At 33.7% G+C, this 72,089-nt stretch overlaps 5 protein-coding genes across 5 annotated transcripts in view; 3 read left to right on the top strand and 2 right to left on the bottom strand.

Moving 5' to 3' along the window:
* Nucleotides 1-23,316: 23,316 nt before the first annotated feature.
* On the top strand, nucleotides 23,317-25,945 carry LOC136068576 (uncharacterized). Its single transcript, XM_065775916.1, has 6 exons — nucleotides 23,317-23,451; nucleotides 23,893-24,201; nucleotides 24,243-24,488; nucleotides 24,669-24,891; nucleotides 25,198-25,451; nucleotides 25,559-25,945. The coding sequence occupies exons 1-6, from the start codon at nucleotides 23,317-23,319 to the stop codon at nucleotides 25,943-25,945; spliced, it is 1,554 nt and encodes a 517-aa protein (XP_065631988.1).
* Nucleotides 25,946-32,836: 6,891 nt separating this feature from the next.
* LOC112027310 (uncharacterized) lies at nucleotides 32,837-41,000 on the top strand. The gene is made up of 9 exons (XM_024059993.2): nucleotides 32,837-32,975; nucleotides 33,106-33,205; nucleotides 33,838-34,018; nucleotides 35,258-35,330; nucleotides 35,428-35,607; nucleotides 37,345-37,442; nucleotides 37,625-37,713; nucleotides 37,821-37,994; nucleotides 40,527-41,000. Exons 1-9 carry the CDS (start codon nucleotides 32,933-32,935, stop codon nucleotides 40,696-40,698), a joined length of 1,110 nt encoding a protein of 369 aa, XP_023915761.1. The 5' UTR covers nucleotides 32,837-32,932; the 3' UTR covers nucleotides 40,699-41,000.
* Nucleotides 41,001-43,985: 2,985 nt separating this feature from the next.
* On the top strand, nucleotides 43,986-46,770 carry LOC112027278 (photosystem II 10 kDa polypeptide, chloroplastic). The gene is made up of 5 exons (XM_024059955.2): nucleotides 43,986-44,182; nucleotides 44,454-44,512; nucleotides 45,173-45,228; nucleotides 46,298-46,350; nucleotides 46,513-46,770. Exons 1-5 carry the CDS (start codon nucleotides 44,029-44,031, stop codon nucleotides 46,605-46,607), a joined length of 417 nt encoding a protein of 138 aa, XP_023915723.2. The 5' UTR covers nucleotides 43,986-44,028; the 3' UTR covers nucleotides 46,608-46,770.
* A 1,734-nt stretch (nucleotides 46,771-48,504) lies between these two features.
* Nucleotides 48,505-60,611, bottom strand: LOC112027455 (DNA repair protein recA homolog 1, chloroplastic). The gene is made up of 13 exons (XM_024060125.2): nucleotides 60,290-60,611; nucleotides 56,544-56,635; nucleotides 56,315-56,390; nucleotides 55,378-55,440; nucleotides 55,131-55,260; nucleotides 54,904-54,989; nucleotides 54,651-54,776; nucleotides 53,022-53,126; nucleotides 52,855-52,911; nucleotides 52,202-52,264; nucleotides 52,039-52,115; nucleotides 50,025-50,097; nucleotides 48,505-49,121 (listed from the first exon to the last, which is right to left on the bottom strand). Exons 1-13 carry the CDS (start codon nucleotides 60,497-60,499, stop codon nucleotides 49,017-49,019), a joined length of 1,263 nt encoding a protein of 420 aa, XP_023915893.1. The 5' UTR covers nucleotides 60,500-60,611; the 3' UTR covers nucleotides 48,505-49,016.
* Nucleotides 60,612-69,597: 8,986 nt separating this feature from the next.
* Nucleotides 69,598-72,089, bottom strand: part of LOC112026855 (NAC domain-containing protein 21/22) — a 5,561-nt gene continuing 3,069 nt past the window's right edge. Inside the window, exons 2-3 of the mRNA XM_024059529.2 lie at nucleotides 71,541-71,815; nucleotides 69,598-70,325 (exon numbers count right to left, since the gene is read on the bottom strand). Of these exons, the coding sequence (XP_023915297.1) occupies nucleotides 69,855-70,325; nucleotides 71,541-71,815 (746 nt within the window). The 3' untranslated portion in view covers nucleotides 69,598-69,854. The remainder of the gene's footprint in view (nucleotides 70,326-71,540; nucleotides 71,816-72,089) is intronic.

The following is a 72,089-nucleotide window of genomic DNA, read 5'->3' as shown; positions in this document are numbered from 1 at the left end:
GGTCAATAGGCTAGTAGAACTCTTATATATTTTTTTCTATATTGAAAAATTGTCTATTTTTTTTTCTCTGAAAATATTATGATGGATTTGATTTGGCAATAATTGTCAAATTGGCTAATTGCATTAATGGTCATGGGAAACCAAAAAGTGCAAAAGATTGATCTAATTATGGGAAAGAGTGGCGGTCTAAAATATGATTTGAATTAAAACAGTGCTAATTTGACTAAGCCTTAGCTAGCTACTGCATTTCCTCGCAAGTGGTTTACCTTGAGTAAATAAATATTTTCACTTCTTGATAAGTTTCAAACCGTCACCTATTGGCTTTTACACCATATATTTACTTTTTTTTTTTTGTTGCCCAACCTTATAAAAAACGTTTCCACACAAAAACCAAAAAAACAGAAGAAGAGAAAATAGCCTCCTAAAAAAAAAAAAAAAAAAGTAAAACGTAAAAGATGGAGTGTGGCACATGTTAGGGGAGATAAACACTTTGGAGAGCTTAATTGAGTAATTAATATAACATATAGAAACACACTTTAACCCAAAATATCTAAACACAATGAGTATGTGCTCAGTTATGTTATATTAACTACTCATTCTTCTCATTATTATTCAATGTGAGACTTTACTCACACGTGTAATCTAACAATCTCCTCTTCGTGTGTGAGTCCTTGACTCCCTGTAGGCTTTAAGACCTTTTCGTGAGCCATGAACAAGTTCTAAATTTGATTTTTTTATTTAGGACTTGCTTAGAAAGGAAGAAAGTACATCTAAAAACAAATACTATCAAGTACCAACGCAGAAATTCATATATATATATATATATATATATATTTATTGGTCTCTCTCAGAAATTCTTGGTTCACATTGGGGTCGAATAAAGTCTGCCTTAAAATATGAAAGTGTATAATAAGGTACGCACGGATGGTTTAAACTTTAATTGATAAACACGTGCTTCAAAGAAATCAAAAACTTTTGTGGCTGCGGTCAATAGACTAGTAGAACTCTTATATATTTTTTTCTATATTGAAAAATTGTCTATTTTTTTTTTCTCTGAAAATATTATGATGGATTTGATTTTGCAATAATTGTCAAATTGGCTGATTGCATTAATGGTCATGGGAAACCAAAAAGTGCAAAAGATTGATCTAATTATGGGAAAGAGTGGCGGTCTAAAATATGATTTGAATTAAAACAGTGCTAATTTGACTAAGCCTTAGCTAGCTACTGCATTTCCTCGCAAGGGGTTACCTTGAGTAAATAAATATTTTCACTTCTTGATAAGTTTCAAACCGTCACCTATTGGCTATTACACCATATATTTACTGTTTTCTTTTGTTGCCCAACCTTATAAAAAACGTTTCCACACAAAAACCAAAAAAACAGAAGAAGAGAAAATAGCCTCCTAAAAAAAAAAAGAAGTAAAACGTAAAAGATGGAGTGTGGCACATGTTGGGGGAGATAAACACTTTGGAGAGTTTAATTGAGTAATTAATATAACGTATAGAAACACACGTTAACCCAAAATATCTAAACACAATGAGTATGTGTTCAGTTATGTTATATTAATTACTCATTCTTCTCATTATTATTCAATGTGAAACTTTACTCACACGTGTAATCTAATAATCTCCTCTTCGTATGTGAGTCCTTGACTCCCTGTAGGCTTTAAGACCTCTTCATGAGCCATGAACAAGTCCTATTCACTTCCCCTTGCCTCATGGGCCTTTCCCTTCGCTAATGCATCATCCATGGGCCTCCACAGGTCAGCCTCGCACATCTTTTATCCTCCATGAGAATCTCGCACCTCATCATTGTCTAGCATCATTGGCAATAATACTCTTTTGTTGGGCCTTTTCCAAGATCGTTTGTGTGAGCTTTATGGGCTTGCTTGGTGCAATATACTGTCCCCACTTCAATTGCGAAAGGGACCCGCCTCGCTTTATTTGCGAAAGGGCTTCAAGTACACACACTCCGTTTTTGCTCCAATTGCAAAAGGAACCTCAATAACTTTGCCACCTTTACCCCACCCCAATATGGACTCTGATACCACTTGTTGGACATATAAACACATTCGGGAACTTCATTAAGTAATTAATATAACATATTTTAACCCAAAAAACCGAAACCCAATTAACTTGTGCTCAATTATGTTATATTAGTTACTCATTCTTCTTGTCATTATTCAATGTAAGACTTCACTCATACGTGTAACCAACAACACACGATAGACCAAAAGTCAAAGGATAAATTAACATATTTATATTAATATTTATATATATGTACAAAATAAACATGTAAACCGTTAATTGGTTAATGCATAGAAGATAAAACAATGTCGTAGACGTGTTTTTATGTTTCATATAATATATATATATATATATATTAACGGTTTACCCAAAAATTATTTATACATTAAACATATGTAATTAATAGTATTAGTAAATAATATATCAAATTAGAGAATTTGTAAAAATAACTTATATAATCAATTAAAGTTTCTTTAGTGAAATAAACATGTAAACCGTTAATTGGTTAATGCATAGAAGATAAAACAATGTCGTAGATATGTTTTTATGTTTCATATAATATACATATATATATATATATATATTAACGGGTTACCCAAAAATTATTTATACATTAAACTTAAACATATGTAATTAATAGTATTAGTAAATAATATATCAAATTAGAGAATTTGTAAAAATAACTTATATAATCTGTAGAGACTATTTTTGCAGCTTGTGGGGGGGTTTCTAATCGATGTGGGACTCTAAGCCAAGATTACAAGCAAGCTATTGGTCCTCTCGNACTTCAGCTCATGCTTATAAGTGGGAAAGTGGGGGGTGTACCATTAGCTTGTTAACAAGCTAATGGTACACCCCCCACTTTCCCACTTATAAGCATGAGCTGAAGTGGGGAGTGTACCATTAGCTTGTTAAAGTGTGGCTGCAAATGTATCTTGTACCTGAGAAGCACCTGTAATCTGAACTTGTACTTTAAGAGCATCACAAAGAAATACTGAAAAATGATGCTCATAATGGTGAATGGACAATGTATCCAAATGGTGGTATTTTGATTGAAACCCCCCACTTTCCCACTTATAAGCATGAGCTGAAGTAGGGAGTGTACCATTAGCTTGTTTCCTTTGAACTGCTTTCTTTTGAGAAATTTCCATTTCTTCTTGCGAAGCTAATGGTACACCCCCCACTTTCCCACTTATAAGCATGAGCTGAAGTGGGGAGTGTACCATTAGCTTGTTTCCTTTGAACTGCTTTCTTTTGAGAAATTTCCATTTCTTCTTGTGAAAAGATTTCTTCTTCTTATAGGATTTGACCTCCTTCGTCAAATATCTAGCCATTTGGATACATTGTCCATTCACCATTATGAGCATCATTTTTCAGGATTTCTTTGTGATGCTCTTAAAGTACAAGTTCAGATTACAGGTGCTTCTCAGGTATAAGATACATTTGCAGCCACACTTTAACAAGCTAATGGTACAATCCCCACTTCAGCTCATGCTTATAAGTGGGAAAGTAGGGGGGTTTCTTAGCGATGTGGGACGAGTGGGGCTCTGAGCTAACACCGAGTACAAGTGCAACACTTGCTCGGACAGAGGCAAAAATGGTTCCCCGCCACAAAACAAAAGGGCCCTTTTATTGTAGAGACTATTTTTGCCGAGAGGACCAATAGCTTGCTTGTAATCCTTGGCTTAGAGTCCCACATCGATTAGAAACCCCCCCACTTTCCCACTTATAAGCATGAGCTGAAGTGGGGAGTGTACCATTAGCTTGTTAATGGTACACTGAGCCAAGGATTACAAGCAAGCTATTGGTCCTCTTGGCAAAAATAGTCTCTACAATAAAAGGGCCCTTTTGTTTTGTAGCGGGGAACCATTTTTGCCTCTGTCCGAGTAAGTGTTGCACTTGTACTCGGTGTTAGCTCAGAGCCCCACTCGTCCCACATCGCTAAGAAACCCCCCCACTTTCCCACTTATAAGTTAATGGTGCACTCCCCACTTCAGCTCATGCAACAAGCTAATGGTACACTCCCCACTTCAGCTCATGCTTATAAGTGGGAAAATGGGGGGGTTTCTAATCGATGTGGGACTCAGAGCCAAGGATTACAAGCAAGCTATTGGTCCTCTCGGCAAAAATAGTCTCTACATAATCAATTAAAGTTTCTTTAGTGTTGGATTTTTTTTTTTATCTAAAAAGATTGTAAATTCTAATTAGTTTAAACAAACAAAACTCAAAAAAAGAGTTAACTATATAAAACAATGATTGGTTTACACATAAATCATTTATTTTAGTCTATTTATAACATAATTTATAGAATTAACAGTTTACATGTAATAATACTACAAGGGGTTAAGTGTTACACTCAAAATTTCAAAGATTTCATGTTTATAAAATCAACCATATGCTTTCTCAAAAAAAAAAAAAATCAACCATATGGGGGTTTTGTGTACTTTTTCCTATTTTTAATTTGGTTTTTAGAGTTATAAATGGTGTTAAATTATGTTAGTTTAAACTAATTAGAATTTATAGTTTTTTTAGATAAAAACAACCCTACATTAAACAATTCTACTTAAATTAAGTAAATTACTTTTACAAATTCTCTAATTGGATATATTATTTATTAATACTTAGAGAAATGTTACGTTTTTACAACAAATTATAGGAGGTAAGTTGTTACTGGTTCTAATTTGAATTCACCAATGAAATTAATTTTTCGCCCACTAATAATATTCAATAATAACCTATTACTTTGAATTTGTTATGAAAGTGTTGTGAGGATAACATTTTTTTAATACTCATTAATTAAATATGTTTCATATAAAATATATCTTGTTGGACTTTGTCGTGCATGATAGTAATTAGTGACCTTTTTTTTTTTAATTTATTTAATTGGGTGATAGATACTTCTTAGCAAATCTATATATAAACTATATAGATAGATACTTCCAAATTTGTTTAAATTAGGGGCGTAAAATAATTTATATTAGAATGGTAATTAATAATCAAAATCTAATTCAGTTAGGCTTGATCTTTTTCTAAGAAATTTTTAATCAAAATAGATAAGTACTTTAAAAAAAATTATTTATTTTAAATTTTTTTCTTAATACTTATTATGTTAATATGCATCATATATAAATATTTTTACTGGACTTTTTTGTGCATCCCACTGATTAACGATTAGTATTTATTTTTTTATGATCATAATTTTACGGATATAAATCAATTCCAAATAATTTTATGAAACATGAAGATTTATACCTCTAAACTTTGTTTAGTGGAGTAAATAAATTATATTTGAATGGTGATTTTTTTTTGAGAAGGGATTTGAATGGTGATTAATATTCCATAAATAAGTGAAAAATTGGTGTTCATTTTTTTTTTTAGGCTGATGATTGGTATTCGTTTTTTTTAATGAAAAGAAACAATTAATTCATATAATTTTCTATATTTTTATATTCTCCATGACATCCTTGATCATTAAAAAATTGGATTTAGCTCTTTAATTATAAGAATTTATTACTTTTTCTTGTCGAGTTTAAATATTATACTTCACTATTTTTCTTTTAACAATTTGCATTTAATTTTTTAATTATAAAAAATTACTATTATTTATCATTTTTAATGATTAAATTTTTTCATTGTATTAGTTAAATATATTTCATTTAAGATTCAATAGATTTAAGTGTCTTATAGGTTTGAATGTTCTACCTCTAGTGGTAGAACTCATTATACAAAGAAAATTAGAATTAATACTATAACTTTATGTTTCAAATATTAAGTGAGGTTCTTTCTCCAAAAAAAAAAAAAAAATTAAGTGAGGGTAGTTATTCTAGTAAAAAAATAAGAATAAAGTTTGATTACAAAATTAATTGTAACCAATGACTACAACTCCAATTAAAATAATAATAATAATAATAAAGATTGCTACATATTTTAAAAATCTAACTATTGGATTTCATATTCTTAATCTTCTAACACATATGTCAAATTTTGTGCCAATCGGATGCTATTTACTATCCTATCCATAAACTTATTTTTTATGTATAATTTTATACTACAAAAACTTGAAATTTAAATATTTGATTGATGATATAGCTATTGATCTTTGATCTTCTGGAATCTTTAGAAGTATGGAGATATAAGAAGAAAATGTTATCCAATGATGGATTTATCCAAATTCACATCTAATAAAAAGATATTGGGTAAAGTTATAATCATTGGCTACAATCAAGTTTGTTGTCAAATTTTGTTAAAAAATAAAAGTGTGGGTAGTTATATGTATAATTATTAAGTTACTAGTGTGTAATTCTGTGCATATGCACAATATAATTAAAAACAATTACAATTATATGGTTTAAATTATACATTTTTTTTAGAAGATGTTCAAATTATACATGGTATTATCTTATACCTTTTTAAACCATACATTTCTAAAATATATAATAGTTTATCATTTTATATATATGATTTAGAATTTAATTGGTTTTAAAATCTTTGATTTTTGCACCCAATAATTCACTTATCACAAAAATTAAAATTTTGATGGACACATGGCAAAAAATTAGACTCAAATTAAAATCCAATTTAGAATCTAATTGGATTTGGATTATTTGATTTTTATACTTAATAATTCACTTGGCACAAAATTAAAAATTAAATGGGACACGTGATGAAATTGAAAATCCAATTAAAATCTAATTGGATTTTTTCTAAACTTTGCTTATATATATATATATATATTAATTAGATGATTTAGTTCGCTCTACCTTGTTTGAAGTTAAAAGGGGTTTTGATTAGAATTAAAAAGTGACCTTAGGGTTCTTGATTAGCAAAACCTAAAATATTGAATAAACATATAGTTGACCTTCATCCAATTAACATGGTGTTATTTAATCATTTTCTTAAATTTTTTTTTTTTTATAATTGTTAATAATTTATTGAGGTGCTAGCATCATTCCATATCATATGATCAATAATTCTAATACTTCATAATCAATGTTTTTAAAATTTTATTAAAACACATACGAAAATAATAATAGTGTTTTAAACCAGGTTTATAATATATTACATAACAAGAGTATAACTACAAAAAAGTCTAACCTTTGTAGTTGCAGACTGAGGTTATAAATAGCGGACACTAGACACACACAACCAATGTAGAATAAACATCCCTATTTACTCAAAAAAAAAAAAAACGTTTTAAATTTTTTTTAAAAGATAATTAATTATACTAACCTCCTGCATGTTTCTCAAAAAAAAAAAAAAAAACCCACCTGTAATAAACTCAAATGATACATCCTTAAAACTCATTTCTTTTGTGCAAGCATAATTAAAAAAGAAAAAAAGAAAAAAAAATTAAACATTTAGGGGTGGTTTTAAATTAAAACCTCACATTTTTAGATGTTTCAAATTAAACTCTACACTTTCAAAAATACTTAAAATCAAGTCATACACATATTTATGATTATGTTTTGAATGGAAAATTCTTAAAACAAAATGATGTTATTTGATTATTTTCAGCACATGATATGTCTATTATATGTGGAGATTATTTTACTCTAAATCATGTCACATCGTTTTGTTTAAAAATTTTTCATTAACGAAATTTCTTGTAATGGGGATGAATTGAAATGTTTTTTAAATGCATTTATAATTGGAAACTTTTGAAAATGTATGTTTAATTTGAAATAAACTCTCTAAACTATGAGATTCAGGGGGAAAAAAAAGTCGTAAACTATGAGATTTAAAATTTATTTTTTTTAAAATTTTATTTTAGTGTAAAAATGAAATCCTATTTAAAATCTACAAAAGTGTTTGCGTACGCATAAATATACATGTACTAAGTTTACACGCCAAATGAGCTTAGTCATTGTTCTAAGCTCCATTGTTACCGACATCATTGCAGACACAACTCCATTGTTAATTATAATACTATAGATCGAGGACTTATGTTGCATTGGACTTCCCAAGCCACCAACCCAAGTTTGACACACATACCTCAACTATGCAAAGATCTAATCATCTGTATATATCATTCAAGAAGAAAAGGATTATATTTTTCCACAATACTATATATATATAGTTTCAAATGTAGAATCACAGGTTGGAATTCTTTAGCTGACCCAAACGTAAAACAAACTAAATTTGGGTTGTCATAATGTTGACAGTGGCAATTTATTCAAGATCTATTAGTCCAAGTCAATTAGATAAGCTCGAAGTTTTTAGTAAACATGCAGGAAAGTTTTATGAAGCTGCTTTTGGCTTTTTTTTTCCAATGGTGCTTAAGAAAAGCAAGGCCTAGCATATATAAAAATTATAGTCTCTCAAGTCACAATTTGTCGATAACTAAAAGATGTTTTAATCTTTTGTCATTTTTGGCGAAGAGCCATAGACTATTTTGGTGAAGAGTCATAGACTATTTTGGTGGCTTTGAAAATGATATAAACTGCATGTGGTAGCTTTTTATTTGGCCAAAAGCAAAATACCTTTTACAGCCTCTTATAATTTAGGGTCACTATCAATTTGATGATTTGATCCCTCATTTATTAAGATTTACAATTTATGCTATTAAAGATGACAATAGTGTCAATATTTTCCTCTTGTTAAGCTTCGCCATATTTTCACCATTAATCCGCCCAAAAACAACATCATTATGAAAAAATAAAAATAAAAATAAAAGAAATTCAAAGAAGAATCCAAAAGTAACAATTTTTTTTAGCCTTTTTCCATCTCAACAAATTATGAATCCCAAAAGGCTCGATGACTGTTAGGTGGTAGCGATGAATAATAATTTTTCGTCATATGTCAACTTCACTTAATCGGTTTTTTTTTTTGGTGTAAATCTCATTATATTATCACAATCACAATGTATAGTAACTTTAAAAATAAAAATAAAAATCAACATTTCAGTATACCAATCAATGTCATACGTGACTATCAATCCTTAGAATCCAATAATACTTCTCTCTCTTAACAATATTGTGGTCTACAATTTAATATTTGCATTTGTGTGGATATGTCTTGATTTGGACTTTGGATTTTGAATTTTCTGGGCTTGTGATCTTGTGTTCTTTTGTTTGTATTTTGCGTTTGTGTTTAAAATTTTTTGAATTTGTGTTCTTGTAAGTTCAAATTTAAGATGAACTTGATTTGAATTCATGTGTTTTATTTTATTTTATTTTATTTTTTATAAATTTAGTTCTGTTTAATTTTTGGGTTAAAATTGATAAATTTTTTTATTAAAAAAATTAGATGTTGACCTAACATTTTTGTTGTTATTATAATGATCACAAAGGCACTTTGTGTGCTAGTTTTACACTCCATAGGTGCCTACCATGAGTGAAATGACTATAGGAACTAATTTAAAAAAAAAAAAAAATTGATATAAGAACCAAAATAGGAGCTTTAAAAAATATGGATCAAAATAAGAATTGATCCAAAATATAAGGATGAAAAATATATTTTTATCTTTAGTGTGTTTGACAAAAGTTAAAAAGCCAGCTTAGTGAGCGTTTAGATACAACGTCTGGCATTTAGAGTTTGCATCTAGCGTTTGCAATTTGGGACCCACGACTACAGTAGCATCCATTAAACGCCCAAGACTAAAGAATACGTCTGTCAGTGGGTCCCGTGCATTGTTTATGGGACCCACAAAACTCTTTGGTCAACAAAATTTTCGTTAGAATGCGTCTGTTAATGAGTTTTGTGTACTGTTCACGAAAGTCACAAACCTCTTTTTTAGTAAAATTTTTATTAAAAATGAGTCTCACGATACTATTCACAAATTTAAAAATTATTTTGTTACAGTATTTTCAGTTTTTAGCAATAAGTGGTATCCAAACAGACTCTTAGCTTACTATTTAGTTTATTTTTACTATTATTCATAAGCCTCATTGCACTTTTTAGTACTATTCATATGTCTTATTATACTATTTTACTAACTAATACATTTACTTATAATAATTTTAATAAAATAAGCGAATTCCAATTATATTCTTAATCGAATTCAAAGTTTGAACGTTAGATTTGTGAATTTGTTTTTTCCTTTCCAATGTCAAGGAATAAGCAATTACGTTAGCTTCCGTCAAAACAAAAAGTAAAAAAAGCGAATGAGGTGACCTTTCTACTTTTTTTAAACGGGAGAATTAAGCTATCAACGCAATAAATTATTACTATATATATATATATATATATAAAATAGTTGAGGTGTCAATTTTTCATAGATAAAAATAATAATAAAAAATTTAAATCATAACCCACCAAAATTAAAATATTAGTATCGTAATTATTACTATATATATATATATATATATAAAATAGTTGAGGTGTCAATTTTTCATAGATAAAAATAATAATAAAAAATTTAAATCATAACCCACCAAAATTAAAATATTAGTATCGTAAAAATGTAGTAATATTTAATTATATTCAATAGAATTTCTCAAATTTACAAGCAATAAAAAAAACACAGCCAAAATATTCTTATCTCATATTGTTTTTCTCTACCTTTGTGAAATTTGTACGGCTTTGTACTGCGGACCCACGCGGAAGAACGCAAATTAGACGTAGCGACGCATGTTCTTCTGCTGTAGCGTCTAGCACACGTCATGTGCGCGTAGGCATAGGACACTAGTCTGTACTATTAGAAGGTACCCCACAAAATTATATCATCTTGCCTTTTTTTTTTTTTTTTCCTTAGCATAAATTAAAGGTTGTTGGCGTCACTTTATAAATCTTGTAGGTTTCGATCCTAACTTGAAAGAAGGTTTATGAACACGTACTTGTACAAGGGAATTGGCTTTCGCTTGTGATAAGAAAGTAAATGCTAACCTCTCTCTTCACGTAAAGGCAGAAGTCATTAAGGGTTTATTTAGATTTGTTTATTTTATTAAAATTAAAAACTTTTTATAGAAAGTATCGTATATAAAAGTAAAAGTTAGCTGAAATAGTATTGTGAGATTCATGAATAATACTAAAAAGTGCAGTGAGACTTATGAATAGTAGTAAAAATAAGCTAAATAGGAAAATAAGTTGGCAAAAATAATTTTTACTAAACAAATACTAAGGGTCTGTTTGAATGCTACTTATTTTGCTGAAAACTGAAATTTTTTTGCTGAAAACATTGTAATAAAATAATTTTTTAAGTTAGTTGATAGGCAAAACGCAAAACGCACGTTAGGCAAACTTATTGCCATGGGACCTAGGATAGGCAAAACGCGCGTTTTTCAACTAGCTGAAAACTTATTGCCGTGGGACTCAGGATAGGCAAATGCACGCTAACTGGGCTTTATGCTTAAAGAAAAGTCTTGAAGCAGCTTTTATGATTGTGGAAAGTGACTCTAAAGACTGTGTTGACTCACTAGCATTTTTTTGCAAAAATGTTCCAGGAGAATTAGAGGTATTTGCAGTGAAATTTTCAATTTGATTTTGCTTACCTTTGGTTGTCGTGTTATCTGGATCTCCAGGGGGGCAAATAAAGTAGCCCACTCTTTAGCTAATTAGACTTTTTTGAACAATGTTTTTGGGTCTTTTGATGTAGGTTTCGGCCCTCCTTATTTTGAGCTTATCATTAAGGATGAGGCTTTTGAATCCTCTTTGTAATTTTGTTGTTGTTTGGTGAATAAAATTTCATGTTCATCAAAAAATGAACATGCACCTACAATCTTTTGAAATTACAATCAACTCCATTGGTCACGTAACATTCACCACTTCAAATTTATTCTTATCAAAATTTAATTATTTTTGTAAAGAAAAAGACTTTCCCTGACGTCAAATTCAATGTCATGTTAAACCAAAGACTTTATAAAGTATAGACTATGAAAATCTACACCCTTTGTTGATATTAGTTAAGAACCACTAATGAAACAACTTATTTTGTGGGTGGAATATTTTGAATGGCACCTTTTAAGTTAAATTAACATCATTTTGCTATAGCCCCATGAGTTGTCTTCTTCTCGGCATTAAAGAAAGATAATAGCAAAATAATATACAGGGAGGAGAGAACGCTGTAGAGAGGGAAATATTTGACAATTTCCAAATTGCCACATCGTACAACCAAGTTTGTGTAGTACTTTTGAAACAACCAATTACAAGGTGCCATGTGTTACTTAGCGGATGTGCTTTAATTCAAAGACTAAAAGAAATTTGCCAATCATCATTGAATATAAATTATAAATAACTAACTTATAACTCTATGTATACGCATAGATACATTTAAAGATATACAATAAAGTGCATAATATAATTTATATATATATAATTTAAATACTATTGATAGTTATTTTTATATTTCGTTATCTCTTTAAAAAAATTTGTAAGAATATTATTAGGTATAAAATGTAAATTGTCCATGTTTATTTATTTATTTATCATTGTGAATCACTTTTTTTTACTATTCATTTATTCTAGACTCTTTGGTTTTTGTACTTAATAACTCATTTGGATAAATATTTATGATGTGGTCACACATTTGATTCTAAAATTAAGAAATAAAACTCTTTAAGAATAAATAATTTAGGACACATGACGCAAAATTGGAACTCTAATATGGAATTCTAATTTGAGTTTCTCCCAGTTTTACCTATTATTATTATCATTATTATATAGATGTGTAAGAGCTAATAATGTGGTGACACATGTTGGTATTTTAATTTAAAGAAATATAAGCAATCCAATTAAATATTGCTATATGTTACTTAAAATTAAGACACTAGGAAAATTAAATGTGGTCATGTGTTTGTTGGAGAATAAGAATTAAAAGCATTCCATTTAAATTATGACATGTGTCGCCAATTAAATCAACCAAGTATCACTAATCCTCCTTAAGAGCATCTCCAATGGTATAGCTAAAGGCAAAATATTCTCTATAATAGAGAATGAGACTAAAAAAATTGGTCTCCAATAGATTCTTTAAACTCTAAATTTTTTTTGGCTCATGAACAGTAGCTCATCAAATCTAATGGGCTACTGTTCATTCTTCAAATGTTTTTTTCCTATTATAATAATCAGGTGTTGAATAAAAAAAATGTTAGAAGATGTGTAGTTGTTAAAAAAAGAATAAATAATTAATGAAGAAATAATATTTAAATGAGATAGAGAATCTGTTGGAAAGTATATTTGAAAAAGTGGGTAGAAAAAAGGTAAAAGTCACTGTTCATTCTCCAAACAGTACAAAAATTTGATGAATTTGCTGGAGATGCTCTAACAGTCCCATAAATAGAAGCACTTATTAGCAAAGTTTTGAATTCCGCGCTATTTTGGTTGGAATTTTTCATTCTGGTTAGTAGACTAGTGCAACTAACCCCCCCATTCCGCTTTGCTTCAAATTCTAGCTTGTGCCGACTGAAATTTTGCCATTCTGTGCTAAAATAAAAAGCTGGCCTTAGAGCATTAGCATTAGTATGTGTAAAATTTTTCTTCTATTTTAGCATAAAAACCTATTTTTTCTATTTTATACAACCAGGTTGCAAAAATACCCACATCAGATTATTTATAATACACCATCTTTTATTTAAATAATACATTCTCACCTTTTTCTTTTTTCTTTTTTTAATTATTTCACACCTATCCATCCACAGCCCCACCACCTTACCACACACTCCAATAAAATCTCTAAATACTCTCTATCTCTCTTTCTTTTTCTCCTTCTCCTTCTTCTTCTTTCTTCTTTTTTCTTTTCCTTCTCCTTCTTTCTTCTTCTGCATTTTTTCTTCTTCGGCATCTTCTTCTCCTTCTCATTCTCATTCTTCTTCTTCTTCTTCTTCTTCTTCTTCTTCTTCTATTTGAGTTTGATTTTGGGTAGTGATTTTGGGTTTGCAATTTGGGTGGTGATTTTGGGAAAATTTTTCTGCTGCAGTGGGCGGTGATTTTGGGGCTCTCCACTGGATTGCTGCTGCTTCTTCTTCTTTGGCACCTTCTTGTTCATCTACTATTTATGCATTTTCTTCTTCTTCTTTTGCAATTTGGGTTTGATTATTTATATGGGTTTGATGAATTTAAGATCTAGATTTAGATTAAGTTTGAAGAATTTGATGATTTGTTGTTGGATTTAAGAGAAGATAAGAGGAGAGAGAGAGTATAGAAGAGAGAGAGATCGGATGAGAAAGGAGAGATAATCAAATGAGAGATGAGAGAGAAAAAGTAATTAAAAAAAAAAACAGAAAGCTACAATAACTGTGTAAATATGCACAATTAATGTAGCAATTTTGGAAATGAACAGTGATATAGAAGGACTGATGTAGGTAGATTTTAAGCAAAAATTTGTAAAATGATGCACTTTTTCTATTATAGAGGGACTGATGCAATTGCTCTTATTTGCTAATTTGCTTGACTCCGTGTACTTGATCTCAATAGAGTAGGTTCGAATGTTATGAGTTGCTCAATACTTGACTTGTGATGTAGCGAGAAGGTTAGAGAGGCTAAAGTATAAACTAAAATAAGGTGAAAAAAGATGAGAAGAGAGAGTTTGAAAAGGTTATGTGATAATGAAAAAGTAAAAATAAGAGAAAGAAGAGTAGTGTCAGAGGGAAAGATGGGGCAGTGAGTCATGTGGCTTTACATTTGGGAATTACATTTGTTTTTTCTAATTTATTATTAAAAATGAATTTACATTTGGGATTTTATACTAAAAGAAATTGTAATGGTTGCTTTAGTTGATTGTCTTGTTTTATCATCTCATATTCTTGGTGATTTTGGTGTTTTGTAGGGTGTCTTTAATAATTAGGTTGTGTCATTATTTACATTATCTATTTATGGATTTATAAGGGGACTTGTTGTTTTACACTAGTATCATACAAGAGGACATAGATGTTGACTCACATTTTTTGGGTGTATCTCAAAATAATCCAATGTCTGTTTCTAAGTCTCCACCTGAAGTTAAGATCGTCAACATTAATAAAACGAAACGGGGTAGCAACTTTAGTGTAGACGAAGATAATCTCCTAGTATCGGCACGGCTCAATACTAGTGTTGACGCTGTGCATGATAATGAGCAAAAACAAGAGACATTTTGTGAAAATAATTTGGCAAAACTTTTGTATGCACAGTACCTCCAGCACCACACGTTTTTATATTTCCCTAACAAGTTAATGGGGAGTGATTAATAAAACAAATAGACTTTGTGGGTTCATGGCTAAACTTGAAGCAACGCCTTAAAGTGGTACAACCGAACAAACTAAAGTATGAATTATATTGCAATAGTGTCAAAATAGACATTCACCGATAGTTTAAAGATGCTAATTATGTTTTATTTATTTTAATTTTTTTAGATTGAAAATGCAAAGACTATATATAGAAACACATACAAAAAAGATTTTCAATTTAAATATTGTTGGCTCGTGTTGAAGAGCCAACCAAAGTGGAGTATGCCTAAAGAAAGATCGAGAATAGTGTTACCTCCAACTCTATATTCAATACATATTGCCGAGATGAATGATGTGCCCTTACTTGATGACACTACTGACTTTGAGAGACCAATAGGTAGGAAGATTGAAAAGGCCAATTGAAAGAAAAAAGTTAGTGAGAAAGATATTGGGGAATATTTGGTGAAGAGAATGAAATTTATTGAGGAATTATAAGAACAAGAAAAAGAGAGTATTCACATCAAAGCGGAAAGAGTTCACTTGGAAGAGTTGAGGTATAAGGAGAGAATTAGATTGAAGGAGAAAAGAATTTTAATGGACTATAAAAGAATTAGTATTGAAAAGGAAAATTTTCATATCCAAAATATGTTAGAGGATGAGAGAATTTTGAAGGTGGATACAAGTGGCTTGTCCAGAGTACAAAAACTTTTTTTTATGTACAACTCCAAGAGGGAATCCTTGCAAGACGAACTTCAAGTAAATAGTTTAGTTTGGCACATGTAAATAATTTCTTGGATAGACCTTGTTTGGCACATGTAAATAATGTGTATCAGTGTATGTATATATATGTTTATATATAAATATTTTATATTTATATATGTATTTTGTAATGTAAATATTCATGTGTTCTTATTTGTTTTTAGGTATATTAAAAAAAAAGTGATAAGAGGAAAGGAAATAAGGAAAAAGATCCCACTCGGGGTCATTGTGTAAGTATTGATGATCATAAGATAAGTAGGCTTAAGCTTAAATGTAATTATTGCTCAAATGAATATTGCAGTGGACTTATAAGAACGAAAAACCACTTAGCACATACTCATAAGGATGTTAAACCATGCTTGAAGGTGCTAGACGATGTTAAAAATTATTTTGACAAGTTTTTGGAAAACATTAAAAAAAGAAATGAGTAACTTAATGATGAGTTTGATATTGATTGTCTTCAAAAAGAAGAATTACAAAAGATTGGTGGTGATAGTACAAAAATGAGAACCATGGATGCGTATTAAAAAAAAATCAAATCCAAAACAAGTGACTTTACCTTGCTTGATGAAAGATCGTATTGCAACTTGTTTGGCTATTTGTAGATTTTATTTATTTATTCTCATGCTATACATTTTCATTTAGTTAAGAGCCTTTCATTTAAAAAAATAATAGACTAAGTTGCTAATTATGGCAAGGGATTGAAACTCCCTAATTATCATGAAATAAGGGTGACTTTCTTGAAAAAAGAGGTGGAAAATATGCATTTCACATTAAATAGGTATAAAAATGTATGGAAAAGAACAAGTTGTACCTTGATGTTAGATGGATGGATGGATGGATAATAGAGAATGGTTTATTACAAAATTTCTTATTAATAATTCAAAGGGAATAGTTTTTCTTAAATCTATTGACACCTCTAATATTTCCAAGAATGTTAAAAACTTATTTCAATTCTTGATTCTTTGGTGCAAGAAATTGGAGAGGAGAATGTGGTAAAAGTAGTGACAGATAGTGCTTCTACTTATGTTTTAGTTTGTGAAAAACTAATGCAAAAAATACGGGGAAATTATTTTGGAATCTTTGTGCTTCCTATTGTAGTGATTTGATGCTTCATGACATTGGTAATTTGCTTGTGCATGCAAATACAATAAAAAAAAATAAAGAAGATTATCGTTTTTATTTATCATCATATTTAGGTGCTTGATTTGATGAGAAAATATACAAAAGGGAAGGAATTGGCAAAAAAATGTGTCACAAGATTTGCCACGGTTTACTTAACTTTGAAGAGTACGTATGAACAAAAAATTGGATTAATGTCTATGTTTGCATCTGAGGAATGGGCTAAGAGTCCCTTACAAAGAAAAGTGATGGCATTAATGTCCAATTAAATATATTGACTGATCCAAAGTTTTGGCCTGCTATCAAATTTTGCTTGAAATATGCAATCCCTTTAGTAAAAGTTTTAATGCTTGTAGATGCCTAGATGGTGATGCAAAACCAGTAATGTGCTACATATATGAAGCCATGGATAGAGTAAAAGAGCAAATCTGAAATTTTTTTAATAATGTGCAAAGGAAATATGGACCTATATTGAGAATTATTGAAATTAGATGGGTGCTTCAACTTCATAGGCCTCTACAAGTAGTAGCATATTATCATAGTCCTAAGTAAATTTATTATTTGAATTGTTATTGCGGGATAAATGGCTCTGATAAGGGTATTGGGCCATGGGCCGCGCCCGAGGACATCGAAGAGCCCGAGGACAAGCCAGTGTTAGTAAAGACAAGTAGGTTATTGGGTCGAGGACGAGAGCTGATCACGACAAGCAAATGATATTGTCCGAGGAGACAAACCTCCTCGGGAAACATAGTGGAAACCTGAAGATCGACCACCTAACAAGTACTAGGAAGTGGACAACTATGCTTGGAAGGAGGATAAGCCTTGGAGAGAGGAGAGTCAACAGAGAATTGAGAACTATCTGGGAAGAAAGCTGCTACCACCGCATTAAATACTCTGCACCTAACCAACTGGTCGCATTAATGTGGAGGTGATACCTGAACAGTGACTTCTAGCCTTACAGCTACTCACAAAGATTTCAAGAAAGTGCTGATAGGACAAGTATCAAGAAGATTAACAATCTGATCTACACATGGAAGGCTAAGATGAAAGACGGAAATGGAGTATAAAAGGAGAAGGATTCCATTACAAAAGGGATCATCAGAGAAAAGGGAGAAAACCCACTTTGTAACCAAGAACTTGAATATTTGTATAAGTTTGAGAGTTATATATATAAGAACATACCATCCTCGAACTTGGCCAATGAATGTTTTTCTTTTCAACTTGTTCATCTTAATCATTCCAACATCAGCTAACCTATTGTGATTTACATTTAACTCATTGACCGTTCAGTAACAAACCCAATTTCTAACAAATCTATTGTTGTGAGCTTATTGGGCCATTGTCCAAATCTTTTGGACTGTGGGCTAAAATTGTGTCTTTACAGTTATATATTTTAATCTTAATATTTATTTTTTGTATGAAGTGATTGAAAGGATATGTCCTACAACTTTGGAGAAGTGTAGGATTGATCTACAATTGGAGAAATTTGATAAAACTAAGGGTTTATTTGGAAAAGAAATGGCTATTAGTACAAGAACTAAGAAGCAACCACGTATTGTTAATTTTATTATTATCATCATCATCTTAATGTAGTGTTTTATTTGTTATTATAGTAATTATATTTTAGCCCTCTACATTTTCTTTTGTTGGCAATAAAACATTGTGGTAGGAAAGTTACGAGATACATTGCAAAGAGCTTCAAAGCCTCGCTATACGTGTCCTTAGCCTAACTTATAGTGCAATGGGATGCGAAAGAAATTGGAGCAATTTTGACGATGTACACACCAAAAAAATAAATCGTCTTTAGGAACAATGAGTGAATGCTTTGGTGTTTGTAAACTATAATATTAATTTGGAGTTGAGACAAATAAAGAGAGAAGAGAATGGTGACTCGTGTGATCCAATTTTTCTATTGAATATGGAATTTAATGATGAGTGGATTACGAAAAAGGAAGAACCTTGCTTACTAGAAGACACTTTATGGTAAGACATTCATAAATGTTTGAAATTAATGAGAAAGGATATAGTAGAAAAAGAGAGGTATAGATTTATATTAAACTGAAATTTTCATTACTATATTGTGAATAAATGTTAATTTTGACAATTATTTTCTTTTTTTGTATTATTTTTATAAGTCCAAGAAATTTGAATGCCAAAAAGAAAAGTAAAGAAAAAGTTACTGAAGTTAAAGAACCAGAAGAAATAGTGAATGTTGGAGATGATGAAGAAGATGTACAAGATGTCAATGATGAAATAATTTTGCAAGATGATGAAGACGATAACTTCATTGACTTGGACTATGCAGAAGATTTTGATTAGGCAATGATAATATGATTAGGAAAAAAAATTATTTTGACTAATATAATATGTAATGACTTTGAGCTCTAATGAATTTGGATATGGATGTTACAAATATATTTCCATTTGGTTAGCTTGGTCAAATACTATTGTATAAGTGATAATTAAAGTAAACATTATTTGCTTATGTTTCAATTTTATAATAAATATACCATATATGTATGCGTGCATGTGTGTGTATATCTATAATTTTTTTTTAATAAATTTTATATACTATAGTGTTTGTGTATCTTACGATACACGATACGATACCATATACGGTACATAAAAATGAAAAAAAAAAAAAAAAACGATTCATGATATTCATGTATAACATGATTGTTGAAGATGAGAGAGATGAAATGAAGCGGTAGGCTTCAATTATGAACGAATTGATGAATTGGATAATCCTCTTATACAAGTGTCACACGAGCATGCAAATGGATTTATGGTGTTCATCCAAAGTCATGAACGCATTAGAGACCAAGAAATTCATTCTCGACTCCTATTAGACCTTGTCGATCATTTATGACAATTACAAGGTGAGTCGTAAGAACTTGAATGTGTGAGTTATGCACGTGAGTTTTTATTGTAATTTGATATGAGTTATTTATGTGATTTTTTTGTGGACTATATTTGTAGTTTTGTTCAACTTAAACTACTTCAAATTGACAAGGTGATTTTTATGTTGCATTTATAATATGTTTACATTTTGATGAATTTTTATTATGTTCATAGTTTAGTATATGCTTTATGTAAATAGTTTTTGAGAGGTTGAAAGTTTAGTTCAATTGGAGTAGATATGAGTTTCCATTGCATCTATCATACTATTAAAAGAACATATGTGATTGTTGAGAAATTTTCAAATGCTCCTAGCGTGAGGCCCATATGTCAGTGAGAGAAATGTTTCATATGCTGAGTGCACAAGATACATTCATAGTAGTTGAAGGGATTTTTTTTTTCCAAAAATATGATTGTCACAACAAACATGGATTTCCAAAAATATGATTGTTCAATTAAAAAAAATCCTTATTAAAAAAAGTTGGATTTCAAAAATTATGCTTGCTACATTTAGATGATCAATTGTAAATATTGTTGGAAAGAAAGAATAAAAAAAGGAATAAAGAAAGAATATATAAATGAAGTGGTAAAATAATAGAATATTTGATGTTTGGTGTATTGTAAAGTGAGGTGTTAAAATAGATAAAATAGTTTTTTGTGTTGCTAAAAGTTAGTTCTTTTAGCACCATTACTGTGAATGCTCTAAGCATTATAAATGCAACTTAATTGATTTGTGGCATATTTGGTAGACTGTAATAGCTGTAATGTAATAGTTATTCATATGACTTGGTTATTCTTTAGTTTAGTTATGTTTTTATTACAAGGAATAATCATTCCTTATGAATAGCTATTCTTCAAAATGAAGAATAACTATTCCTCTTTAAAAAGTTGTGTGGGGAGAAGGGGCCTAAAAGTATATATATATATATATATTGGGCCTTGGGCCTTGGCTGAGGACGTTGAGTGGTCTGAGGACATATAAACAGTATTGAAGATGTAAGACTCAGAGCTCCATGACTAAGCTACAAGTGAGAGGGTTGGGGAAGGTAGGCCGAAGAGGAATATCCCCTTGGCTAAACGAAACAAAGATCGAAATGTGTGTCCTATCATCCAGGATGACGTTTTAGGAAGTTTTATCGATAACGATATGTACTGTGAACGTACAGGACAAATGGGAGCTAAGAAATATTTAAGAGAAAGCTGCTACCACTGTATTGAATGTTTTGTAACTAACTCTCTAGCCGCATTAATGAGGAAGTGATATCTGAACAATGCTTTTCAATTTTACAGCTACCCCCAAAGACTTCAGAAGGGTGCTGATGAGATAAGACTTAACACAAACAACCTACTGTCCATGTGGAGGGCGGAGATGAGAAGGGAGAAATGGTATAAATTAGAGGGAAGTCCTTTAGAGAGAGGGGGCGAAAAATGAAGAAAGAAGTACTGTAGTGATTAAAACTGTATTTGTAACCAACTTTAAGTAATATATACAATAATTGATCTCCTTAGACTGTGCCGAGTATTATTTTCCTTAGATAAATCCAGTCCATTTTTGCTTTATTGTTTTTTGGATCCATTATAATTGTTACCCAACTCATTATAGCCTAGTTTTCCAACCCACTCTCTACAAATTCATTGTATTGAGCTTATTGTGCCTAGATCCACTTCCTATTTGGGCTTAGGACTCAATTTATGTCCTTACAATTGGTGCCGTCTGTGGGAAATTTTGGTGCTGTACTGATTTTTATGTCCAACCATGGTAGGTTCAGGTCTGAATCTGGAGGAATCTATGGGGTCCCAATATCAAGATCATTTTGTTAATCTTGAGCGCAGAAGGGATTGAGAGGTTAGTGTGTATACCACTCATACTAGCAGTAGCCAGTCTTGAAATGGGAGCCATCATTCTCATGAGAAAGATACTAGAGGCTTGTAGTTAGAGATTGATCATTTTAAAAGGAAGTTGCGCCATAAACGGCGAAGGAAAACTCCCTCCAATTTTGACTTTTCTTCTGACGATGAGGAAGATGGTAGTTATAGACCTAGATTAAGGACTCCTCCTAGTGAATCTTTCTCGTATGATAAGGATTACCACCATGAGTGCAGAAGTAGGAACTCGTTTTCCAAAAGCTTGGGAAATGATGCAATGAGCAGAACGCTTAACCAAATTTCCAGATCACATTTCACGTGCAGAATTGAGGAAGGGAGACTTCCTCGGCAGTTTACTCAGCCAACGTTCACCATGTATGATGGTCAAACAGACCCAGTGGAGCATGCGAGCCACTTCAACTAGAGGATGGCTGTGCACTCCAAGAATGAAGCCCTGATGTGCAAGGTCTTCCCCTCCAGTTTAGGGCCCGTGGCCATGAGGTGGTTTGATGGCTTGGGAGCAAGTTCCATTGATTCCTTTAAGAAACTCACTTAAGCATTTGGATCTCGCTTTATTACATGCAGCAGGGTTCCTTGGCCCTTAGATTCCCTACTATCTATGGCCATGGGAGAAGGGGAAACCCTAAAATGTACTCAGACAGATACTGAGAGATGTTCAACGAGATAGATAGTGACTTTGATGATGTGGCCATCAGGACTTTCAAGGTTGGCTTACCTGCCGAGCATGGCTTAAGGAAGTCTTTGACTTGAAAACCTACTACCAATGTATGCTAGCTTATGGATCGAATTGACAAGTACAAGAGGGTTGGGGAAGACCAACAATAAGGGAAGGGGAAGGGGAAGGCTAAGGCTATCCCTCAGGAGAGGAGGGATTTCAGGTCAAATCGATACAACAATAATAGACCCTAAAGGAATTTTGTTGGGCAATCTGGGCCCACGGATCTTTAGATGGTTAATACGGTGTTCCGAGAACTAGTACATTAAGTCTTAGAGAAGATCAAGAATGATCCATACTTCAAATGGCCAAACAAGATGGGAGGGGACCCCATGAGGCGTAAGCAAAGTCTTCATTGCCAGTACCACCAGGAACAAGGACATACCACCGAAGACTTTAGAACTTTATGGAATCATCTGGAGCAGCTGGTCAAAGATGGAAAGTTAAAACAGTTTTTATATCCCCCCAATGGGTAAAAAGTCCAAGTAGGGTTCGGGGCTCAGGAGAATGCTTCTTCAAGGCCCCCTTTGGGCATTATCAATGTCATCTTTGTAACCCCGGGGAAAGCTAGGGTGGAAAACCGGCCGATAATGAGTTTCTCTGAGGAGGACAAGGTGGGAACCATATAGCTGCATGATGATGCCCTAGTGGTCACTCTCATGATAGGGGGTATGATGTTAAGAGGATAATGGTGGATCAATGCAGTGGAGCAGAGATCATATACCCTGACTTATACAATGAGCTAGGCCTGAAACCTGAGGACTTGACAGCTTATGATTCGCCTCTGCTAAGCTTCAACGGGAAAGTTGTCATTCCTAAGAGCTAAATTCAAATGCCCGTACAAGCAGGGCCGGAGGTGGTGGAGGTGAATTTCATTGTAGTGGATGCCTATTCTCCTTACACGGCCATTGTGGTAAGATCTTGGCTTCATACCATGAGAGCCGTTTCCTCCACTCTGCATTTGAAGGTAAAATATGTCTAGGGACCGAATTGAGGAGCTGGTCGGGAGCTAGTCTGTAGCGAGGCAATGCTTGATCGCTGCAATAATGCATTAGCTAGGAGTGGGATCCTCAGCCTCTGCTGGGAAGAATTTATAGCAATCAAGGACTTTGATATTACCCGTGAAGGGGGTAGCTGAGGAGGCAAAATGTTAAGATTTAGAGAAAATTGTTGTAGGCGATGATTCGAAGAAGTTTTTTCAGGTCGGAACTCAGCTGCCTCCTCAAAAGAAGGAAAAGTTAGTAGAGTTCCTCAAGAGGAACATTGACGTGTTTGTGTGGAGTGCCTATGAAGCTCTTGGGGTGGATCCAGACCTCATTTGCCATCATCTAAATGTCAACCCATCTATCCTCCATAAGAAGCAGCCACCTTGGTGCTCATCTAAGAGCATTCTGATGTTGTCAAAGAGGAAGTGAACAAGTTTAAGCAGGCTGGGGCTATTAAGGAAGTATTCTACCTTGAATGGTTGGCCAATACGGTGGTAGTGAAGAAGAAGAATAGGAATGGGCGGGTGTGTGTAGACTTCATAGATCTGAACAAAACTTGCCCTAAGGATCCTTTTCCTATGCCTCAAATAGATCAGTTGGCGGATGCCACTGTGGGCCATCCTTGGATGAGCTTTTTGGACACCTTTCAAGGGTACCACCAAATACCATTGGCTTTGGATGATCAAGAAAAGACAGCTTTTGTCACTCTTACTGAAAATTACCTCTATAAGGTGATGCCTTTTGTTTGAAGAATGTAGGGTATATCTATCAGAGGATGATGACTAGGATGTTTGAATCACAATTGGGCAAGAATATTGAGGTTTATATAGAGGATATGGTGGTAAAGAGTAAGGTGGTGTTTGAGCATGTAGGAGACCTTGAGGATATTTTTGAAATATTGAGGAAACACAAGCTTCGCCTTAATGCTTCTAAGTGCTCATTTGGTGTGGGATCAGGCAAATTTATGGGCTATATGGTCACCCATCGTGGAATTGAGGTCAACCCTTATCAGTTTAAGGCAATTAATAGTCTACAATGACCTCAGAATCTCAAAAAGGTCTAGAAGCTAACAAGAATGATTGCTGCCTTGAACCGGTTTATCTCTCGGTCAGGGGATAGATGTAGACCTTTCTTCTAGCTGTTGAATAAGTGGAAGGGATTTGAGTTGACCGAGGAGTGTGCCTTGGCCTTCCAATAGCTTAAGGAGTACCTTTCTCGGCCACTTGTCATGTCTAGTTCCGAGGTGGACGAAGTCTTATTTGCCTACATTGTTGTGGCTTTTCATGCTGTAAGCTTAGTGTTGGTGCGAATTGACAATGGTGTACAGAAGCCAGTTTATTATGTAAGTAAGTCGTTGCATGAAGTAGAGGTTCGTTATCTACCATTAGAGAAAGTCATTTTGGCAATGGTATATGTTACATGTAAGCTCTCTCATTACTTCTAATCCCACATAGTTGTTGTTTTAACCTAACTTCCACTTCGATCACTACTTCGGAACGTTGATTTCACAGGGAGGGTTGCCAAATGGGGTACAATACTAAGGGCCTTGGACATCAAGTATGTGCCTCGTACCTCTATTAAGGGTTAGGTTCTCGCAAATTTAGTGGCCGAGTTTACTGAATCCCCATTGGAAGAAGAGATAAAGAGGCAGGGCACAGATGAAAAATCAGTTGACATGGTCTCACTGTAAGAGCCTTTATCTTGGAGGGTATATATTAATGGTACAGCAAATCAAAGGGGATTCAGAGTGGGGCTAGTTCTAGTATCTCCTGAGAAGATCACTATTGAGAAATCCTTAAGACTAGGCTTCTCGACCACAAACAATGAGGCTGAGTATAAGGCTCTATTGGTGGGGATAGCCATGGTTCAAAAAATGGGCGGAAAGGCAATGGAGATATTATCGGATTCAAGATTGGTTGTAGGCCAAGTGAAAGAGGAGTTAGAGGCTAGGGATATGAGAATGCAAGAATATTTGAATCAAGTTAGGAACTTGCAATTGGATTTTAGTCTTTCAGCTTGTTGCATATCCCTAGGAGCGGAAACAAACATGCTGACTCTTTGGCCACTCTTGCAACCTCCTTGGCACAGGGTTTACCTCGAGTTATCCTTGTTGAAGATTTGTGTAAGCCTACTGAGGTGAAGAGGGAAACGGTCTATATCCATCAAAGTAGGGTGGGGCCTAGTTGGATGGACCCTTTAGTGCTATTCCTTAAGGAAGATATCTTGCCCAAGGAGAAATTAGAAGTTGACAAGGTGCGGAAAAAGACTCCTTGGTTTTGGCTGTCCGAGGACCAAAAATTGTACAAACGCTTTTTTTTGGGGCCATACTTGCTATGTATACACCCTGAAGTATCAAAGCTACTTCTTGAGGAGTTACATGAAGGGAATTGTGAGAGTCATATAGGAGGCAAATATTTGTCTCACAAAGCTCTCACTCAGGGATACTGGTGGTCGAACATGCAGAAGGAAGCATAAGAGTATGTAAAGAAGTACGATCAATGCTAAAGATTTGCACCAAACATTCACCAACCAGGAGGAGTCCTTAATCCTCTGTTCAGCCCTTGGCCATTTGCTTAATAGGGTTTAGATATTGTAGGTTCTTTCCCTAAGGTAGTAGGGAATAAGAGATACCTGCTAATCGGCACGGATTGCTTTACCAAGTGGGTTAAAGCTGAACCATTAGCGAATATTAGAGATGTGGATGCCAAAAAGTTTGTTTGGAAAAATATTGTCACTCGGTTTAGGGTCCCCCATACCCTCATCTCAGATAACGGCCTTCAGTTTGATAGCAAGGCTTTCAAGAGATATTGTTGTGACTTGAGAATTAAAAATAGGTATTCCACCCTGAGGCTGTCAATAAAGTCATAGTAATCCGTGCTATGGTTCAATTGGCATATTATCAACATAAGCTCAAGAAAGGGTATTATGCCAACATAAAGTTTAGGCCATTAGCACCTGGAGATCTGGTATTGAGAAAGATTTTGGGTACTGCAAAGAACCTAGCATGGGGAAAGTTAGAGCCTAACTAGGAAGGGTCATATTGTATCACATTAGTGGCCAAAATAGGTGTATATTATCTTGAAAATTTAGATGAAAAGGTTGTACCACGCTGTTGGAATGTAAACAACTTGAGAATGTATTATTATTAATAAAAGTTTTCTTTACTATATCTGGGTTTATTATATTGTGCGTCATGGATCCTACTATTTGTTTGAATATAAATAGAATCTTGGTCATGCCAGTCTCCTCAGACCACATACCTTGGGTAAATTGATATTTTAAGTTATTTTCCTAAGTATTAAACAGAACCTTAGTCATGCCTGACTCCTCGAATCACATACCTTGGGTAAATTGATATTTTTGGGTTAACTATCTAAGTGTTAAATAGAACCTTAGCTATGCTTAGCTCCTCGGACCACATGCTTTGGGTAAATTAATGCTTAATGACATCTTTCTAAGTGTTAAACAGAACCTTAGTTATGTCTGGCTCCTCGAATAACATGTTTTGGGTAAATTAATGCTTAATGACATATTCTAAGTGTTAAACAGAACCTTAGCCATGCCTGGTCACTCAAACCACATGCTTTGGGCAAATTAATGTTTAATGACATCTTTCTAAGTGTGAAACAGAACTTTAGCCATACCTAGTCTCTCGGACCACATGCTTTGGGTAAATTAATGCTTAATGAGATCTTTATAAGTGTTAAATAGAACCTTAGCCATGCCTAGTCTTTTGGACCACATGTTTTGGGTAAATTAATACTTCAATTCATTTTACTAAGTGTTAAACAAAACCATGGTTATACTTGGCTCCTCAAACTATATACCTTAGGTAAATTAACACTCTCAATTTATTTTCACTAAGTGTTAAACAGAACTCTGGACGTGTTGGATCCTCGGTTCACAAGCCTGGGGGTAAACACTTGGAAAGCTCACCCTGGGCCTTGATTAAAGGATTCCAAGGGTAATGTAGTAAGATATTCTTAAAATGAGATACCTCGAGCACCCTTCTTTCCTACTAAGTATTTCATTTGCATCTAAGGACTTAACCACTTTTCTTACCATGCATATGGGTATAATTTGTTTCAGTTAATGGCAAATTATTACTACTAGCTTTTGTTATAGTGTGGGCATCTGCGCTTAAAAACATCACACCAACCATAGACAAGCATTGCAAGGAAGATAAAGATGTATGAAGCCAAAGTTGATATCTTTTCATTAAATAAGGAAAAGGAGGGTACATCATAAACAGTGGCAAACTGCCATAACAAAAGAAAAAAAAAGAAAAAATACAAAAAAGAAAGGAAAAATACTAAAACTATGCCTTGGCACGGGGAGGGGCGTCCTTGAGATTAGCATCCTTGGCTGTGGAGTCCGCATCTTTGGCCTTGGTGGTGGCATCCTTGGCCTTGGAGTCAACATCCTTGATCTTAGGGGAAACCTCTTTACCTTTGGCTTCTGGCAGGGCTTTAGCCTCCTTGCCCTTGCCCTTATCCTTGGGCTGAGGACCCCCCTTGCTAGCCTCCTTGCCCTCGGCCACGTTAGCCTCCTTACTGGACCTTTTAAAGACTTCGAAAAGAGGAATGGAAGCCTAAGTGGTGGAGGGCTGCTCCGAGGGGGGAAGAGTAAGAGCAGCAGGAGGAGGAGCGTCGTTGAAACCTCTCGGATGTCCTTTGGGAAGAAGGTGTTCTCAGTAAGCCTCCTCTCGAAAGTAGCAGGGACTCTTGCTCGATTGAGCACTTCTGCCCACACCTCCTTGCAGTAGTCTCTGCATACTTTCATTAGCTCATCTATCAACCTTATCTCTGTCTCTTGTACTCCACGCTCATAGGATGCTTGCTCTGAAGCCTCAGTAGCTTCCTTGGCTGTTTGAGCTACTTCCTTGACTTTTTGCAAGTTTGCCCTTAGCTTTGGGATCAGGTATTTCTGAGTGGCCAGCTTTATCTTAGTGTGATAGAGCTTTTTGCACTAGTTTTCAGCCTGGTCCTAGGCATTTTTCAGGCCAGCCTCAGCACTCCTATGTGCCCTTTCTTCGGCTGTCAGCTAGGTTGTAAGCTCTTGGTTTTTCTGTTTGGCAGCGCCTAGGGCCTTATCAGCCTCGGCGCGGAGATTGGCTTCAACCTTAACTTCGTTCCACATGTCCTTGACCCATTCCTCGTCCATGAAGACTTCCTGGATAACTTGCATATAGGCAACAAAAGAGTACGTTAAAAAAAAAAAAAAAAGGAGAAGAATTGCTCTCGGTAAGGTATGTCGTGGAGCTCACCATGGCCAGTTCCCTCTTCAGGGGCAAGAATAGATCTGGTTGTCTTATGCATTTTAAAGCATCCATGTCCTTAGGGAAGAGGAGAGGACGCTTCAGAGCTTTGGCCACGTGGTAGGCATGGCCTCTCTAGAACTCCCTGATGGAGGAGTTCCAGGGCAGCGCTATGCCATCCAACTTCAACCGAGGATTCCAAGTTGGATGACGCATGTCGACCATGTGCTCAGCCTCCTTACTATCCACCGAGGAGGCCGGCCCTTTGTTTCTGGCTATTTTTTGCTACTTGGGGTCCTTCAGTGGAACAATCTCTCCCTCTTTGGTCTCCTTCTCCTTTATTTTCTTCTTCAAGTTGGGGATAGGGAGCAGGCCAGTTGTGGGAGGAGGAGGGGGATGGGGGAGATCAGGGAGGGGTTAAGACCCTGGGACATCCTTCGATTCTGACCCTTTCTTCCTCCTCGTGAGGAGGTCCCTCAAGCCTTTCCTTTGGTTCAAGGCCATCTCTTCTTCCTTGTTCTCCGAGCTATTGTTTGGACACGCAATTACAAGGCCGGAGGAGCGTACACTAGAAACTTTGTCAAGCTCGTCTTTAGAGTCTAGGACTTCAACCACTTGTTCTCCCTGCTTTTCTTTCTCATCCTCGAGATAAAATTGATCTATCTTGGCCTCAAGTGACAAACGGGATGAGGTTATTTCTTTTCTTGGGAGAGCTACCTTTTGGGGAGAACGCTGGAGGGGTAGCTCAACTGGAGAAAGGTTTTCTCGGGTGAGAAAACCAGGCACGGAGATGTCTATCCAGCGGAGCCTAGGGTTGCCTGCCCTGATTGTGTGACCTACTTCTTGGAAGTTGTCTAATATTGGTTCGAAGTCCAGAATGAGGTGGACCGCTCTTAGCTATTTGTCCTCACTCACGAACACCTTGGACCTTAGGACTCTGTTGAGGTCCGCAACGTTGGCCAAACTAAGGTAGGGCGTTACGTGCCTTTTATCTACAAAAACAGCTGAGGAGCAAATCATGGTTAGACCAACAAAACCCATCATAAAAGGAAAACAAAATATCAAAGAGAAGAGTAGCAAAGCTAAAAGAACTAAATCACGTGCCAAGGGACCTAACCCTAGGATACTCCACCTGGCTCTCCCTCTCGAGTTGGGCAGTGAAGACTGTCGTGCCACTCCCTATAGGCAATTAAATAGTCGTCCTTCATGCCCTTGTTGGACTTGGGAAGACACGATACGAGCCTAACAATGTTGGACCTGGACTTGAGGTAATACCTTGAGTCAGTAAGGGAATGACACTTGTACATATGGACGACGTCGTGCCAGGTGAGTCTCAAACCCATCTGTTCATTGAGAGCATCGACGCTACCTAAAAATTTAAATAGGTTGGGTGTGCACTGATGAGGACACAGCCTATGGTTGAGTAGGTAGTCTCGGGTTACCCTATCTATGGGAAGCGTTATTCCTCCCTCTATGAAGGAAATCATAGGAACGACAACTTCCTCTTTGTTTCTGTGGGAAACCACCTGATTTGGAGCATAATATCGTAGGACAACTCCTTGTGGAATGTGACATTAGGCCTTGAAACCTTCCATACCGGCGGGAGAATCTACGAGGTGTTTGAAACCATCCATCTAAGTAAATTAAGGGGAAGTAAGGGAAATGTTTTTGAAAAGGAACTGAAGATTAGAAGGCCGAGAAGAAAAGAACTTAAAGAATGTAGAGACTTACGAAAGTGAAAACAAGTGACACTTCAGGATCTTCTTGAGAGTTGGGAAGTCTTGAGAACTTGAGAGTTTGAAAGGTCTCAGGAGTTTGCAAATTTGTGAAAGTAAAGAAAAAAGTAAACCCAAGTGTGTAAGACTCAGAGCCCTATGACTAAGCTACAAATGAAAGGGTTGGGGAAGGTAGGCTGAGGAGGAATATCCCTTCGGCTAAACGAAACATAGATCAAAATGTGTGTCCTATCATCTAGGATGATGTTCTAGGAAGTTCTATTGATAAGGATATGCATTGGGAACGTACAGGACAAATGGGAGCTAAGAAATATTTAAGAGAAATCTGCTACCACCGCATTGAATGCTTTGTAACTAACTCTCTGATCGCATTAATGAGGAAGTGATATCTGAACAGTACTTTTCAGTCTTACAGCTACCCCTAAAGATTTCAGGAGGGTGCTGATGGGATAAAGCTCAACATAAACAATCTACTGTCCACATGGAGGGTGGAGATAAGAAGGGAGAAATTGTATAAATTAGAGGGAAGGCCCTCAGAGAGAGGGGGCAAAAAATGAAGAAAGAAGTACTGTAGCGATTAAAACTATATTTGTAACCAATTTCAAGTAATATATATATATATATATATAAGAACTAATCTCCTCGAACTGTGCTGAGTATAAATTTCCTTATATAAATTCAGTCCATTTTTGCTTTATTGTCTTCTGGATCCATTATAATTATTACCCAACTCATTATAGCCTAGTTTTCCTATCCACTCCCTACAAATTCATTGTATGAGGCTTATTGAGCCTAGATTCACTTCCTATTTGGGCTTAGGACTCAATTTGTGTCCTTACAGGTTGTATTAGTTATTTCTTAGTAAGTACAATCATTTTAAAATTTAATATATTTACAAATAAACAAACTTTCCATATACATCTAACAATTATAATAAAAAAGAAATCATAAAAAATAACACATATCTTTCTTAAATTTAAAAATAACAAATTTTAAGGAGATATAATTGTATGAGTAAGAAATTTTCTAAAATAAATGTTAAGTTTCATTCTAATGTTATAACTCACAACTCAACTAATGAATAAGTTTAGTTATTACATTACAACACATTTTATTCATAACAATAAATATTACAATTCTTGTCGTAATCCTCATTCAGAGGTTTTTCATTTATGTCACTTTATTGTAACTAGTCCCTCTCTAATAACAAAAATATAAACTTTTAGCCAAAAAATTTAAAATTAAACAAGAGTGAGAGTTATGCTTATATATTAGTATGACTTTATATTTTGTAGTTTAGTATTTATTTTATTTTATTATTTTTTATGTTACAATGTGAAACTTGCAAATTTATTTGTTTATTAATATAATTGTGTTTTGTATATAAAGGATTAATTATAATTATAATATTAATTTGTTTTTCTATGCTATATTATTTTGATTTGTCTAATATAATTTGCGAAAAATATGTTTAAAATTTTAAATTTATTTAGATTAATATGTTAATTATTACTAGTTTATCTAAAATATATCTTAGTTACAGATCTTTAGGTGTTTGATTTTAAGTTTTCTCAATTGAATTCAATTATATGGTTGTATTGTAGTTAGAAGTACTGGCCAAGCCATACCCAAATAGGATTTGCCCAATAGTGGACCAAGCCCAACGCATTGTCCAAAAATTGTGCTCATTATGAAAGAGTAATATATATCTTAATTTCATACTTTTTGGTTATCTATATATATAGGGAAACATTTTGTGCAAATGATAGAATTTTTATCAACGTGTGGTGTTGTAGAGAATGGCACACAGAGAAATATCTTTCCCCCTTTCTTATCAATTTCATCGAAGCATTCAGGTTGTGGATTGTGTTTTGTTTTTTTTTGTTAAAAAACACCATTGTTCAAGTCTGAATTCATGGAGACATTCTTTTTAAATAGTTATCAATAAAATAAAAATAGTGTTAACATTTTCAATGACAATTACATTCAATCAGGTGATTAACTCCATAATGATGACAGACTTGTTATCGATTGAGATAATTGAACCTGAATTGTGCTTTTTAAGTTTGATTAAAATTCATTTTAGGCATCTAACTTGAAGTTCATTCAATTGAGTTATTCAAGTTTCAAATTTATTCAATTCAAGTTTTTCGTGTAATCCTATTAAAAATTTGTTGTTAAGTATGCAATTAACTAATAGAAAAAACTTTTTTTTTTTAAAAAAAAAAACTTCACAATAAAATTTATATTAATTTTATAGTTTTTTTTTTTTTTTCACGTGAGAATGGTCCAACTTAAACGATGCAATTTGTGATTTAGTATTTTTTTTATATTATATATATTATTAAGTAGTAATAATAATTTAATATTATGCCATATCCAAAACGGTGACGTCCTATTGGCTATTGCAGAGAAAAGAAAAAGCACCAATCCGGTATCTGGGAAGGAGACAACAGACACCCCGACAGCATGAATACCGTCGCCACTAAGGTTGCCGTAGTTGGAAGTGGAAGTGAGTTTTCAATTCAAAATTCATTCTTCAAAGTTTCCTCTTTTGTCAAAAAAATCCACACTATAATTATTATAATAATAATAATTATTATTATAATATGACATAAAAAAAAGTGTGTGTTACTTCGCAGTTGCAGGATCAGTGTGTGCATCAAGTCTTGCCAAGAATGGCGTTTCTGTCACCTTGTTCGAGTCCGCTAGAGGCCCTGGTGGCCGCATGTCACAAAGAAGGTACCACTTCTTTCTCCAAACCCCATTATCACAATCACTTTTACTTTGATGATTTATTATTCTCCAAAGTTTAATTCAATCATTTCATCATAGCTCTCTTACAAAGCTGTTGTCAATCACAAGAAGTAATTCAAAACACCCATTTATTAATTTGTTGGTAACAATCACATTCAATGACATGACAAGTCAGTTTGTTAAGTTTTTGCAGTAAATTATCTTATTATGATTAGTGGCACGTTAGTTTGTGAGATATGTGTAGTAAAATTTGTAATATGACTAGCATCACTCTTCTAGCACTCTCCCTCGCGTGTGCCGAGACCCCCTTAATGAATGAGGCACATGGGGTTAATAATTTTTTTAAATGGGAGGTAAAGTAGACACCATCTTTGAGCTCAAAACTACTTGTCGATTATCCCAAAAGATTAAACTGTTAGGAAATGGTGAAATTAATCATATGACCATGATGTTCTAATGTAAGGAATAACTGAGTTCGTTCAATTAGGTTAACCTTTAAAATCTCTAAACGTTTTGGGTTAGAATTTTGCCTATATCAAAAACCATTTGGTTGGCTTGATGAAGTATTATGTAAAGGGGGTGTTTAATGTTGCTATGCTTTTAACATTTCCAAATAGAGAGGTTTCTGAAGATGGGAAGGAGCTGGTGTTCGACCATGGAGCTCCATTTTTTACTGTCAACAATGCTGAAGTATTGGGTCTGGTTCGTGAGTGGGAATCAAGAGGTCTTGTTGCTGAGTGGAAACAGAGTTTTGGATCTTTTGATTGTAGTTCCAACAAATTTTTCGACATGGAACAGGTTTGCTACTATTTCTTCTCTGTTAGTCCCTAAACTTTATCCCATAAAGGAGCTAATTTAGTTGTGAAGTTTAAAGTGATCACTTTTAGTCTTTCCATCATCTTAGGATAAAATCTGACATGTTTGGGACTAAAAGCAATCAGTTTATTAGGGATTAAAAGTGATTACTTTAAACCTCATGGCGTAAAAATTTTCCCATTTCAATTTTTTAGGTACTAAAAGCAATCAGTTTAAACTTTAGGAAATAAAATTGCTCATGGGCTAAAGATTAAGGACCGATAGTGTATTTGGGCTTCTCTTCTATGTTATTGTTATCTATGTTCAGTTGTGCTATATATTTTTTTTCACCTATCAAAGGTTAGGATATGTTGAAACTGGTTATCATTGCTTGCTATGCTTCTCCCACAAATTATATTTGTGATTAATTGATTGATAAAGATTTTGTTTTTGTTTGTTTGGCATGGTAGCATCAATTTGTGCCCTAATTCTATTAGTTTGGCTTTGTGGGTATTTGTGCTCCTACTTTTAGTTTTGCTTGTGCTGCATACCACAGCCTTTCAGCCTGCTTTTAAGTTAGGACATTGATGTTGTCAAGTTAAATATATGGTTTTTCTATCTCACTAGTTCTTTTATTGAATTGGATTTCTTTAGTTTAAATTGTATAGTTTATTGTACGTAGATGTGCATAATAGTATATGTACACATAAATATCACAAAAAGCAAATAGATTAATATGAAATAGATATCTATTTTTTTGTTTTAGTGAGTAGAAATTGATAGTTGTTGAAGATTACTCTTTTTGAAACAATGTTTCAAGTAACATTTTAATTATATCCTCCCTTTTCATGGATATTCAAACAGAGGTATATGATATCCAAAAGCATTAACTGAGACATCTTTTCAGTTAATCTTACCTTTACTAGATTAACCTTTACCAAACCTTGACTCTGATGTTTATAAAACTGCATTTTTTACGTGAGATTCTTCTTTCTTCTTCACTTCGTGGTAACTCTTAAGTCTTAACCCTATCTATGAGATATCTAACCTCCATTTGAGATTTTAGGGGAAAAAAGTGTTTTTGTATGTAAACTTAGTGTACTTTTTCCCTTTTCTTTCTTTGAAAGATGTTTGTGTATATAAATAGTTCAGACACATGCAGAAGTTGAATGCATGAAATAACCGAAGCCATATATCAATTCCTATCGAGCCACTATTTCTCTGATTATCAATTTTATTTAGGAAGGATTAACCAAAAGATATGTGGGTGTGCCAGGCATGAATGCTATATGTAAAGCATTATGCCAAGAGCCTGGTATGTATTAACCCTACTTCTTCTCTTTTGAAATTTTTATTATTTAGTATCAAATGTACAGTAAATATTGCTCATTTCTTGTCTTACTTTTTTTCAGGAGTGGAAAGGAAGTTTGGGGTGGGTGTTGGAAGGATGGAGTGGTTAGAGAGCGAGAATTTATGGTCTTTGACTGGTTTGGATGGACAAAATCTTGGTCAATTTCAGGGGGTAGTTGCTTCAGACAAAAACATAGTTTCTCCAAGGTTTACAAGTGTAACAGGACGACCACCGCCTCTTGGTATGATGTCTCTTTGACACTCCCTTTTTTTTTTTTTTGGGGATAAACGATGTCTCTCTAAAACTCGGTTTGCTTTATACAAATGACTTCTAGTTGCGTCTAGGCTTGAGCACCCTTTTTTCTTTCTAGCATGCGCACGCGCATTTGTGTGTTTGTAAAATTCCATTGTGATTAATGATCAAATGTCCTTATAGATTATTAGCAATGATGTTTGATGATTTTGGTGGTCATGAGACATAAAACTTATGGTAGGGTCCTGAACCCCACAACAATACATACTGGTGACTGTAGACACTTCATTTTGTACGCGTTGTGCCCACAGTGACCATTTAATTTGTAATTTTTTTGTAAGAAATTTGACTAAAAGATGAAGAAAGGAGAACCTGTTTGATATAAGTCAGTCCTCGTTAATTTTTTCTAGGAGTTCCATGCTATCTAGTGCTGCTGCCTCTTGTGTGGGAAGCTTCTCCTTTGTGGCTACTGGTCATCCTTTGCAGGGAAGCCTTCAGTAAATCTAATCAGCATGGGTTCTAATGTAATCTTGATCTCACAGATCAGTCTTGGATTCCTTTTATTATGATTTCAAACATTCTGGGTTACATGATAGACTGGAGTTCAGAATTAGACACGACACAGCTACTTTGCAAGTGCATGTAATGGGTGTGTTAAGTATGGATGCAGTAGAGTCTGTAGAGATCAGCAAGCTAGATTATTCACAAATTAATTTTCAACATTAAATAAAGGCTAATCATTTTAAAAACTAAGTAGGAATTCGATCAGTAATCCAAATGGATAAACTGCAATCAAGTAGCGGCATTCACAGAACTCTTTTGGAAGTCAAAAACTTCCACTTGTTAAGGCAAGCTCAATAATTAATTAATGAGGACTGGCTACTTTAAGGTTTTGTGCTAATTTGATTTTTTTTTGTTTTTTTTTTTTTGGGGGGGGGGTGGGGGGGGGGACTCAGGGGTGATCAAAGAAATGATTTTGACATGCGTGAGAAGTTGGAAGAAATATTTTTGGACAAAACACTTTATTCTGTAAACCGGATTTCATGGAATTTTAAGGCCTTAAGTTCCCTACATCTGGTGTTAGTATTCATTAGATAGTTTCAATTAGAGAACTAATCAACTCAGTTTTGGGCATGTAATCATCTGGGGTGGGCTTGATACAGTTAGGATTTTTCATGCAATTCCTTCTCGTACTAAATTGTGAAGCCTCAAAATAAAATTGTAGTAGATAAGCTGGGTTATGCCAAGTAGGGTTAAAAGCTATAAGCTAGCATTAGATAATGAAGCCAAATATTTTGTTGCATTCATAGTAAGTCATTTCCTATAATGATTTCATTTGTCAGATAAAATCCTTAAAAACAATGGTGGAAGATAAAATAGAATTGTTTTGTCTAGGTGATGTTGAATTTTTTTGTTTTTGTTTTTCCAACTAAATATTCTGTGATGAGCAGAAAATATGTTTAATCTTATAAGTTGTTTCTTTCTTTTCCTAGTTCCCACTGTTCTTGTTGGTTTTTATGTTAGACTCTTTGGTAAAGTATAACTGCATAAAAATAACTGCATATTGTGTTGAATTGGCATCTCTCCATGCACAAAGTGCTTGGGGTTTAGGGAGGAAAGGGTTCTAGTTGTGGGGTTGGCAGCATATTGTAATTATCTCTAAATATATTTAAAAAAAAAAAAAAAAAACTGTGTAAGTTCATCCTAGCTTGTGTTGCTTATGCAGATTTGAATCTGGTTCCTGAGTTGGCAGCAAAGTTGCAAGATATTCCTGTTATCCCATGTTTTGCTCTCATGCTAGCATTTGCGGAGCCTCTTTCTGCAGTAAGATATTAATTATGCAACTTTAAGTTCCATATTCTCTGCATATTTTTCTGATTCATCAACATTTACATGGCTCATTTGATTTATGCTTCTTTCCTTTTTCCTTTGGAAAATTTAATATTTTGAGAGATTTAGTTGAGGGTGACCATGGTGTCTCATTGAATTTTATTTCATGAATTCAGATACCCATAAAAGGCTTCACAATGATAAATTCTGAAGTTCTAAGCTGGGCTCATTGTGACAGTAGCAAGCCAGGGCGTTCTGCTGCTAGGTATATGCTTATATGTTACATTCTTAACAGATTCATGGAAATAAATGATCAAGTTTTAGGAGATGTGTTATTGATTGTTTTTACTTTCTTGCACACTTTCTGCACAGTGAACGGTGGGTATTGCATTCAACAATGGAGTATGCAAATAGTGTAATTGCTCAAACGGGTCTTCAAAAGCTCTCAGAAGCAACACTGAAAAAAGTAGCTGAAGAAATTTTCCATGAATTTCAGAGCACTGGACTTAGTATTTCTCAACCCTTCTTCAAGAAAGCTCATAGATGGTCAGTATATAGATTAGAATTCAAAGGTTGACTGCTGATTGTCAGGTCACAAACATACATACCAATATTAATCATAGGACTGGAAGTTTCAATCTCAGTACATTCTCAATAATTTCGTTATTGGTAAATTAGTGTTGTAAAAAGAGTGTCCAGTCCACCAAGTAGTCTCTTTTCCATAAAATTATTATTACCTATATAAAAAAGTGTCCAGGATCAATTTCAAAATCACACTCCATCTTTAGGCTGAACTGAACCATCCAAAAAATAAGCCTATCTCCACCTGGAGATTTGTTGTGATAGCAAAATTAAGTCTTTCTTAAATGGTGTATTCATCTTTCTCCGGATATAGAATCTTTTCCTTGTCTTAACTTCTTGTTGAATTTAAGCCCTACAAAGTACTTGGCAGATATTTTCCAGCCTAAAACTGCATGTAAAATTTAATGTTGTAATCTCTCAGAACTTGATGGGGTTGCATTTTGATTTGAGAATTCGAGGGAGGGATTTGAATTTCAGTGTAGATTTTAAGTTGCTTGTATATATAAGGTTTGAAATGCTTCCAATCTTCTATGCGTACAATAGTTCTCTATGTGTTCATGTGGTTCTCTCTCAATTGCTTGTTCCAATCTTCCTTTTCCATTCTTGTGTTTTCTGCTTGTTTTGAAATGAAATTTCCTTCGCCTTCGTATAGATTTTGTTAATTTTAATGAAATCTATTGATGAACAAGAGTCTTTTCAGTCTTGTTAGTAGCATTATTGCATATATTGCTCAAAGGAAATCATTATAGAAAAAGCTTTTCACACTCTTACAATCAGTTCTTCCCTTTGGGTTACATCCCTAGACATTAATTTGTTGTAGAAGCCTAATTAAAATAAACCGAGTATCATTTTCAAAATTCAAATCCATCTTAGAAGTCCTACATCCAACTACCACATGAAGAGTGGCATATTGTTCAGAATTTCTTTTGAAACTAGAGAAGTCTTACTAGAAGTAGGCGATGCAATAGATTCAGGACTATTGATATTGTGAGCTGAAGAACCCAAGGGGTAGCACAATCAGTTGGGGGACCATGTCTCATGAATTATATATATTGTGAGCTGAAGGTTATCTTTCTGTTGAAATCAGATTTATAGATGAGCATGGCTTGACAATTCTTAAAATTGTGCCTTGGTCTATCCTAGTGTATGTGAAGTAGACTTTATCTTTCTTTTCCAATAATCTGAAACCTGAACAGTCATGGTGACATACTTGTTCCCTTGGCTTACTAGTGGTTAGAGTTGATAAATTCTCATTTATTTGATAGAACACATTCTAGCCTCCTCACTCCTGGCATTGGATGTCCACTACACTGATAGAAGATGATTTTTTATAAGGATTTGAACATTGGAAACTTAAATTGTGCTAAGAGCCTTATTGTTCAACTAGCACTTCTTAGTGTTTCCAATGGAAACGTCCAAGGTTCAAATCCCCCTACCCCATTTATTGAATTTTTTTGGTATTTTTTTGTTTTTGTTTTTGTTTTTAAATGGATAACATCAATTGTGGACTACCTAGCAAACAAACAAGACATGCAGTGCTGCCATTAATGTTCAAATTGCATTCCATCTTCACGACTATTTCACTAAAGAAATTTGCTGGAAGTGTTCTAGTTAGCTTCCCTTCATGAATCTCCCCATTTGACTATAAATGATATTTTCAGGTAGAACTGAATAAAGTGTGCCTTTATATGAGGTAAGGGTATCCATTAACTGAAAGCTGCCTGACTTGTCTTCTTCCTCTGCAGTTGTGTTTTAAAGAACTTAAAATGCAATTGGACTGTGGCAACACCATAGGCTAGCTAACTTTGGCTTTTCTCCTTAGGTTATTGAGATTTTCAGTTGCTCTTTCTGGAAGAGGCTAGTGCCTGGATTCCAGTTGAGATTTTGGAGGTTAGTTGGGTGCGGTTATTTCTTTAAAAAATTTTCAAATGTAAGGATAGGCTTCAGGTTATTAGATAATTGAACCTATATTCAATAGAGATAAAGAAGGAAACAGTTGAATGTTGTCTGGTTTCCCATAGTTCCCAAAGTAGCATATAATGTTCAACTGCAATTTTCCATGTGTTTCCGAACTCAGTACAATTGATGATTTAGAAATATGATAACACTTTCCCTTTACTGGGAGTATATAGAAAAGAATCTCATATGCCCTGGATCTTTTCAAAACAATTGTTTGCAGATTATCTGTGGCCACATCGAGTTTAGTGACTAAAACTGGCTGGAATTTTTTAGCTTCCCACTTGTCATATTAGGCATTTGATGGTCCTTTTTTTGGGGTTGGATGGAAGGTTAGAGTTTGTGACTGTTTTTGGATGATCATCTAGCAAATGACTTGGGAACCATTTCATTTGTATTCTATATCCTTCTATGTTATCTATGTGAAAATTTATAGTTTTTTGTGTTTGTTGTTATTGTATCATGTTGTGGGCATAGAGATCATTTGAATACATGTAGCTGTACTGCTGAGTATCTCTGACACTTTTGATACTCTTGTAGGGGGAGCGCATTTCCTGCTACAAGCATAGCTAAAGAGGAGAAATGCCTTTGGGAGAAGAACAAGAGGCTGGCTATTGCTGGAGATTTTTGTGTTAGTCCAAATATTGAAGGTGCCATAGTAAGTGGCATTGCTGCAGCATCCAAACTTACCGAGATGCTTAGCTGTTTATAAGCATCATCATTTAGCCAAGTAACATGCTTACTGTCATCTGGGTTATTTAAATTTTAGGTGTATTTGCAATTTAGTTTCGGCTTTAGTGGGAAAATAATTTTGAGAAACTTTAATCAGTTGCTACATGATTATATTTCATGAATTTGGTGTTCAGTGTGGTCTGCGGAGAATAATATATATTTTTTTTTTTGGTATAACAAATGTTCTGATATTCATGATTGCAGATTGTAACAATGCACTTATCATTGCTACATTACTTTAGCCTGTTGTATATGGTTGAGGAACTTAATAGCTTCTCTCTTTATTTTTTCTTTTCCTTCCCCCTTCACACCCGTAAACCCTTAGACAACAACACTTGTGCCCTTAGCATGGGCGCACGATTCTAATATCATTTGACCATTAGATATAGAGCTTTCCAACTGCAAGGATTAACTGGGAGAGAAGACAGCTCTGATAATTTATGTAGTATTACTCTCTGCTGTTCAGGGTTTAGACCATTAGTTGAACCTTTGCTGACAGCAGAGGCTTCAGCTATGGTTGCAGACGAGGCATTGGTGCAAAAGGCATTCTTAACAGTTTCTGCAAGCCATGCCAGTGTCAATTTAAGCCAGCACTCCTGTAGTTTCTATCATGGAATCTAGTCAGCCAGTGTCAATTTAAGCCAGCACTCCTGTAGTTTCTATCATGGAATCTAGTCAGTTGGTAGGAAAAGAAATTGTAGAAGTGTCAATAATGAGACTGCACCGAAAATTAATGTGCTAATATTCAAAGATTTTGCTGTTTTGGTACTAAATGGTTCTTTTCTTTTTCTCTTTTTGAAAGTATCACTCTGCTTTGTTAAAAATTCTACACGAAATTTTATATAGTTTGAAAAAAAAATCTAAAAAGTAACATAGCTTTTTTTTTTTTCAAATAGACTCGTCTAATTTTCTTTTTTCTTACAATCGAAGCAACCAATCTTGATGGTTCATATTACCAACTCATATATATTTGTAACTTTAGTGGTACTAAAACATGATTGTCCGGCCTACATTTGATTCAAACCATCAGCTCTTTATTTTAATATTTTGAAGAAGGAAAAATGGTTCAGATCCAAAAGAAAACTAGTGCTAAGTACCTATGACTATCTTACAAATACAAACTTAGTTATTATGCCCAAATTAGTACAAGCTGCAAAAAGATGTGGCCAATTTTGTTCGTGTATTATCTCTACAACATCAGAAATATGCATTAATAAGAACTTTCAAGATTTATCTTTAGGCATGCATTTGAGAAGGAGAAAAGAGGGAGGGAGGGATGGGGAAGGAAGAAAAGAGAGAAGCTTAGGCAACCAAATTTTAACTAGTTGTGAATATCGTCATTTTTTTTAAAAGAAAAGAAAAAAAGAGAGTGAGTTTGGCACTAAGGAATTCTAAGTATTAACTTTTATATAAAGATTTTGGAAGTGATTCACTGAATATTCTGAATCTCTAGTACCATTGGAAAGAAAAATGAAACAAATAGACACACATATATAGTTTAAAAAGTTTTATATATCTTGAAGAAAAAGGTTGTACCCATTGCATAAAACTCCCACTTTTATGGGTATAAGAGAATTTGTAAATCTTGAAAGATTTTATTATTATGTAATGTATATAGGCCAAATAATACTCCAGCTTCTCGTCTCTTCATTCCGAATAAAATAGCCCATAGGGTTTATTTTCAGTTGGCAATTTTCCTTGCATCTCCCGTAGACTATCATCTTATCATATATTTTGTGCCTTGTGTGAATCGTATCAGTATTCCCCCAGCAGGTCCAAGAAGGGTTTTGTATTATCCCAATTGTGGCATTTTGGAGTGGTGCTACAGTTTTGTTGACAAGGTTAGAATTAGTATCATCATCATCATGGCAAGTAACCTGAAACCTTTCAGAGTCTAGTAAATTTGTTATAACCGGCTTGTGGGCTGTGCCAGATTGTAGTTCTGCAATCAGCTGGAGCATCAGAATTGTTGCAATGGCTAATCTCAAGTTCATCATGACTGCAATTAATTGTCCATCAACAAGCCACTTTGCTTTGTTTTACAGCACTTTCATGGATAATGCAAGTTACTTTTCCTTTGGGTATAGCAAATATAACTTACGCATGGGAGTTTCATGAAAGTGCAATCACCTTTTGATGCGTTATCTATCAAGTTGTTTAATAATAGTAATGAAAGTAATAACATATATATATATATATATATGGTGATGGTATAGGTACCGATAATAATGATAGTGATTTATAACTCAATTTTCATTTTTGAAAAATGTTTTTGGGTTTAAGTAAGGAAGAAATGAAATAGGTGGATGGAATATAGCTCATGTTTTTCCAAATGATGTTGGTATTTACGAGTTCGCGTCTTCTAATATAAACCAACTTTTTTTTTGAGTAATATAAACCAACTCAATTAAATCTTTTTACTAGAAAAAAAAAAACGTAATTAAATCTTAGTTATAACCCATTGGGATTAATTTATCGTTATTTATAAGTTAAATGCGACATATTTTCATCAAATCTTACAAAATTTTCTATTTTTTTTAAATGCAAAGTAAAATAATTATTAGCGGAGTAAATAAGCATGTGAGTCCTAAACCTATCTTAAAGATATATTTAGCTTGAGTCTAATGTCTAGTAACACGAATAAAACGCATGTTCAAAAATATTTACATGTCAATCTCATATTCCATTCAATGCACTGGAGCACTTGAGGAAATCTTTTTATTCTATTTGAACAACTTGAATAGTTTGAACTATAAGACTTTTGACATATTTTTAGTATTTAATGAGAAGGAATGTCAAAAATGCTGAGTGACAAGCTCTTTCTTTTAGTATTTAATAAGGATAAATATTAAAAATCTTGTAGTTGAGTGCCATTACTTATTTTCTTTTTATAAAGGAAATTGGGTTTCAAATCCTTATCTTCAAAATAAAAGATAATTTGATTACACATTGAGGAGACAAATCATTTTTTTTCCCTGTCTAAAAAATTGATAATAATTAACAAGTAATAGTTATCACAGTGAATGGGAATCTTGGTTATTTTGTTCCCTCAAGAATTCATCCCCATCCGATGGGCTCACTCCACGTGTCAGCACGACTCATGTGAAAAGATGGGTGAGGATCTATATGCCTCACAAAGAACTGGTTAAAACAGCAAAGGATTATGATAATGTTTTGCAATATCATATCCACATTTCAGCCACACAAGCACTGCCACGTGTCATATTTGGCAATCACTAGTGCACTATTATTATCAAGAGGAATACAATATTATTCTAAAGACCAAACCACACAATTGTTGAAGGTAAAAATGGCAGCATCAGTTATGGCTTCAGTGAGTCTAAAACCATCTCCTTTCACTGTTGAGAAGTCAGCAGTGAGAGGGCTTCCCTCTCTTGCTAGGACTTCTTCACTCAAAGTTCAGGCCAGTGGCGGCAAGAAGATCAAGACTGATACGCCTTATGGTATCATATGTACCATTTGCATGATGAGTTCGATCTTTCCAACAATATGTAGCAATTTCATTACGTAATTATACTAAATATTTACACATGCATTCATGGCATACACACAAGTGTGATCTATATATATGGCTCACCAGCTAGCATGTGATTTTAGTTAGTTCTTCTAGCTGCTAGTTTCATTGAATTCTGAAAAATTAATGATAGACATGCATGGTTATGAAATATGTAAGAAAGTTGAAGATTTGTTCTGAAAAATATATAATGTTTATAGGAACTGGGGGTGGCATGAAATTGAGGAATGGCCTTGATGCATCTGGGAGGAAGCCAAAGGTTGGTATTTAATCTTTACTGCTTAATTTGTTGGCATATGTTTAAAATTTTCTTTCCTTTTTCACATGAAGTAGCTTCTGTTTTATTGGGTTCTCGCAAATGATCACATGGTTCTATAATAAGTCATGTACCATTTAAATTTGTCATTTAATTAAATATCTCTTACTAGTCCAAAAATTGATAAATTATCGATTATCCTAATAAAACTTAAACGCTCCTTAACTAGATAGAATTCAAACTCAGGACAATCTATTTTGGTACTATGTTAGATAACTGATGGTCTTAAAAGCTTAAACTATTAAAAAATTGTGAAATTAATCATTTTAGTATTATTCTAACAACAATTTAAAAAAAAAAATTCTTTTAATTTTATTTTAAATATAAACTTTTGGACCTGTATAAACTCATAAAAGTTATGCAGTTGACCTTATATCTAAGTGTATTTAGAAATCAAGATAATTTTCGTCCAAATGGATATAAACTGCATTGACTACCATTTCAGACCTATACATGGGTTTGTATGTGTGAGTGTGTGTGTAATTTGTGAACCGTGTTATCTTGGAAGAGCATATTGATCTTTAATTAACTACCTCTTTAATTATCTTACTTTTCTTGACAATACTCCTAAGTCCTAAGTCTTAACCTTCGAACTTTATTCAGGGAAAGGGAGTATATCAATTTGTAGACAAGTATGGCGCTAATGTTGATGGGTACAGGTAATATTTCAAATTCTTTAATTCTTTTGTGATGTATTTTTCTTATTAATTATGGTTCTGGCTGAAAAAGAAAAGTGATTGCACCTTACTTAAAGAGGAATTTATAGAGTTAATTATACTGAAAATCAGTGAAGTTGGATAGATAGCTCACAAATTAGACATCTTTGGGAAGGAATTCTAACAAGAAAATGTAAGGGAAAAAGGTGAGGTAGATGAATGAGATATAATACTTATAACTGGTCAATTAAGTATTAAGGTCTGTTTGTGAGATTGTTGAAATTAGTCTTCATTTGGGTAAAATGTTTCTTAGAAAAGTTTTTGTATTTAAATGGAGTAGTTTTTCATTTCATGCTAGTCCTACTTTGTCATTTGCTGTTGTGTCTTGTGTGTAGGGCTTTTACCAAGCTTTTGAGCAATAGAATTTTCTCACTCATTTATACCCAAAAAAGAAAAAGAAAAAGAAAAAAAAAAAAGAATCCATCTCATCTGCTCCACAATTGTCATGGTTTTACCATTAGTCCATAAGAACTAATTGCAAAACATGCCCTGGATGTAGGAGAACATGGGATATTGAATATTGAAACTGCACCTTATGAATTAAACCTGTTGACTAGATTAGAACTGTTTAGCATCTTACTGATTGGTTGATAAGAAAATAGAGAAAGAGAAACAAGTGCTAGCAAGTTGTCATTGAAATAACAAACTTTGATTATTCCCTTTCAAGTTAGTTTTAATCTAATTGAACTAGGAGCTCCTCCTGCAAACTTCACTATAAATTCTGCAGAGTTGCTAGATTCTCTCCCAATGATTCTTAGCAAAGGAATCAATGAGTCAGCAATATGAGAAAAATGTTTTCCTTTGCATTTTGTTGGTTTGGTTCCATCAAGAAAAGAAAGTTGGTTTACTTCACATCTTGTGCTGATAATTATGATAAATTTATCTCTAGGACATTTTTTTGGGGGGTGAATAGAAGAATTCTTCAATCTGAACATTCTTAAACAATGAAAATCTACTAATATTTAACTCAATGCAATTATATTCCTGATTTCATTCTATGATTGATATGCAGTCCTATCTACGACACCAACGATTGGGCCCCAGGTGGTGATGTCTATGTGGGAGGTAAGAAAATGTAGTACTACTAAATTTTGATTTTGAAGCTTTAATTCAGACTTTGGAAGAATAGTATTACATTGTTTCTTCTCTTTTAATTTCTTTTGAGGGTTTTCTTGTTACTTATTAGTGGGGTAAACTTAGTAGCATGAAACAAATATGAAATTGCAGGTCCTACCGGCTTGGCCATATGGGCTGTTACCCTCGCTGCCCTTCTTGCTGGGGGTGCACTCCTTGTCTACAGCACTAGCGCTTTGTCTCAGTAGAATGCATCACTATCATCTGTGCTCTACTATATATAGCCTGTTCCTAGTAATTGTCCCCAAGAACATCAAAGAAATACAAGAGCTCAACCTTATGTGTAATATTTTCCTTGGATTTGAAAATTCATGTTTGTAGCATACTTTAATGTGAATTATTATTGAACTATTCCTCTTCTTTTTGGATATCATGTTAAAGAAGTGTTGGTGCAAACACAATAATAATTGAGATAACACAAAAAGAAACTGAATAATACTTTCAAATATTATTAATTTAAAGAGAGAAATTACACAACACTATTTGGACTGAGGCGCAACACTTGCTCTCTTTAAGGAGATTCAAGCCCTTGGTTGGCTAATCTTTGTAACCAGTGCAGATCTTCTCTAACTTGTCTCCCCCAGGATACAACAGCCCAACAAATGTTGTATGGCTAGAACAGCTTCTGCACAAAGTGTTCAAGCCCAAAGCTCCACCAGAAGAACACCTTTCTTTGGCCCGAAATCTCTCAAGTATTTAGGAATATTATTGAATTTACTTTCTCACACAATACTCTTTACTTTTAACTATTTCTCTTCATTCACTCTTGATATGAAATTAGTCCATAGTATAGCCGTATATATAGTCTTCCAACGCTTCACATAACCTACATGTTATTTATTAATTTAGAAAACTTCTCTTAATTTATTTAATCTAACTTACATACAAGTAACTCTTTCTTTAACAAATTATAACTCATCTCTTTATTCATCTTCAGTTATTTTGAATTTCAACATATTTAATTTAAAATATACCAACAAGAAGGTATTCTATTCATCAACATGTGTATAATTTTTCTCACAATATGTAGGTCCTAATAGTTGTGGAATTTACATATTATGAGAGAGATGATGCATATCCTATATATAAAATAATTAATGATTATGTTAAGGCGATTAATATAATGGTCCATTAAACTAAGAACCAGGGGTGGCTCCACATTGTATCTAAGGTGGTAACAGGACCATCCTGACTTGGAAAAAAAAAATTATTATATATAAATTTTATAACTTTTTTATCCTTAAAAAAAATTTGTGACCACCTTAAATTTTTTTAGGCCCAACATGATAAACTTTGGGCATAGTTTGACAGTAAACTTGATTATAGTCTTGTAGACTAAGATTACAACTTTACTCAATATATTTTTATTAGACGTGAGTTTTGACAAATCCACTATTGGATTACACTTTTTTTCTTATATCCTCTTGTAAAATTTCAAGAAAATCAAAAATCAATAACTATATCATTAATCAAATGTATAAATTTTGAAGTTTTGTAATCTAAAATTATACATAAAAAAATAAATTTATAGAATGAATAGTAAATAACTTTTGATTGGCAAGAAATTTGACTTGTGTTTTAGGAACGTAAAAATCATGAAATTTAATGGTTAGATTTTCAAAATATGTATACATGTTAATTTGTTTAGTTAGAGTTGTAGTCCTAAGTTATAACTAAGTTTGTAATCAAACTTTCTCTTTAAACTTTAGTCCCTCTAACAATATATTAAGTTTTTACAAACAAAAAGAAAAAGCCCAAGAAAAATTTTATTTAACCAAAATTTTGAAAGAAATGTAACTGCTAGGATTGATAATGAGATAATTATTGAACATGAAAGAGAATAAGATGATGAAAATAAATTTTGATGAAAATTTATTATTTGCTTCAATTTATCACAATTCTTTTTTCTATATCAACTTGATTAGATGACTAAAAAGAGCTGTGCATGTGTATTATAAGAAATACCCTAATAGTGAACACCCAATAATTTGAGTAAAATTGGTCGCCTATGCTTATCTGGTGAAGTTCGTTTTTATGAGTGATCTACATACTGGTGACATTCATTTTAATGAGCAGCCTATAAAGTGACCATCATATAAATCCCCTCTTTTGTTTCAATCACTGGTAGTAGTTCATTGATAGAAACTTCTATGTAGAACACAATTCTGGAGCACGCATCTTACCAAAGTTTGAACCTACTTTTTGAAGTGACTTTGAATACATCAGTAAATGAAAATGGAATAATTTAATTGCTTCTTACCTGTTAGAATATTCAGCATACAAACCCTCCCCTTACCACAACCCCCCACCCCCCCCTCCAAAAAAAAGACCCTCTTCTTTTCTTTTTTCTTTTTTTCTTTTCTTTTTTGGTCAATAATACAACAATTAGAGATTCCAATTTCAATTTCCTCCAAAATCAGTGTTCTTTTTCATTTTGGAAGTGGATAGATAGGGAAAAATATCCACTGATCAAACCTAACTGGCTTACAGTTGATGCACATAGGGAAAAGACATTCGTTTCAGCCTTTAACCTCCATCGCTACCTCTTCCGTCATTCGGTATAGAGAGCATCAATCATTAGTAGTAGTTGCCCATTCTCATTGTATATCCTCATAAATGTCTTCCTCTTGATGTGGCAATGGCAAGTTCTTCACAAGTGGAGAGCTTACTTGTCCTGTATCTGCCATCTTGGACCGAACAATCTGCAAATGCATTTTCAATTTCATTCCCATAGACTTTGCAAGTAACAGCTTATGAAATTTTGATAAATAGGAAATTTGAAGAGAGAGCAAGTTGTCATAATTTCAAGAAAAGGGATCTATCTTTTCCTCTCAGGGAGAAGGATGCATGCTCACAAATTGATGCTAAATATCATCATTGTTACTACTAATATTGTTATTTCTAATTATTAATTTGATAATAGGTGGATAACAATTAATATTGTAGAATTATAATATACTAGTAGAGAAACGCATTTCAAGTTTAAATATTTTAGTTTGTTGAAGTTTTGGAATGCTACATTGCTACTCTTGCATTTTTTTAATTCAATTTATCCAACTTGACATGGGTACTTTGTTATAACTGCAAAAGTATATATACATATCCAATTAAAGTAAAACAAAAAAGAGAACTGTGACCATTTTTTTTATTATCTAGACACTTGTTATACAGTTAAGCATAATCAGCCTTCAGAGTCATGTAATAATTAATATGAACGATTTCTTCAATAATCATTATTTCCCAGCACTGCATGCATTGAACTAAGTGGTAACAAGGATTTCACATCATGCGCAATAATTATGCATCAAAATGAAAGATCACAAGAATTGCAGAGCTGTTTATTGATTTGAAAATGTCAGATGCTTGAGGGAAAGAATTGAGTAAATCCTATTGTCAAAGTAAATTAGTTGGGAAGAGGGGCTTCATTCAGTGAATTGGGTAAATCAAATCATGTTTAGGCAGAATGGTAAACCCCAGACAAATGAAACAGGTCTATAACCAAAGCAACTGGACATTAAAACGGAAATTGATTAATGTACAGGGAAAGAATAATGCAGCAGATTTAATAAGATTCAGCCAAGTGTAAAGGGCATAAGCATCCAAACCTTTTCTATTTCATCTTGAAGATTGGGGTTGTCTTTCAAGTACTGTAATGCTCGGTCTCTTCCCTGCCCCAACCTTTTTCCAAACGCAAACAACACAAGACAACAATAAACCACGTTAATTATATTTTCTTAGACAAAGCACAAAATTCACTTGTATGAAAGGAAAATAATATTATACGTAATCAAAAGAATTTGAGAAGTTCTTATAAACTTATGATTGTTCATCTAGAACTGGAGGGAAAGTATAGTGGGAAAATTAAAGGTTGAAGTCCAATCACATGCAGATTCGCGAAAGTCCTCCTGTTTCTTACCCCTAAGAACTCAAGGGATGGTGCACAAAAACGGTGATAGGAGATTGTAGTTCTTAGAGAGCTATCTCAAAGCTAGAGTACATACTTGGCCATAAAAAAGGGTTATTTCAACACATCCTACTATGTTTAACAAGTAAATGATTGAAATGGTAATTTATTAATACTAAACTAACAACTAACATGGATCTAATGACCCATCAGTCTGGTTTATATTACCACTCAAATGGTGCTTACTTCTTTAGCTGATAACAAACCACTTGGCCTAGTAAATCAAAATCTTCACAAACAGACAGCCAGCAATTCTGGAGACATTTGTAACTCATAACACCTAAGTAAGAACATAAAACAGTTGTTGGTCTTCCTGTTCACAGAACAAGCATTAAATCTGGTATAGCCTCCCATAAGCTGAGGGGTTGTGCCTCCAATAAGCTTTTATGTTTTAATTAGAAATGCATGATACTTAACAAAAGAAAAATAGTATAACAAAAAGCCTTAGTACCAACACTTTCGGGTTGGCTATGGATCCTCACAAATTAATCAGGATAAGCCACATATACACTAATCAGGGTGAGCCACATATATCATTTTCCGCCACAATCTAAAGACATGTTCTTTGTCATCTCCTTAATTGACACGTATTTTATTACTGCTATTACTAATGTTGTCGTAGGCCATACTCTACCTTTTCTCATTCCCTCAACTTGAATTAATTCACTTTTCCTCACTAGTCCATCAATCGTTTTTCTCTGCACATGTCCAAACCATCTCAAGTGACTCTCTTTCATCTTATCATCAATAGGAGACACCCCTATCTTTAAGTGATTTTCCTCATTATGAATCCTTTTTGTCCTCATATTTCCATTTATCTATCTTAGCATTCTCATTTCAACTAAACTCATTTTATGAACATAAAGCTTCTTAATGGCCCAGTATTAAGTACCAAAGAGTATAGTTGATCTTATATCAGTCTTGTAAAAAATTTCATTTAACTTAATAGGTATTGTATGATCACAAAATACTCCTAATGTGTTTCTCCACTTATCCACCTTGCTCTTATCCTATGATTCACCCTCTTCAATCTCCCTAATCTTATAGCAACCAATGATAACAATGGTCAATAAAATGAAGGGTACAGAAACCAATAATGGCAATACAAGGAGGAGATGTTTAATCAACATATAGAGGTCTATGAACAGGGAAAATATCAGATACAGTGTCCTTGCCCCCTCATTTTCACAAGGGATGGAGGATAAGTTCATGGGTTTATTTATTTATTTATTTTTTTAATTTCATTGAAATAGTACTTCACCCCTAATCAAGGATTACGGCTAAAATGATTTGCAGATTCACAATGGATTTAAAGAACTATGGTTTAATTCAGCAAAATTTAGGTTATGATTGCCCTGTTATAAACTAGCCCTGTCATCACTTTGTAAAGAAAAAATCTTGCTATTATTCTTGAGTTTTTGACTGTAAGAAAAAAAAAAAAAAAAAAACCTTTGAAACTTTTCGAAACAGAGATATGAAAGCCTTGAGAGACAAGCAAATCATTGTGTTATTTAATCATACATAAAGCTCCTTGATATTCAATATTAACAAGATTACGCAGATTATTTGCTTAGGAAGGAAAAAAAAAAAGTAATCAGATGCAGGAGTATGAAGTAATAACACTAGGAACTGCAAATATAAGTCCAAAGACAAACCTGTGGTCCTCATAGCTATACCAAGAGCCCTTCTTTACCACAACATCCATCATCTCAGCACAGTCCAAAATGCAACCCTGCAAAACTAAGGGATGTCAAGAGGAGTGTGACTTGCACCATTTGGGGGGAACAAAGCTTTCATGTTTCATGTTGCATTACTAACCAAATTGCTCACTCCCTCTCCAAAGATAATTTCAAACTCAGCCTGCTTGTATGGCCTTGACACCTAGAAAAATGAGTTGAAATGAGGATCTCTCTACACATGGGAAAGCATCAATCAAACGCACAAAATGGTGGTAGATCTAATAATCAAATGATAGGTACAAATTTTGGCAACAATTGTGAAGTAACAATTGAAACAGAACAGTTGATACACCTTAAATACATAGTCAAGCCTCATAACAAAAATTACTCATCAAATTAAAAAGTGAAAGCGGTTTAGATAATATCTTTAAAAGGATGTTTACAACTTCAAGGCAGCAGTGGCTTCACTTGGCAAACCCTAGCTACAGCAAGAGATTCTAATGCAATCAATTGAAAATTATATAAATATTGGGATACTGTAATTGAATGTCACATCCAGTTCTTCCATTCATAGGTCCTTTCAGTCAGACTGGTGTCAAGTGTCAACATAAAGAACAATATTAAAAGTGGTAAAACAATTCATTTTCTTTACATTAACAGCAACAATCCGTTCATATATGTCAAGTGAACATCTTAGAAACATTATATAAGTTTTTAGGCATAATAAAAATGAAAACTTCGTTTCAGTGCATTAAACAATCCTTGCACAATCTTGATGCCAATGTAATTTACCTTGCTCTTTTGCACTCTTACACGTACCCGAAGCCCAATTTCTTCATCTCCTTTAACCTAAAGTAGAAAAAGACAGATGCATGATGAGGTTTTCACAGAGATAAAACAAAAATTAACAAAGTGATCTCTATCTACGTAGTAATCATCCAAGCAGCTGCTGTGCTTACAGATTTTATCTTCCCAGTAGATCGTATCTCAAGCCGAACAGAGGCAAAGAACTTTAATGCAATTCCTCCACTCGTCACTTCTGGATTTCCATAATACACACCAATCTTACAAAACCCACAAGAATGCAAACATTAGTTACAGAAAGATAGAGAATTTCAGTTTCAATCCAAGAATATTGTAACAGAAATGGAAGGTACAATGAAAAATAATATATAAGCAAGAGCTAGACTCAATTCTGTCTGTTGGCGATAGGCTCCACCAGGGAAATTAACTACAATCATCCCTCATGTGCAGTCTTTAGAAATTTAAAAAATATATATATATATATATATTTTTGATAAGTAATAAGATATATTGATATCAAAAAGGAAACACCTAGTACACAGGGAGTGAACAAGGAGACAACAAATCAAAAACAAAAATTGCAAGAATCTAGGAAAACAAAAAAAGAAGGGAAATATTTGTTTTGCAAAGCAAACAACCAATCCAACAAAGTTCTAAAAAAGAAAAGCTTGAGGTCCACAATAGATCTCTCAATATCTTCAAAACAACGACTATTTCTCTTCCTCCAAAGACACCACATTAAGCCATGAGGAACGATGGACCATATACAACCATTTCGTTGACGACCAAAGCTGCCTTGCCAACACCCTAACAGCCCCAAAACAGTATGAGGCATAACCCAAGATACTCCAAATAAACCCAAAACCATAGACCATAGATCCATAGCAACGGGACAATGAAGGAAGAGATGGTCTACCGATTCACCATTACTCTTGCACATGTAGCACCAATTCAAAATCCACACCTTCCTTTTTCGCAAATTATCAATCGTCAAGCATTTCCCTAAGGCAGCAGACCATACAAAGAAAGCTACTCTAAAGGGAATCTTCTGCTTCCAAATACTTCTCCAAGAGAAACCGAAGATAGTAGGACCAGCTAAAATTCTATAATAATCTTTCACCAAGAACCCCCTAGCTTTGCTAGGAATCCAACACATCTTGTCCTCACCAAACCCCCTTATAGAAGAACCATAAATGGTTTCCATGAAGCTTGACAAAGCCTCTAATTCTCGAACATGCACACCCCTAAAGAAACTCACATCCCAGAAAAGGACACCATTGGGGGATTTCATGAGCTTAGCCACACTAGCCTCCTTATTCCTGCAAAATCTGAACAGGTCAGGGTAGCTAACTGCAAGAGGTGTCTCTCCACACCAATGGTCTTGCCAAAACTTCACCCTAGACCCATCACCAATATCATACAGAATATGGCGAGAGAAAGAAGGCCAACCGTGACTGATACTCTTCCACAAACCAACACTGTAAGGACCCTTAACAGATCTGGTACACCATCCCCCCATAGACATCCATATTTCAATTCTATCACTTGTTTCCAAAGGGCATCCTTCTCAATCCCAAATCTCCATAACCACTTCCCAAGTAGAGCTATATTGAAAAGTCTTTATCTTCCTTATCCCTAATCCACCCGAAGAAATAGGAGTGCATACAGTAGCCCATTTAACCAAATGCATTTTAGAATATAGAAGCTATATATAAGAAATATAATAATAATAATAATAATAATAATAATAATAATAATAAAAGACCCTAATTAATCAAAAGTACCTTATATCTTATTTGATTCAAAAAAATGAGAGTACAACCAGCTTTTGAGGCATTTCCTGACATTTTACGCAAAGCCTGGCTCATAAGGCGTGCTTGCAAACCCATTTGCTGCATCCCAATCTCACCCTATGATACAGTGAAGCATACAAGTCAGACATGGGCAACCTTGTCAATTCAAAATCTAAAAGAGCTTGGGGCCAAGACTAAGCTATAAATGAGAGAGAGAGAGAGACAGAGACAGATGATAACTTACTTCAATCTCTGCCCGTGGAGTGAGAGCTGAGACAGAATCAACACAGATAAGATCTATGGCACCAGATCTGCACATACGATCTGCGACTGAGATGACATGACAAACTCAAAAAATCAATATATATCAAGCGTAAAGATAATGAATTTCATAAGCACCAGTCCATATTGAATATGGTCAGCACATCACATGAATTCTTACACAACATAGACCAAGAGAAAATATATTACTCTCAAGTGCCATCTCCCCATGATCAGGTTGGCAAACAATCAAATTTTCTACATCCACTCCCAATGCTTTAGAATATGCTGGATCAAAGGCATGCTCTGCATCAACAAGCATTGCATTCCCTCCCAGCTTCTGCATATTTTCATTGAAAAGCTACATGTTGGTCTCATTACAAACAACATTCTAAGTGAAGCTCTAGTTATTGACACAAATAAAGATTAAGAAGTGAAGTCCAGAAAGAAGTAATACCTGCACTTCTGCAATTGCATGGAGTGCCAAGGTGGTTTTTCCACTACTTTCTGGCCCAAATATCTGGAAAGAAATATGGCAGATTATATCAGACCTTTCTGGAGCATAAGTTATCCTATCTGATCAGCAAAATGCTAGAGCAGTTCTTTAGAGCAAGAAAGCACATCAAAGACCCACTACAAATTATGATAGGAGTACGGCAGAATTAAGTAGCATGCTCAATTTTCTTTTTATTGCATATGGTGACCAGATTTTAGGTGCATATAATACTAATAGTATCGCATACTCTGCAGATGCTCAATTTGTTCAGGACTTCATTGATTCAAGTTGAGCAGTCTATTTGCACGATGGCATAAAGGCATAGTCCTAAACATAAAGGCATATAACAGAATTTTGAAAGTGAACATGTATTGACTAGTCTTATGTATTGTGACAAAATTTATATATAACTAATTTTATGAATCTACTCCATAAGGCACACTCATCTTTATTGCGCACAAGTCAATGTTTTAAGATGTGTATTCCATATACTTGTGCCCAAAATTTGAATAAACATGTGCTTATCCTTTTCACCCGCATGCTTCACTCTCAAACTTATGATTTTTTCAGTAATATTCCAACTGCCCAACACATTGCCAATGGTAGGCATTAACAAGTTTTAAATTTCCAGTACCAGTCACTGTGATTCCTCATGAATAAGGAAAAAATGGTATGGGGTTTCACATTGAGAGGTTTCAGAGAAGGCAGGGTGGAAAAGGCAGTTTTTGTCAAAGCTTGAAAGGGGAAAAATACCCTAAACCCAAAGCATTTTTTTTTTAAAATAATAAAAATGTAAAAAATATATATATAAAAAAAAAAGGAAAATTAAAGGGGAAACCGGGAGACACACAAAGAGAAACCCCCACACCCCCCGCGAAGACTTACAAAGAGTTAATACCTCTACAATTCTCCCTCTGGGAAGGCCACCACCTAAGGCAAAGTCTAATGTCAAACAGCCACTGGGAAAGGTTTCACTGCAATGCACAAAATGTTACAAAATCATGCTCAATGATGCTGCTTCCAGAAGCTAAAACATTGTTCAAAGAGAAAATTTTTGGAGGGGGGGGGGGGGGTTAAATAGGGGCGATAAAGTGCATTTTTTTTATTACAAAGATAAAAATACATACACCAAAGCACCACCAGCACTGCCTAATCTTGTAACACTTCCTTTTCCAAATGAGCTATTTATATCATTCATTGCTGCTTCCAGTGCTTTTTGCTGGAGGAGAAAAAAAAGCAAAAAAATTAGATCTAATCTCTAAGTGACTCAGTAATTCATGATGCCATTTAGCATCCTACAAGTAATGCAAGGCTCATGTTCAAACTTTAAAACTAAAAGTATTTGTATTAAAAACAAATAACATAAAACATAAACTGAAATAAGTACATAGATGAAAAGATTCAAAATCCTTAAAATCAGAGCATAAGATAGGCCATACTAATTATAATTTCATACTGGTGGAACTATATTACACATACTTGAGTATGCAGGTTGCATGCATGTACTTGTGCAAGTGTTGTATTCATTAGTCCTCAAGTATCTGCTAGCCAAACTCTTTATGTCATGTCATGTCAAGACAGAAACAGCAATGTGAAATTAAGGGTCCAGGTAACAGAGTAACTATCTAGAGGATTATGCAAGAGGGTCCTGATAGTGCCCTCATATCCATCTTCTATCTTCATGACAATCATACCAAGGACAATATCCCATCTAACATACAGTTTATGTCATGACTCAGTCCTCACATTGTCTGCAACAGTCAGATCAGTGTGAATGGTTCACAAACACCAATTTTTGTAAAAACCAAAATATATAATACATCCAACTTGTTAAAGATCCTAAGCAGTAACATAAAAGAATAAATCATTGTATCCACCTAATTATATAGAGTTTTACACTAATGCTAATAAATGTCTTCAAGGATGGAAGAATCATGATTTAGGCACTTACAAACAGTCCAAAACTAGAAGCAAGAAGGTAAATCATGCAAGGACTATGCCATTATAGAGAACTGCCTCTGTGATATTGTAAGATGAGACATGAAGAAGATCAATATGATATATACAAAAGTCAGTTTGTTTCTTGTGTTGCAGATTGATTCATATTGCAAATTATGAATGTGGAAATAGCATAAATTCAGTAACCGAAGGCAATTTACTCTTTAATTCAAGAAAATACTGCGCCATTATAGAAAACTGCCTTGTGTGATGAGGGACTTGCTGTCTAAGACTTAGAATGCATTCATTCAACAGATACAGATTTTAGATTATGTCTTCATTGCAGATGAGTACTTAGATGTTAGAATTGAAGGGATTCCAGGGATGTTATGTAAGCTAGATTTAGAACAATCCTATGAACATGTAAATTAGGATTTCTTATTGTACATGCTGAGGAGATGTGGTTTTGGGGAGAAATGGAGGAAGTAGATTGGTCTTTGCTAATCTAAAGATTTTCCATTGTGGTGAATCATGCATTCCTAGCAGTTTTTCAACAGCACTAGGAGAGGGGATCCTCTGCCCTAACTCCTCTTTGTTTTTGTAATGGACACTCTTACCAGGTTCGTAGCTAAGGCAATAGAAGGGATTTATTATCAGCTATATCTGTAAGCCCGAAGAGTATTGACCCATTGAATATTTCTGATTTACAATTTTTTTTTTTTAAATGCAGACTCTACTCAACTCCTGTACATAAGATTTATCCTTCTATGCTTTGACGTTGTTTCTGACCTGAAGATTAATTTGGGTAAATTAGAGATATCACTTGTGATAGAGGTGGTGAATCTAGAAGAGCTAGCACATTCTTGAATATAAGGCATCTCACCTTCCACTGAAATATTTGGGGTTGCCCTTATGTTTTGCTCAATCTAAATCAAGATCCATTTGGTATGGCATCTTAGAAAGAATGGAAAAGAAACTTACCAAGTTGTAAGAAGATTTATTTATCAAGAGGAGGGCAGGTTATGCTAATTAAGAGTACACTTTCTAGTACTCCCACTTATTTTATGTTTTTGTTCCCTTTACTAGATGGAATTGCAACTCAAATGGATAAAATTCAGAGAGATTTTTTTATAAGATGGTATAGGGGACAAATAAAAATGCCATTTAGCTAATTGAAATATTGTTTGTACTCCTATCAAAAATGGAGGTTTAGGGATTAGGAAGTTGTTGGTTGTTAACCAAGCTTTATTTGGTAAAAGGTTATGGTAGCATGCAGTGGAGAGGGATTTCCGTTGGAAAGATGTAATAGAGCAAAAGTGATGCAGTACAAGCCTTGAAAGAAATTTGTGGGAAAGAAATAAATGAACAAAAACTTAGGAGTTAGCATCAAGCAGGGGAAAAGGGATAGAAAACCTAAGATTCGGCACCTAGTGTTGCCTGAAGTCAAAACCAAGCCATTGGAGATTCCAATGAGATTTGATTCATCAAATCAAGCATAACAATACTAAACCTTGGGGGTTTTAAATAGGATTCACAAGCTATATTACTAACCTTCTAACTGAGCAAATAAAATAAATAAAGTCCCAAACCAAATAGAAAAGGAAATAATTCTTAACCAATTACATAATGCAAATAAAAATTAAATCTTAGAAATTATAATGATGTCTAATAAATATCAATTGAGCCCAACTGGGGTTTGCATAAAAATTATGGGCTCTTGGGGAGGATGGTGTTTGGATGTTGGCAGGAGTGCATATGGAGTAAGCCTATAGAAGAATATCAGAAATGGTTGGACTAATTTTACTAGATATATATCATTTTGAGGTTGGTGATGGCATGATCTTTGGTGTGGGGATGATACCTAGAAAAATAGATTCCTGGAGCTTTTTTCTTTTTGAAGAGCCAAGAATAAAGACACTACTGCAGTAGATTATACAGATTGTTTGAGGGCAGCATTTAATGGAACCCTTCATTTCGATGCATGGTATAGAATTGGGAGATAGAATCCTTCGGGGTATTTTTGGATGATTTGTATGCTGCCAAGGTAAATCATGGAAGGGAAGATAAGCTGGTTTGGTGTCTTTTGAAGAGTCGAGCCTTTTGTGTTAATACTTATAATAAAGCTTTGAGGAATGGGGCCAACAGCGCCAATGACCTTTAGGTCAAACAACATTTCCTAGGGTTTCCAATGGAGATGTCTATAGTTCGAATGCCCCTCCACCGTTTAAAACAAAGCGATATATATTTAGCATGCACATGATAACAAAAAAATTGGATGCTGTAAGCCTGTAACTATGCAGTCCAAGAATACACCTCTTCTTAAAATGAATAACAATTATCCCAAAAGCTTAAGCTATTTAGAAATGGTGAATTTAATCACTTAACCACAATTCTAACACTCCCTCTCACATGTGGGCCTAAGCTCCGCCTTAATAAGTGAGGCCTGTCACAAGGGATTTTTAACATTTTAAATGGGAGGTAGAGTGGAGATAGGGATCAAATTCAGCATCTAGTACTCTGACACCATGATAAAGGACCGATTATCCAAAAGGTTAAGCTATTAGGAAATAGTGAATTTAACCATAATTCTAACAAATACTATAAAAGTTTCCTATCCAATACTATATAACCGCCATTTGGAATAACACAATTTAAAATAAACTCAGCAAAATATTGATTCAGACAAAAAAGTTACCGAGAATACACAGAAAGATTGTTAAAGGTAGTGTCTTTTCTACTAAAATACTAAGGTTAGCAAAAACAACAAATGGGTTTTCATCCAAATACAAAAACAAGAAATGGGTTCGTGTAAAATCAACATCTTCAGTTATAAGAGAACCCAGATAAATATAAACATAGAATTGCATAAAGGGAATGAAACACAAATGCAAGAACAGCTAAAGAAGAAGAAAAGGAAAGAGGGGGTGAAGTATACCCTGTCGAGAAAGCGGGGGTCAAAGTCATTAGAGAGAGCCCCATTTACTTTGCCATCAAACTCACTACGAATTTTGACATGTTTAAGCTTGGAGGCAGGGGTGAGGGTGCGTGGACGCCATGGTTTTGAGTTCCAAGGAAGGAATAGAGTTGATGATGATGGCCAAGTGAGAGTGTTGGGTTTTAGATTTTGAGGGAAAACCAAATCCATAATCTTTACTAAACTAAAAAATGTAAAACCTGTCTATTGTTGGCTATGATTTCAACTTATAAATGTTCTACATTTGTCTTTTTTTGGACAGGGAGGGGTTTGTGTTTTTTCATTTTTCTNATGGTTTTGAGTTCCAAGGAAGGAATATAGTTGATGATGATGGCCAAGTGAGAGTGTTGGGTTTTAGATTTTGAGGGAAAACCAAATCCATAATCTTTACTAAACTAAAAAATGTAAAACCTGTCTATTGTTGGCTATGATTTCAACTTATAAATGTTCTACATTTGTCTTTTTTTGGACAGGGAGGGGTTTGTGTTTTTTCATTTTTTCCTAAACCCAACCCCTCCTCAACCTACCAATTTTTTTGGCTTTTAAAATTTATTTATTTATTTATTTTTACTCTCTGACATTATTATGTTCTAATTCTATACTTCTACAGTTCTACTGTGTCTCTTTGGGATTTTTTTTTTTTCCCACTTGGGCTTTAAACATGTCACCCAGAAGGCCATGTTGTGTAAAAATGTTGGGCCGAAATTAATCCTATCCATCCTGAGATTTAAAAAAAAAATAATAATTATATATATAGTGGAAAATATGTTTTGTTGTTCAATTAAGATCCTGGAAATGAGTTAAAAAATTTGTCATTTGACTGCATGAAAAATCATTAATATTTTTTATAATTACAAATAATTATACGCACAGATAAAAACCTAAAAAGTGTGAGTTTTTAGTGAAGTTTTTCTTTATGAATCCTAAAAAGGTTTTTTTTTTTTTTTAAGTGAGTTTTTTTGTAAATAATTTAAAAATAAATAAATAAAATTGAGTTTTCAAGAAAGAGTTTCTTTCAAAATAAAAATTTTCCAAAAATATCTTTTGAGTTTTCTTAGAAATAAATTTTTTTCAAAGGTTGGCCTATTCTAGTAGCTCATTTTTGTTTGATATTTTGAGTCTTTCCTTTGTTGTGTCTTAGGCTTAAGGCCAATTTGTGTCTTGTCTTGCCTTGGGCCTTAGTATCGAGTAATCCAGTCATATATTTGATCTCGCCCAAATATGTTTGCAAGTGTGATAATTGTCTCTTCAACATAACTGAATCTCTTTTTGGAAGACGATAGTCTCCCATCTTTTGTTTCGTTCTCGAGTCCCTGAACTTATGAGGTATCGTTTCTATAGTATACCAATTCGTTAACATACCGCCTAGCCATTTTTTATTAACATAATGACAACGGGCCCTTATTGCAGCCCCCTTTTTGTCGCCACACGACCTATCCTTGTTTTGACCAATTTTGATCTTCGATCAACTCTTGATTGATCAAGGGCGTTTTGGTCATTTTGACTTGAAATGGCACTTTGAGCGTTTTGATGCCTAAACGAGTTGAACCACAATGTTCTAGATGTTCCAAATGTCCCCTGGTCAAAAAGTAATTTTTTGGGAATTTTCGGGTTCTAGCACTCAAATGAGTCAAATTAAGGGCAGACAAAATACAATGTCAACAAATGGGATAAAGAAAAAGAACTTTGTGATCATGAATTGAATGCCAAAACACACAAATATGAATAAAATTCAATACAAATGTGTCAAAAAGAGAAACAAATGTGATGTGATAATTAAATCAATAATAACAAAAAACACCAATGGTGAAATAACAAATGGTTGAAACCAAAAAAAAAAAAAAAAAAAAATCCAATCATGTGAATATTAACTCCAAATACACACACACAAACACATGTGAGTAAATATTTACATATAGTTATCATGTGAATATTAACTCCAAAAAAATATATACAATCAAGACATGTGAGATATATACATAAGTAACATGTGAGAAAACATACAAGTATACTTTACAATAGCATGTGAGTATTTATTTATTATATAACTAGCATGTGAGTACTAAATACTATACACAAACAAGTCTCAACATTAAAAAAAAGGGGGGGGGGGGGGTTGGAAGAGTAGCACCTTGTTGTCATCCACAATTTTCTCATTTTAATCATGCAAAAAGATGACCAAAAAAAAAAAAAAAAACTCATTAGTACCAAAAAAATGTTATGGACAATGTAAGCTTAAATGGTGTTCAAAGACTCAAGAGAATGAACCTTGAACACAAATCCTTAAACTACTACTTTTCTAAGAAAAGACTAGAAAATAAAAAGTTACAACATTAACTTTTATTATTTTAGAAAAACACACATTTTTTTAGAAGAATTGTTTTTTTTGAAAAAGTTGTGGGAAAAGCATGTATCTTTTTTGAAGAAAGCATTTTTTGAAAACATACTTTTGTAAATAGAGAAAAACTTTTGAAAACATTTTATTTTTGAAAACATTTATTTTATTTTTTAGGTTTCAGGTTTCCCCTCTTTGAAAAACAGAATTTTTTTTTTTTAATATTTTGAAAAAGTTTTTAGAAAACAGATTTTTTTTTTTTTTAGAAAACAGTTTTTGAAGAAGTAGATTTGTTTTCTATAAAACGAAAAAGACAGTTTTATAATTTTTTGAAAAAAAAAAAACAGTTTTGTAAAACAGATTTTTTAACAAATGTTTCGGGTTCTTCCCCCCCCCCCCCAAAAAATTTTTTTTTTTTTTTAAAATATTTTGAAAACCCTTTCTTTTAAGGATATTAAAAAGCATTTAAAAAAAGGGTTTTGTTTTGAAAATCTTTAAGAAGAAAAAAGGAAAAAAACATTTTAAAAAACCTTTTTTTTCTTGGAAAAAGACTTCATTTTGAAAGAAAGAGGTGGGAAAAGATCTTTGAAGAAAAGCATTTTCTTAGAATAGTATGTAGGGGAAATGTTTACCCAATAGCATATTTATTTTATGGTAATTTTAATAATGAGAAATGTAAAAGAACGATAATAATAAAGTGCAGAAAATAAATTGCAAGGAAAATAAAATGCAGAAATTTAAATGACATAAAAGTAAAGTGCAGAAAATTAAATGACAAGAAAGTAAAGTGCTGAAATATTGTAAAGGTTGATTAAAAAGGGTTTATTTTTTTATTTTTTTCTCTCTTAAATAGATTTTAATCTCTTTCAAGCCTTATGGATTCTTCATCATAAAGAAATGGGAGTTCTAAGTCATCACTATATTTATTAGACATACCCATATTATGCTCTAATGGAAGTTTAAAAACCATTTAAGAGAGATGGTAGAAAATCATTTTTATTATTTAGGTGTCTAGATATAGTATATATATATATATATATAGGTATATATATGTGTGTACAATAAAATAAAGGGGGGGAGAGGGACATGCAAGAAATTAAATGGGATGACATAAAATAAAAGGGGGATGGAGATTGCTTGAAAGTATATGGGATGGCGTAAAATAAAAGGGGATAGGGATTTGCTTGAAAGTAAATGGGTTGAAAGCAAATGGGATGACATAAAATAAAAGAGGATGGATATTTGAAAGTAAATGGGATGACATAAAATAAAAGCATTAATAATAAAATCCCTAGATGCTTAGGTGGGATGGGATTTCTTCCCACTAAGGGTACTTCCTGTACATAGCCTAGGAGATAATCCAATACCCATCTAGGGAAACAAGCACAACAATATAAACCAACAACAATAATATGGACATTGAAATAAAGAGATAGATATATACACAATTTATACAAGAGCATAGAAAATAAAGCAAAAATGAACAACGAGTAAGATAAAAGAAAGATTTTATATATGTGGAGAATGATGATAACAAGGTAATAAAAAGGGTGGGATGGGTGTAGTTATTAAGAATCTAACTCATCCCTATAACCTTACCCACAAAAATTACAACAAAAATGGATGGAGCTTTTTTGTGTGGTTTCAGAGAGAGAGAGAGAGAGAGAGAGAGAGAGAGAGAGAGAGAGAGAGAGAGAGAGAGAGAGAGAGAGAGAGAGAGAGAGAGAGAGAGAGAGAGAGGAGAGAGAGAGAGAGAAACTTTTTTGAATTTCTAAAGGTATTTTTCTATAATTTTCTTACTATTTTATGATTTTCCTTACTTTTTTCTCTCTATTTCACTATTTTCTCTACCTATTTCTTCCTATTTTTCTCCATAATTTTTCTCAAAAATATGGGGTATTTATAGAAGAATGAGAAAAATGGGAGGCTAGCACTAGTGTATCCTAATACAATAATGCTAGCCTCCAACTTTTGCCACCTTATCAGCTCTTTTTTGTCTTTTTTTGATTTCTGGCTCTATCTTTGTGTTGCTGTTTGAAAGCCTTTCCGAGTTTCATTTTATTCGAATTTTCATGGAAAGCTCTGGATGCCTAGTTTCCAACAATCTTGGCCTCGCTCGATTTGGAGCTACAATCGTCGAGATATCACGCTCGGAAGGAAGGTGATGCAAAGTTGAAAAATTCTGTAACTTTTTTTTTTTTGGTTGAAAAATTCATATATTCCAATCCGAAGAAGATATCATCGAGCCTTTTTGATGAAAATTAGCTAAGACCTTGTTCTTCAAGATGGTCCAGTCTGCTCATTTCAGTTCTTGCCCAATTGATACAGTTTATTACGCGAAATCAAGTAAAAAACTGCTAGTTTTTCCTTTTAAAAGTGAAGATTTTATTAGGGTTTTTGGTATTTTGGTGATATCTCATCCGTTTAAACTCCAATTTTGGCCCGTAAACTATCATTTTGAAGGGAAAAATATGCCGTACGAGAAGGTCTAAAATTCAACACAATCCAATAGTCGAATAAAAAGTCAACGTTTTGACCATACCCAATTAGGGTTTTGGTCTTAATGGATTTTTCAATCATTGTGACTTTTTGATTCACTGTTCAAGCATGTTGTACTTATTTTTACCCTTTTTGGCTTTGAAATTCATGATTTTGCCCACTTTTCAATTTTTTTGATTTTTTTGGTCTTTGTTTTGACGCGTGAATTTGGACCGGACAAAATACAGTCTCGAAACTCTATTCCCTACATATTGCCTTGGCAATGTATTTCTACCAGCTCACGCACACAGCTGTGAGGCGTGGAAAATGCTTCTGATAAGGGTCTCAACAAATCCTAGTTGATAAGATAAACATGTGATAGAGGCCATAGCAATTGTAAGAATAGAGAGAATTTTTGGTTTGAGCAAGAGCACACTCTATCATTTCTTTTCCATCTCTTGCGATCTTTGATTGAGATTTTGTATTCCCTCATCTCACCCATACACACAAACCTTTTGAGTGAGTGAAGGTTTATGGAAACTTGAGAAGCCATGTTCTAATCCAATTCATTTTGGTGGTGTTTCCATTAGTACTTCAATGGAGGTTCTCTAGTAAGCTAGAAAGAAAAGGGACCCAGAATAGTCGATTGCTAACTGAATCTTGGAGGGCTCAAGTACATATAGGCTTTTGGGCTTGGAGGGTTCATAATATCCTTATGTACTGCAATTATCTTGTCTAGTGGAGATTTTCGACATGTGGTCAGGGGAGAGATTTTTCCACCTAGTGTTATTGGTTTTCCTCTTCCTAAACACTTTTTGGTGTTTGGTTTGCTTGCTTTTCCCTTTATTTCCATTTTATTTCTATTTTGTTATGCTTTGCATAGTGTAGCTTTAGTTTTATTGAAATTGGTTAAATCACTTACACTTGGACTAATGTCATTTGTTTTGTTTAAAAGTGATTAAGCCATAAAAAGCATGGTTTAGAGTTCTAAATACTTGCTAGGGTTGCTATAGCATCTTTTATAAGTTTAATCATTTTATAAAATACTATGAACTATTGTGATTTTACAATATCACACATTATCATGATTTTAGGGATATCCCCTATGCTTTCCTTTTTGTACATATGCCGTAAGACCTAACCTCGTTAATTTTGTTTTTGTTTTATATTTCTCTCTCCTCCACTCTCAAATCTTAATCGCAACATCAATATCACTGCGCACCCTTGGTGCGGTGGTCCAATGGCGGAGCAAGGATTTGACTTGAGGGGGGGGGGGGCAAAAATTATATTTGACATCACATTTATGCACACGCAAGCGAATCGATCATATATATATATATATAGTATTTGAGATCAATTTGCAAAATAACAATTCATTCATGTGTATATTAAGCAATATTCAAATGCAAAAAAAATCAAAATAAAATAACATATTCATTACATTATTTATCTATTAGGGGTTTATTTACATAACAAATCATTTTGAAATTGTAATTATAAAAAATGTTATATCAAGAGGGTTTTGGTTTAAAAAACCATCCTATTTATTAACTATTTATTCATATAATTTTTAAATGCATTTATTGTATTATATAATATAATAGAAGAAATATTAATAAATTTTTTGGGTGGAGTCAGGGTGGGGCAAGTGCCCTCCCTCGACCCCTGGCTCCACCCATACGGTGGTCACTCCACAAGTATAAGTACTTGTGAGATGTTGAGGTGTGTGGGGGTAAGGGCTGGGGTTCAAGTCTCTAGAATGGAGTTTCACACATATATACACTTAAATTATACTAGAGTAAAATTTCTAATCTTGTATAAAAAAAATAAAAAATAAAATCCCAACATCAACAACAATTCTTTTTTTTTTTTTTTTTGAAGGGGGGGGGGGGTGTGGAGAGATTTTTTCGGGGAGACCCTTTTCTATATGGTAATAGAGGAAGACCCTTTTCTAATTCTCCAAAAGTCGCCAACTCGCTCACGCGCCTCCTATCAATCTCTTTCTATTCTTGTAAAGCTTTCCTCTCAATTATCTTCCGGTCAAACAGTGTTGCTCTCCTATATGGTGGTCGGTGTCAACATCTTCAAACCAATATTTGTTGTTGACTTTTGTTACTACTGGCATATATTTCACATTTGTCATGTTATACCTATCCTCTGGTCATTATTTCTTTGCCGATGTCCTCTGGCTACTGGTGTAGCCATTGTTCAGCCGTAGTAGTCATCCTTTGGTCACTAATGCGTCATCCTCTAGCCATAGTAGGCATTATGGTCTCCATCCATCTCCAATTAACCATTGTCATTCCCTGTCACTAACAACAGTCTCCTGCATTCTAGTTCCCATCGAGCTTGGTCTTTACATATCCAAATTGGTCAGCCATGCCATATATTCCTTTACAATCTTAAACTCCAAATTCAAGGTCTTATCAAATTTCCACCTAGAGTTACTCAAAACACAAACACACACCAAAAAAAAAAAAAAAAAAAAAAAAAAACCTCCCACCTTGAACTTAAATGGTTGTATGAACTCAATATAGGCTATACCATGATTTTGCAAAATACCATGAGTTATTATAGTTTTGCAATACTACCGAGTTGGAAATATTATGAGGTACTTGAATTACATGACTCTTGACTTAATGTATCCATTATTAGAGCATACATATACACAACTGCTATATAAGGACTCTTTGTTATAGACGTAAACTATTAGGCCAAACCACAATAGTTCCGTCCTACCATTCTACTTTTTCTTTCTCTGTATTAATCTCTATCACTATCAATCACAACAATAATTTAAACAGGTAATATGTTAAATTTATTTGTTTTTTGAGAAAATAATCCCCAACAAACACGGAGACCAAACAATTCCTTAAGAAATCGAGTCAGCGAATCCTGCGGTGAGATCATGGGGATTTAATTTAAGTCTCTTCTCTCATTGCTATTGTCTTTTCTTCTTAGTTCTGTGAAGGAAATTGACAGTGATTTAAAATCTATAAACAAGGTCGAACCCTTTAATTGTTTTCTTCTGTTTGGCACTACATGACAAGCCAAATGCCTTAAATGTATATTTAATTTTTAACCAAAAAAAAAAAAAAATTAAAGAATAAAAATCAAAGTAAGAGGAAAATGTTCCAAATGTCACTTCATTCCCATTCCAACATTTTCTCTCTATTCTTACACATTGTGTTATATTATAAAAATACACACACTCACACATATATTTATAAAATATAAACTAAAATATTTACAAAATGTTTGTCATGTGGTTGGGTAGAACCTGTAACTGTGAGCCACTGGTGATGACTATGTACCGACGCATAAAGACAATGATATTATAGATAAATAAAACCCATTTATGTGCTTATTCAATCCAATTGATAATAAGCCAAAACAATTAGATTGAAGCAAATCAAAGTTTTGTTTCTGGATTTAATTTTATCCTATTGGAGATTGTAGGGTAAGGTTGGTAACACCTCTACTAGTTCATACTAATTCCTGGGCTTGGCGACACTATCTTATATTTCGTGCATGATTCCTCCAAGTCATACATGCATCACTTGTCTAACATATTTTGACTATAATTCCTTCTAATTTTCACCCATCACTCTTTTGTGTGGATTTATATTTTAGGCACTGATCAGATTAGTAAACTATACTTTTCATGAATTACCATGTTTGTTTGTGGAGTTTATTATTGCCTCAATATGATATTAATGTTGCTGTGTCATTGACCTGGAAATAATCGTATATAATTCTGAATTCATGAACCAAATGCCGACATAGTTTCATTTATATTATCCCTATAGATAGACTTTGGATATTACTAAAAACTTATAATAATCAAGAATTAATCATTTTTTTAATGAACCAATTAAACAATTAGGAAATCATTGATGGAATAAAACCAAAATTTCCATCTTTCTAAGGAGGAGAAGTACCACTAAATTATAAGGTTGTTGATTTTGGAAGAATCCTTAATTCAATAGTTACTACAAGAAATTCATATTTTTATGTAAAAAAAATTAGTGAATGAGGAAAAAATTCTTTCTTGATTAGATGGAAGTGAACTACAAATGACTCTTATGATTAAAATAAACAAATGGACTTCTAGGAAGAGATGGAGGGGATGGAAGTGTACCCCAAACCTTACAAGATGCAGCTCAGGTTGCAAGGATGAAAATAAACTTAGATATACCAAGTTCCATGTTTGAATCAGAACTTTGGTTCTTCCTAGCTAGGGTTTGAGTATATAGGAGAAGGCCACCTTCTCCAATCTTCTATATTGCACTATGCATTACAAATCAGCTTCCCCAAACCCTTGGCCCTTATGGCTTTAATAAACATGAAATTTCATAATATATATTTAACCCAATAAAGTTAAAATTGATGCCATCAAGACGTCAATTAATCAAACGGGCGGAGATATGTGATAATTCATAGGAACATACAAATGTATTTAATCACATGATTCATTAAATCATTTAAACAAATCACATAATTATTTAATAAATCATGTGACTACAATAGTACTCATAAGCACTCATTTGAGTTGGCACATATAGTGGGTTGGAGAAACCTTCCTCCAAACCAGTTCCAAATCGGTTAAGAGAAAAATACTATCCCTATAGTTGCATAATGCTAACAATGGAAAACTTAAAAATATATTAATACTCGCTATAATCTCTTTACAACAATGCTGGAAGCCAAAAATCAGTAATGGCTCCAAATGTTGGGCATGCCCACTTCAGATAAGTAGCTCTCAGAACTTCCTTCTCCTAAGCTTGGTGACCCTTTCATGTTAGGATTGCTATCCATGTTGCTGAGTTGACTCAGAACAGCCTTTAGCACCTTGTTGTCACAAGAGAAAGGGTCTAAATAAGTACCAATATTGTTTGGTATTCCCTTAAAAGTGGTTTCAGTGTTAATCTTGGGTAGGTTTGGTTCCATGTTGGTCATGTGTGTGAAAAATGGGCTGGTTTGGTTTTGATTTTGGTTGAAAATGGAGAAGCAGGGCACTTGCTCATACTCATCTGCATGGGCTTTAGGTTGGTCAAAATTGATGTAAGAGTCCATTAATGCTGGGAGAGTTGAAGAGCCCGTGTCATCATAGCAATTTCCCATGCTAGGTTTGGCAGCAACTTCTCTATTTTTGTAGAACACCCTACACAACACCCAATCCTCCTGTGCATACCAATAAAAAAATGAGTTACATTAGTATGCTGATGCTTTTAGACTCATGAAAGAAGAGACCAAAATTTAGGAACATAGTTTCATTTTTTTTTTTAAGAACATATCAATTCAATTTTGTGATTCATTGGTGGATGCAAATACATAGTTGAATTTAATTAAAAAAACTTAAAAGATTAAGATACAAGATGTACTTAGAGTCTTAGACTTTGTCCCAAACCAAACAAAACAAAAAATTGACCCAATTAAATGAAGATTGAAACAACAGTAGATGGTGTTGCATGTTATAATTAATAGGTTACCAGAATACATTGTCTCATATGGAATGAATGAAGCAGACAAATGAGGAAGAATTGTGGATGTATATACAACAAGTAGTTGGTTGGCCTATATCCCCTAGTTGATTTGTAATGACAATTTTATATATTCTTGACTTGGATTTCATTACCGTCAGCTAACTTGTTAATTATATTTATATCCACTAGCCATTGAATCAAATTAAGTTATATGCACTAGACCAAGAAAAATAAACTAGCATATAGACTTACATCACATGCTTAAATATAATACTAAGAAGGATCTTCTTAGGTCAACTACCCGTTATGATTTAAATATTTACATACTAATTAATTGGTGCAAATAAGACAAATAAGGTTTCTGTATAGAGAAAAAATTTTCTAATAATTCATACCAGGGAAAAAATGTTTATAAACTACAACTTGCCCCGTGACTCCTGCAAAAACCTAGAAAAAAATTATGTACGAAAGAAGGGTAGACATGTCATTCAGAAGTGATAGTTTGTCAAAAATTTGACCTACAAGTTTTTGCAATTAAAAATTGAAACTGTTAAGGGCACTATCAATTTATTTTATTATAAATTATTTGTAAATTGACATAATAACAGTTTATGTGATTAGAGTCACACATAATATGTAAAAGTCGACATCTTAGTTTTTTAAAATTTATGTAATAAAATTTTTAATTTTATAACATCACTCTTGAAAATCACACTATCATATACATAAACTACTACCACAATAATTCATTTACCCTGTTAGTTTTCTTAGAGTGTGAGACTGACAGTAAACAAAATATGTAATATTAAACCCAAATACATTCATAAGTCTAAAATTAAACTACTCAAGCGTTTTAAAAGTGGCCATAAAATAGAGAAAATCAACCAGAGGGAGAACATATATTGAATGGTACCTTGGGAGATGAAATCTTAGAAGGACCAAGTGGTCCTTCAAGCCTGAATTCATGCATGACCCACTCAGTTTTTCTTCCTTTGGGTGCTCTTCCTTGATAGAACACCAAAGTTTTTCTCATCCCAACAAGGGAACCCCTGCGAACGATTGACCTGTCCTTCCCTGTGGCTTTCCAGTAGCCTGAGGCAGTAGCTCTGTTTGTTCTCAACCCAGTTGCATATTTTCTATCACGCTGAGTGTAGAAGTACCAGTCTTTTCCTCCCACACAAGCCGTTTCTACCAAATCCATAAAAATTTATATGGTGACACTGTTAATAGACTTGTCATGATACAATCAATTTTCTTTATGACCAAAAGCAACAAGATTATAATCAGTCACTTCCAACAAGAACAGCAAAATCAGTAGATTTCTTTTTCTTTTTCTTTTTAAAACTTTTTCGTGAACTGTGGCTTTCATGTCTCCACCATTAACCTTAGTGCTAAAATTTATATATTAATTTCCTTTCAATTCCTAATTTCATATCTCCAGCCTCTTTGAGATAACTTAAAT

This window comes from Quercus suber, unplaced genomic scaffold (assembly GCF_002906115.3).
Source record: "Quercus suber isolate HL8 unplaced genomic scaffold, Cork oak 2.0 scaffold_122, whole genome shotgun sequence".
NCBI lineage: Eukaryota > Viridiplantae > Streptophyta > Magnoliopsida > Fagales > Fagaceae > Quercus > Quercus suber.
The sequence above is the reverse complement of the archived record's forward strand: the minus strand, read 5'-3'. Positions and strand labels throughout refer to the sequence as shown.

Coding starts and splice junctions, on each gene's coding strand:
- LOC136068576 (XM_065775916.1), top strand. CDS start 23,317: ATGCCCGTACAAGCAGGGCCGGAGGTGGTGGAGGTGAATTTCATTGTA. Junction 23,452..23,892: donor CCTCCACTCTGCATTTGAAG/GTAAAATATGTC, acceptor GTTGTCAAAGAG/GAAGTGAACAAGTTTAAGCA. Junction 25,452..25,558: donor TGCAAGAATATTTGAATCAA/GTTAGGAACTTG, acceptor TCCTTGGCACAG/GGTTTACCTCGAGTTATCCT.
- LOC112027310 (XM_024059993.2), top strand. CDS start 32,933: ATGAATACCGTCGCCACTAAGGTTGCCGTAGTTGGAAGTGGAA. Junction 32,976..33,105: donor TGCCGTAGTTGGAAGTGGAA/GTGAGTTTTCAA, acceptor GTTACTTCGCAG/TTGCAGGATCAGTGTGTGCA. Junction 37,995..40,526: donor TTCAAGAAAGCTCATAGATG/GTCAGTATATAG, acceptor ATACTCTTGTAG/GGGGAGCGCATTTCCTGCTA.
- LOC112027278 (XM_024059955.2), top strand. CDS start 44,029: ATGGCAGCATCAGTTATGGCTTCAGTGAGTCTAAAACCATCTCCTTTC. Junction 44,183..44,453: donor CAAGACTGATACGCCTTATG/GTATCATATGTA, acceptor TAATGTTTATAG/GAACTGGGGGTGGCATGAAA. Junction 44,513..45,172: donor CATCTGGGAGGAAGCCAAAG/GTTGGTATTTAA, acceptor AACTTTATTCAG/GGAAAGGGAGTATATCAATT.
- LOC112027455 (XM_024060125.2), bottom strand. CDS start 60,499: ATGGATTTGGTTTTCCCTCAAAATCTAAAACCCAACACTCTCACTTGG. Junction 55,441..56,314: donor CCAGAGGGAGAATTGTAGAG/GTATTAACTCTT, acceptor ATTTCTTTCCAG/ATATTTGGGCCAGAAAGTAG. Junction 54,990..55,130: donor TGGGGAGATGGCACTTGAGA/GTAATATATTTT, acceptor ATGTCATCTCAG/TCGCAGATCGTATGTGCAGA.